At 41.5% G+C, this 71,685-nt stretch overlaps 5 protein-coding genes across 15 annotated transcripts in view; 4 read left to right on the top strand and 1 right to left on the bottom strand.

Annotated features, from left to right (window-relative positions):
- The window catches only part of tnikb (TRAF2 and NCK interacting kinase b), a 74,660-nt gene extending 52,510 nt beyond the window's left edge, over positions 1-22,150 (top strand). For 6 of the 8 annotated variants that reach the window (XM_084048472.1, XM_084048477.1, XM_084048476.1 and 3 more), the window contains 11 exons: positions 3,594-3,775; positions 4,579-4,693; positions 8,228-8,336; positions 9,160-9,336; positions 9,836-9,979; positions 13,551-13,685; positions 13,808-13,908; positions 14,102-14,251; positions 15,415-15,574; positions 18,124-18,263; positions 19,320-22,150. In XM_084048472.1, coding sequence (XP_083904598.1) covers positions 3,594-3,775; positions 4,579-4,693; positions 8,228-8,336; positions 9,160-9,336; positions 9,836-9,979; positions 13,551-13,685; positions 13,808-13,908; positions 14,102-14,251; positions 15,415-15,574; positions 18,124-18,263; positions 19,320-19,403 — 1,497 coding nt within the window. In that variant the 3' untranslated portion in view covers positions 19,404-22,150. The remainder of the gene's footprint in view (positions 1-3,593; positions 3,776-4,578; positions 4,694-8,227; positions 8,337-9,159; positions 9,337-9,835; positions 9,980-13,550; positions 13,686-13,807; positions 13,909-14,101; positions 14,252-15,414; positions 15,575-18,123; positions 18,264-19,319) is intronic. The other 2 variants (XR_014600099.1, XM_084048473.1) reach the window with 2 other exon arrangements.
- A 3,796-nt stretch (positions 22,151-25,946) lies between these two features.
- On the top strand, positions 25,947-32,475 carry eif5a (eukaryotic translation initiation factor 5A). 3 transcript variants are annotated; one of them, XM_084049017.1, is made up of 5 exons: positions 25,947-26,006; positions 28,045-28,232; positions 30,323-30,427; positions 31,544-31,675; positions 32,095-32,475. In XM_084049017.1, the coding sequence occupies exons 1-5, from the start codon at positions 25,973-25,975 to the stop codon at positions 32,155-32,157; spliced, it is 522 nt and encodes a 173-aa protein (XP_083905143.1). In that variant the 5' UTR covers positions 25,947-25,972; the 3' UTR covers positions 32,158-32,475. The 3 variants fall into 3 exon arrangements, with proteins under 3 accessions (XP_083905143.1, XP_083905144.1, XP_083905145.1); XM_084049018.1 differs by having other exon boundaries at positions 25,982-26,121; XM_084049019.1 differs by lacking the exon at positions 25,947-26,006 and adding an exon at positions 26,013-26,181.
- Positions 32,476-35,519: 3,044 nt separating this feature from the next.
- On the top strand, positions 35,520-39,298 carry rpl22l1 (ribosomal protein L22-like 1). 2 transcript variants are annotated; one of them, XM_084048336.1, is made up of 5 exons: positions 35,520-35,558; positions 36,282-36,398; positions 38,285-38,406; positions 38,957-39,109; positions 39,145-39,298. In XM_084048336.1, exons 1-4 carry the CDS (start codon positions 35,550-35,552, stop codon positions 39,102-39,104), a joined length of 396 nt encoding a protein of 131 aa, XP_083904462.1. In that variant the 5' UTR covers positions 35,520-35,549; the 3' UTR covers positions 39,105-39,109; positions 39,145-39,298. The 2 variants fall into 2 exon arrangements, with proteins under 2 accessions (XP_083904462.1, XP_083904461.1); XM_084048335.1 differs by having other exon boundaries at positions 38,957-39,298.
- Positions 39,299-46,628: 7,330 nt separating this feature from the next.
- On the top strand, positions 46,629-53,082 carry LOC311038538 (putative cationic amino acid transporter; the record flags this gene model as incomplete). The annotated part of the gene is made up of 7 exons (XM_084048111.1): positions 46,629-46,929; positions 47,379-47,615; positions 48,016-48,233; positions 48,688-48,834; positions 49,179-49,387; positions 49,828-50,588; positions 52,697-53,082. 7 exons carry the CDS (start codon positions 46,629-46,631, stop codon positions 53,080-53,082), a joined length of 2,259 nt encoding a protein of 752 aa, XP_083904237.1.
- A 2,700-nt stretch (positions 53,083-55,782) lies between these two features.
- On the bottom strand, positions 55,783-71,450 carry cldn11b (claudin 11b). The gene is made up of 4 exons (XM_084048470.1): positions 71,361-71,450; positions 70,647-70,844; positions 61,064-61,228; positions 55,783-56,106 (listed from the first exon to the last, which is right to left on the bottom strand). Exons 1-4 carry the CDS (start codon positions 71,386-71,388, stop codon positions 55,844-55,846), a joined length of 654 nt encoding a protein of 217 aa, XP_083904596.1. The 5' UTR covers positions 71,389-71,450; the 3' UTR covers positions 55,783-55,843.
- Between the last annotated feature and the right edge of the window lie 235 nt (positions 71,451-71,685).

Genomic DNA, 71,685 nt, shown 5'->3' with positions numbered 1-71,685 from the left:
TTCGCTCAGATGAGACTGTGTGTGTGCGGTTGTTGTGGTGGATGTGTTGCCGTGTGTGTGTGTGTGTGTGTGTGTGTGTGTGTGTGTGTGTGTGTGTATGGCAAGACCCGCCCAACTCTGTCTCTGATTGGCTTAGGCTGACATTTTACCCCCTGTTAACCAATCATCACTCCTCTCTCTCTGCCAACTTTCACTTTCTCAAGTTAGAGTAAGTGTATGTCATTGTGTATTTTAGTGAATGTTTGATATAGATTCTTGTAAACCATGTTTTTTCTGATCTATAGACCCAGTAGGACACAAAAAAACTGGTTTACATTTTTTTTGGCCCATAGGTGGCGCTACAGCAACCAATTCAAAACGCTAATTCGTGATTACTTACAAACTACTCATAAAATATTTATCAAATTTGATGGGTTGTTGCATCATGAGCTGAGGCACAATCTCTGAAAATTTGACCACAATCCACCTATAGGTGGCGCTACAGCAACAGATTCAATATGCAAATACACAATGGTGCAAGAGCTACCTGACGATTTTTAACAAATAGTGTATGTAGTTATGTAGCAAAAAGAAGTTAAGTGAATGTTTCATATAGATTCTTGTAAACCATGTTTTTTCTGTTCTATGGACCCAGTAGGACACAAAAAAAGCGGTTTACATTTTTTTCTCCCGCCCTGGCACTATTTTGGCACCATGGCAACATTTGGCAATGTGACGCAGTATTTTATGTCTGTCTGTATTTCTGTCAACATCATTTCTTCAAATCTGCATGGCCAATCTTCACCAAATTTGGTGAACAAATGTATGATGTGTCCCAGAAGACACCATCAAATTTTCACCATGATCGGCCAATAGGTGGCGCTACAGCAAACAATTCAAAAAGCAAATTCATGATTACTTACAAACTACTCGTCGATTTTTTAATCAAATTTGATGGGTTGTTGCATCATGAGCTGAGACACATTACGAGGGAGAAGAGAACTTGGATTTTTTGGCAATGAGAGAGTCAGAGGGGAAAAGAACATGTGGGACAAAATGTCAAAGCTTAAGTATCGGACCTGGAAAGGTGGATGCAAAACTATCAAGCTTAAGGCATCATCTGAGGTAGTCAGCTTGAAATCAACCAACTCACTGTTTGTTTGCCTGCTTCTCATTGCCAAGTCCTCTAGAGAACTTGACCTGCAGAACGTTGTGGGAACATACGAATTTGCGGATCACAAATTCAACACAATGCAACACACACACACACAAGGGTGTCCTGTCCACAAACACAAACATGGTGAACGTCACAAGGCAGACACATTACTGGTTCTGTATGCAGTAGCAGTGAGTCGTTTAGGTAAAACACCACATATATACTCATGTGACACTGATGTGTTGGTACTTGCCCTTCAAAGTGTACCAGACCTTCAACCAGAGAGCGCAATCATCATGGGCACTGGAGATCAAAGACGGATGATAAAACTGAGACCCATCTACATGGCCATTGGTCCTGAACGAGCAGCAGCTTTGCCAGGATTTCACACGCTTACTGGTTGTGATACCACTGGTCACATCAGAGGAAAAGGAAAATCTACCTGCTTCAAATCATTCATGAAGGCTGGTGATGATGTACTCCATGCACTTGCTGAGCTTGGTGTTGGCCCTTATCCATCCTCAGAGGTGTTAGCTGGGTGTGAAAAGTTTATGTGTCAGCTCTTCAAACCTGGCTATGAATCAGCTGAAGTACTTCGGTGGCACATGTTTAAACAGCTCAAGGCCAATCAGGGTGTGGAAAAGATATGTCCAACGCAAGGGTCCATCATAGAACATATCCTGCGAGCACAATGGCAAGCAAATGTATGGGCACAAGACATTGTGGCTCAGCCAAAGGTTTTAGATCCACTATCTTTGGGATGGAGGCAGCAAGAGGATGGAAGTTGTGTCCCTGTAGTCTCAAAGGTTCCACCTGCACCAGAGGCAGTCGTAGAACTAGTCAAGTGTGCATGTGTTGCCAGCAAGTGCAGCGGCCGCTGTTCTTGCAAAGTCAATAATCTTCCATGCACAGAGCTCTGCAAATGTGAAGCTGCAGAAGATTCATCTAATAATCTTCAAGATGATGATGCTGAGAGTGATGACGATGATGCCTACAGTGATTGATTCTTTGTTGATTTGTTAAGTTGAGAATGTGTACTGTTGAGCATTCCTTTTATATATTTTTTCTCTGGAGGGGGGAGTATTATTATTTTTGTTTTCTTATTAACAAGGATCCTTGTTCCATTTTATCAAAGGTTCAAGAATAAACCCTTTGAATTGAAAATAAACACTTTTTGTTTCTGTTTAAATAAGGTTTTTGTTAAAAATCGTCAGGTAGCTCTTGCACCATTGTGTATTTGCATATTGAATCTGTTGCTGTAGCGCCACCTATAGGTGGATTGTGGTCAAATTTTCAGAGGTTGTGCCTCAGCTCATGATGCAACAACCCATCAAATTTGATAAATATTTGATGGGTAGTTTGTAAGTAATCATGAATTAGCGTTTTGAATTGGTTGCTGTAGCGCCACCTATGGGCCGAAAAAAATGTAAACCGGGTTTTTTGTGTCCTACTGGGTCTATAGATAAAAAAAAACATGGTTTACAAGAATCTATATGAAACATTCACTTAACTTATTTTTGCTACATAACTACATACACTAGAGTGGGAGCGCTTGAATTTGCCTGTATCCATCCAAGCCTGCCTGTCCTGTTTAGATGACAGGCAAGCTGCTCCGCGGGGGAGACAATGCAGTTGGATCACTTAATGTAACGCAGTAACGCACCTTTTTAAATCACAGTAACTATAACGCCGTTACTGAATTGGAAAAGGCAACGCGTTACGTTATTAGTTACCGCAAAAAGTAGTTGCGTTACGTAACGCATTACGTTACGTAACGCGTTACGTTAGTAACAACACTGGTCCCAACACTGGTCAAATGTCAACGGATGCATATATATATATAAGTCGCTCTATATATTTTGTATTAGCTGTAAGCAACAAGTTAAATAAAAGCCGTACCTCTGCTGACTGTGAAAGGCTTTTTGGTGTAGCTGGATTGATCTTCAGCCCAAGAAGTAGAAGAACTAATTCAACACAACTTTGAAAACGGCTTCTACTGAAGCTTCTACCTTTAGAGACCTGGCTGTTTTACCTCATTTCAGATGGACAGTACAGGACATGTCATTCCCTACAAATTGTTTACATTGACTGTTGTATGACTGAACAGTGTATGTGTTGTAGTGGTTCTACAAGCCAAGTCAGTCAAGTTTCTGAGGTTATGTAAATGCATTGCGAAAACAAGACAGCAATATGTTGATATTAAAAAGAACTTTTGAATACTTTAAGTATTTTTTACTACTCAAGTTCTTTAACTCAAGAAAACTTTAACTCAGTGGAGTAATATTTGACCAAGAGTATCTATCTATACTTTGACTCAAGTACTGGGGTTGAGTACTTTGTCCACCACTGCATTTAACATACTAAACATTACCTAAAAGGCATTTTGTATCAATGCATATGGTAAATAAACTATTACAGCATCCTCTCCTGACCCTTTTCTTTGACCTTTGACCTCCAGGACCTGACGGCTCTGGCCAAGGAGCTGAGGGAGCTGCGTCAAGGGGAGGAGACGAGCCGTCCGCCGGTCAAGGTGACCGACTACTCTTCATCCAGTGATGAGTCCCACAGCAGCGAGGATGAGGATGGAGACGGCGGGAACAATGACGGGACCGTCTCTGTCAGCGACATACCTCGCATCATGTGAGTGTGTGTGTGTGTGTGTGTGTGTACTGTACTTGTATTACTACAGTTGTGAGGGCCAAATGTCCCACTTCCTGATACTCACAAGAAAAATAAATGTTTTATGATTAAGAATATTTGGGGAGTTAGGCTTATAATTAGGAAAATATTTAGGTTGGGGTTAGGATAATCTCTCAAGAACAGATTCCGAGCTGCGCTACTGCATCTGTCGGGAGGGCGATTCAGAAGGTGTGAATGTTGGCATACAAGTGGGCGGGCCTTAGATCAGGAAGCAAGCCACGCTTTACCCAATCAAACGTAGTGGGCAGGATCTACATCTGTGCGTTCGCTTTCCTATGTGTTCCCACTGGAAACAAACCAATCTATCAAATACGTCAAACAAATGTGCTGAAGAGGTTTTACATGTAAAATGTTGTGTAATTGAGCAACTCTCATAAGTACGCTAGCAAAAAGCTTGTCGTCTATAACATCCATGTTCCGTGGGAAAAATGTTGTTAGTGGGAATGAAAACATAGGCGCCCCCACCAGAAGAGAAGGGCTGAGGGCGGACCAAACAGGCCAACATCCTGTTATCAACAGAGCGGTTGTTGTCTATTGGGCGGTCCCCCAGAGTCAAATTCAAAGGAAAAAAACAGCAGAGGGCACTGTTTTTTCCTTCTTTTTTTGACGATGGGTTCCCAGATTGGGGTTAGGATTAGGATTAGGCATTTGGAGGCTATGTGTAATGGATAGGCTTGGAGTTATGCCTGATCTATACTTACTACTACACAAATACGGTTGTTATTACTTTATGTGTCTGTCAGGCCGGCGGCAGGACAGGGTGCCAACGAGACCTTTGGAAGGATGGGAAGTCCCAATGATTCTCACGGCGGTTCCTACGGTCACACCTCCCAGGACGGTACAATGGTGATCCGTGAGGTGAGTGACCTCTCAACTCTGACCTTTGAACCTGCAAACCATCTGCTCTGCTGACAGCACACAAAGTGACACCTCACACATTCATCAGCTCTGCATGCATGGCAACTTTCTATTTAGTTCCCTGGCTTTGTTCTCTGTGTGTGTGTGTGTGTGTGTGTGTGTGTGTGTGTGTGTGTGTGTGTGTGTGTGTGTGTGTGTGTGTGTGTGTGTGTGTGTGTGTGTGTGTGTGTGTGTGTGTGTGTGTGTGTGTGTGTGTGTGTGTGTGTGTGTGTGTTTATTCTGTATGGGTACATTGTCTGTGTGCATTTGTGATTTGTGAACGTATGTGTACATTCACCACACATAGATGGTGTGTGTGTGTGTGTGTGTGTGTGCGCGCGGCGCCGCGCGCGCGTGTGCAGTACGAAACATAAATAGATGTGCTTGTGCATGTGGTTTGTTATGGTTGTTTTGAAGCGAGTGGCTCCTCACTCTGAGAGTTCACTGTCCCCAACACAGTCACAAACAGCTCAGCTCAGGCCCAAGCTAGCTCTATAGGGACGCTCACACAAAAAGCAACAAAGCGATCAGCAGCCATTCATTTCCAATGGGCACTGGCTACACTGAGCGAGCTGGAACTACGCGACTCCTGGCAACAACGTGGCAGAGATTTGGTGACCATGGGCGGTAAACGAAAGCTAAAGACATTTCCTGTTTATGCAAATGGTCAATGCCAGGATTCAAGCAACAACGGGCGACGGCCAATTTAAAACTAGCTGTTGCAAATGTGACATGACCGGGGAAACCCAGAGCGCACAGTGTACAACGATCTAGAATGGAGAAAGTGTTCAATCAATCAATCAATTAATCAATCAATCAATCAAAGGGCTGGGCGATATGACTTCAAATCAATATCACGATTATTTCAAACCTTTGCCTCGGTTGCGATTAATGAACGATTAATAAAAGAACAATATATATGGAGAGTAAATAGCAGATCTACAAGCTCACAACGCTTCACGGTGCGACACATTGTGAGCTTGTAGATCGGCTATTTTTGCATGCCACCATTGTACAGCAAACATTTTTCGTGTCGATTGATTGATGTATAAGAAAAAATATATTAAAAAAATAAATAAGCTTCTCGATTATTCGATTAACCTACATGAACAAGATTAAGCTCTAAATGTCTGTTTATATTTTCCGGTTAATTGCCCAGGCCTAATCCACGCCCCTGTCGTCGCTTTGGATGTAAGTGTTTTTTAGGTTTTGGCGACTGCGATTTGGCAGCATACAGCAACAAACCAACGCTTTTGGTGTGAGTGCAGCTTTACCCCTCAGCCACTAACATAGTCCCCAACCTCTTAAATGTTTAATTTCCACCATGTCAGATATATTAACAGCTTGTCTGCAGTAAAACCTAGTCATGATAACTCTGTTTATCTGGTGGATTATAAATGGCCCATTCTGCCTCTTCCTCATATTTTAGAGCACTGTTTCTCAATGTGGGGTCCGGGGCCTCTCAGGGGGTCCCCGGACCCCACATTGAGAACCGGTGCGTCACACTGTGACGCGTTGTTATTTTCAAAAAAGTCTTCCTATTATGGGGGCCCCTGGCACAAAGTCTTTTCAGAAGGGGGGTCCGCGGCCAAATACATCAATGTGGGGGTTCTGCATTCCAGAAATGTAGCCGCCATGTGCCTTTCATACAGTGTCCCGTCTATAAGAACATATGTACCCCCATGAAAGGTATTTTTGGGCACACAACATCACTGAACCGAACAGCCAATCACAGCCTAGTTGCACCTTTTTGAGTGCCCCCCGCCCGCCGCTTCTTCCTCTTTTTTCAGAAACATGGGGAAAGGAGGCGGAGCTCTGCCGCCAGCAACGGTTTCCCCGGCAACGCTAATCTGTTCCCTGGCAACGCCAATCTGCCTGATTTGGTGCAGCAAAGCACATCCCCTCTGGTCTCCCCTGGCGACGGCTCTGGGGCGCAAGTAGGTTGTCTGGTAACCGTAAGAGTGGGCACCTCGACATTGTGGGCACATCAATGTTAAATTGGCAATTTATTCCCAAATGTAAAAACAGAAAGAAAATTATTTTGGAAAATGGTCTGAAGTAATGCATCATTTGAACATTCTTGAACATTTGACATTTAAGGCCTAATATTTCTACAATTGCTACAAATTGCTACAAAACCTACAGTATGGCTAGGCAGTCATTAAGGGCATAAATAAGCGGTGGAAGAGTACACTAGTATACTTTACATTACTTAAGACCATTTTCCATATTCTTTATTTGTTTACATTTTGTAAATAATTGCCAATTTAACATTGAGGTGACCACAAATGTTCCCACTCTTCCTGTATCCGGTTGTCCAGCCCCTCCTGTGTCAATCTGAACCTCCCTATGTCCACTTTGAACCGTGACTCCTTGTCCCCACTGCTCCTGCCCCAGTACCCCTCCTTTCCTCTCTGACAAGGAGGTTCACAAGCCCCCTATATTAATATTACCAGTGTTTCCCAAACAAGGACTTGGGAAACCATTTTTATGGGTCGCGAGTAAATATCACTTCTTTTTTATTACGTTTCCTACAATTTTCTTTATTATTATTTCAAATGCGTTTTTCAAAATAATTATATCATACATAAGAAAATTAAAATCCATTCATTTAAAATACTTTTAAGAAATTGTGAAAATAGTAGTGTGAGCTTGTAGATCGGCTATTTTCACTGTTAAATAGGGCTTGTTTGGTTAATTGATCATATATTTTTGTACGTTTGGGTGCCGGAGGAGACACCAAATTTCTCTTTTGGGCCTCGAGCTGAAGAAGGTTGGGAACCCCTGATCGATACCTCCCCATTTCTACATACTGTATACTGTACCTCCCTCTGGCTTCCTTGTTTTTTCCATTGTGTGTGTGACTGACCCCCCCCCCCCCCAGCCCATCCTAACAGCCCTCCAACCTGCAGCTTACACTGAGAATCTGTATATCGATGACGTCATTCACAACATTAAAGTGTAATTGGAAACTTTTTCTGACTCACAATAGCGTGCCTCAACCTTTCTCTCCTTAGGGGGAATTCATGTGAACTTTGGAAAGAAGTTAGCTGAGAAGCAACTACGTTATTTGGGAGTTTTTACTTGATAAAAAAAATAGTTTTTTTCAGTGAAGCTCCTTTCTACCTGATCACACCACACTTGCATACGATTTTGTTTCCCTCTCACCTTCTTGTGTGCTCCTTTCTTTCTTTGTCCCATTTGTTTTCTCCACAAATGAGACATTTAGATAAACATTTGCGGTATTTGGCTGATATATGTGCATGCACTGTATTGGTTACGGTACAACAGCTCTCTTCCAAACTTACTAAATTGTTAGAGGGGATTGTTTTAAATTAGTTAATTGACTGTACAGTACACTGGAATTAACCACTTAACCCTCAGTGTCCATATTCTGGGCGGGAAATTTGCCAAAAATAGCCGATCTACAAGCTCACAACACGTCACAATGTTAATTAGGTTGGTTTGTCCTCTCACTCTTCCTTCGATTGACAGTACGGCATGGGTAGTGGGAGTGGCTCCAAGTCTTCCTTCACGCCATTCGTCGATCCGAGGGTGTACGGGACCTCCCCTACTGATGATGACGATGAAAACTCTGCCTCCGGTTGGTGTCCTCTCTGTTTCAGACAGACAGTTTACACAGAATTTACTGAACACATGAATTAGATCATCTCAACTTGGATTCTGTTCTTGAACTTGCACTGATCAGTATTGGCTGTGCAGTGTGACTAATGAAATAGGACTGAAATTATTTGCTATTGCTGTGTGGGAGTGACAGTCTGGGACCCTTTGTAAGACACACAGTAAGTATGGGCTGTCACTGTGAGACTGTCAATTTGTGGCAGCCTGTCAACCAGTTCTTGCAATGACGGCCCATACTGCCCAGTCAGAAACATACTGCTCTCTTTAGATACCTCAATAAAATGATATAGTGTACTGTGCACTTGATCTGATCAGAAAACAATGTGTATGATATGTCTTTTATTTTCCTGAACCAATTTTCTGACAAAGGTCACAACTCACAATCATTAGGAGAGATTGTTTATTCATAAGCTTGTCCAGCCGGATATTGACTTCAATGCATTCCATCAAACTTCTGGCTCCAGTTTGGCTTTTTCAATACTTTATACTTTTTATTGGATTATTGGAAAACATTAGTTAGAAGTTACTTTGTAGATTTAGATTATGTTACAAAAAACATACATTAACCAATTACCATTTATACATTCAAAAATAGCTGATCTGCAAGCTCACAATGTGTTACAATGTGACGGGACGCTCTCTGAGCCTGTAGATCTGCTATTTTTGAAAATATTTGAAATATTTGGACACATTTGAGTTTTGCTTTGGTACTGTAAGAATAACATCGGAGTACTTCTTCCGCCACTGAAGCAAACTAAACCTCTCTGTGTGCGTTTGCCACCCAGCACTGTTTGCAGACGAGCTGCTGAGGCAGGAACAGGAGCAGGCCAGACTGAACGAGGCCAGGAAGATCTCTGTGGTCAATGTGAACCCCACCAACATCAGACCACACAGCGACACGCCCGAGATCCGCAAGTACAAGAAACGCTTCAACTCTGAGATCCTCTGCGCTGCACTCTGGGGTGAGACGCAAACACAGAGAAGGACTCGCATATCGTTGTTGTCGGGCAGAAACCTTGTATCTCGACATTTCAACATTTTTTGTTTTGTGCCTAAATTAATTATAAGAATGTTGATGACAATGATGTCACTGGTAGGCAGGATTCTGAACTGTCCACAGCCCTCCTCTGAGACACAGAGTGAGTTGACAGAAATGGTGCCATCTTATAATGAGCATTAGTGAGGGCCAATTATATGAAGATCGGTTGAAAATGGGCGAAATGGTCCTTTTTTTCAATTTCCTGAAAAGTCACGGGTTTGAACATGCAAGGTTTCCACGCGACAGCAACGAAATCTACTGTACCTAGTACTGCCCAAAAATACATTATACATATACATATACATTGTACATTATACATTGCGTGTGTGTGTGTGTGTGTGTGTGTGTGTGTGTGTGTGTGTGTGTGTGTGTGTGTGTGTGTGTGTGTGTGTGTGTGTGTGTGTGTGTGTGTGTGTGTGTAGGTGTGAACCTTTTGGTAGGAACAGAGAATGGCTTGATGCTGTTGGACCGGAGTGGTCAGGGGAAAGTCTACAACCTGATCAACCGACGGCGCTTCCAGCAGATGGACGTACTGGAGGGACTCAACGTTCTGGTCACCATCTCAGGTTAGGCACAGTTCATTAGTACTGAGGCAACTTGATGCACACATACACCCTTGGACATGACGCTAGTATGTCACGTGTACATGGACATGATAATAATAATAATATCTTTATTTATAATACTTTTCACAACATGAGTTACAAAGTGCTGAACAGCAGTTGGGGCATAAATGAACAGCATTAACAAGTAAGTTAATTCTGACAAAGCAATAAAAACGCATTAAGCAAACTAAAAGGACATCAAAAGAACTTTGGTCTCGTTACCCACTTCAACAAACAAGCAGATACAGACAAACGCAACACAATAATGGCAAATGAGGTGATCTAGGCCTAGGGGAAGGCTTTCATGAACAGATGTGTTTTCAGTGAAGTTATTTAAAAGATGCCACAGAATTGGCTTTTCTGCCAAGGGTAGATCGTTCCATAGCCTAGGTGCTTGTACGGCAATGATGCTAGTATGTCACATGATGTACACGTACACCCCCTGGAAATGATGCTAGTATGGTGCCTGGACTTACCCTAGATGCTGAACGCAAATCAGGAAGACATTCAATAACATTTTTATAGACTGTGGTATGACTCTGCCAGGGATTGAACTCCCAACCTCCAAATCTCAGGGTGGACATGTCATGAGATGAGATAACATGATGTGAGATGAGATACTGTAAGATGAGATGAGAGCACATAAAAGGTTGGATTAGAAGAGAAGAGAATAGGTTAAAGTAGTACAGAATCGAGTAGATTAGATGAGCTTAGATAAAATGATTTGAGGTTAGGGACCAGAAGGGGGTCCCTGGAGGAAAATAGGGGAGGGTCATGCCTTTCTAATTTTAGTACAAGGGAGGGTCAGCTAATTTTACTTTGAATCCAAGAGAGGGTCATCCAATTTTGAATTAATAAAATAGTCCGTTTTTTATATACATTTTTAGTACAGCAGAACAGTGGTCAATGACCCCTCTCTATTTCAAATGATACAAAGGATTCAAATCCAGTAACACCTTGGTCTATTTAGAATCAATGACAGTCGTTAACAAGCCATCAACACACAGCAAGTGTGAACGACCCAGTCAAATCTATTCAGCGTCTTAACGATGGTGGTTGAACAATTAAGCAACACTTCAACAGGTGTTAGGCATATTAGAGAGATGCATTATCCCAATTTCCAACACAGAGATATCCTCTTTTAATTGTGTTTTGTTGCTCATAGAATTACATACACCAGGTAGGTTACAATGACCAATTTATAACTGGATATTCATATATGGACAGTTGTGCATAGATGCCAGCCTAGCTCCTCAAGTAAAACCAGAATCATCGGGCTATAATTGATAGCCTAATTGTTAAGATTTAGACAGGGGCCATTTTCGAATTGCACAAGTACAAGCAAGCACATGCGATTGATTTGGGCACATTTCCTACTAATGATGACTCAACCAGGTAAACCGGTACAGTTTCCATTGAAATTCTAACTCCCATTTCTGTGGAAGTATTTAAGGGAGGTTTTAGTACATCAAGGTAAATACAGGCTTTTATTTGATGTATGATGACGCATCGATGTTGTCAGTTACATGGAAGTTGGAGTACATCAAGGTAAATGCAGGCTTTTATTTGATGACGCATGTTGTCAGTTACTTGGAAGTCGGATGTCTGACTCGGAGTCGGATGTCCAAATAAAAGCCTGTATTGACCTTGATGTACTAAAACCTCCCTTAAATACTTTGCGCTGTGTGCGTGTGTAAAACTGTCATCCTTGAGTTGAATTTCCTTTCTGTTGTCACACACATTAACAGTATCCACCATCGATTAAAATAAAATATAATACAAATCTTCACTTTCCTACATTACTAAATGCATGGTCAGGGACCACATGCAATACCTCCACGGACCACCAGTTGAAAACCTATGATGTAGGCAACAGTGTAGTCACCGTAGTTAATAATTATGGGATTCAATGGGTTTCCCACATGTAAGTTTAGAACACTGTCCATTCTGCTACCACTACATACACTACACTGTGCATTTAGCAAGACTGACTACAGTAATGTTCTAATCAATGTGGAAAGCAAAACATCGGACATATTATCAGTTTTAAATGTCATGTTGTTGTATTTGATGGGGAGGGTTAGGGGTGTCAAGATAACACTAATTTCACGATACATACATGATGTTGGACATATGATATCGATATGATACATTATTAATGTTCTTTTCTCATGTATCATCAACATTGGCCATCATCTTTAGTTTAAAATAACAATTATAAAGCACTTTAAAAAACTATTACAAAGTGCTTTGTACGCACAAATAAATACATTTGTGCAAGCTTAAGGGAGAAGTGAAGTTTTCACTAAATATTAACCCATTGTTTCAGAGGACAGATAAACACTAATATAATATAACACTGTATAACTATAAATTCCACAAACCTCATATTTTTGTCATCTGGACTTTACGAACCAAGTGCAGCCTAGTTATTTCCAACAGCTAAAAAAAAATCTATAATACCAGATACAGTATAATACCATGTAAACAATCTTAGATTAGATGTAGGCCTATTTGAGAGTGCAGACTGGCATAACTGCTTTGACGCATGTCACATTAACGAGCGTCAACGAGCATCAGCTGACACACAACACCTCCCCTCTGCAGTGCTTTAAACTGAAAGTGATTGGAGTCTGTTTAATTTCTCAAATATTCATTAATTTCAAAATATCTTGAATATGATGGAAGACATGATTAATAATTACTGTGATTATGATAAGCTTTACACTTCGTATCATACACCATACAGTAAGAACTCCTATTACTTTCACCGGCAAAAGAAATAAAGAAAAGACAAATAATTAAAAAAATATTACGATACAGTATGACATCTTGACAATACCTATCGTCACATTTTAATACCACGATAGGCTATATCGTGGGACAATATATCGTGACACTGCTATAGGCGGGGAGGGTTAATCTTTGTTTTTTAATCACTTGGGGAGGGTCATTGATTTTTTTTTTTAGTCAAAGGGAGGGTGGCATGGCATTTTAGATCAGGGCACATACACATTTTCTCCAGGTGTACCCTTCTTTAAAAATCGACCTGTCCCTTACAGTAGATAAAATGTAGTGACAAAAAGATTATGGCTGTTAACCCATTAAGGAACGTATCTGTGTAATTTTTTGATTTGAGCTAAAAAGCATTATTTTATACTTTGGCTATTCAAAAATAGCAGATATACAAGCTCATAGCGCGGCACCGAGTGCCGCACTATGAGCTTGTAGATCTGCTATTTTTGAAAAATCATGAAAATGTGTGCAAATCTTTGAATATATATATTTTTTAAAATGAACATTTGTAACTCAAATCCTTGCTTATGGGGGTCCCTTTCACTATATATACTATAACAGAAAACTGTTATAGGATTTAGAAGACATTTGTAGAATCGGAACCTCAGGCCTTCATGGGTTAAGGTACAGTAAAGTGCTCCTTGTTCTCTGTAACCTTGATCTATAGCATCAACATCGATCACTTTCTCTGTGATTAAGTGCTCATCCAGAATGAGTTCCTTCTCCTCATCCTCAGGGAAGAAGAACAAGCTGCGTGTGTACTACCTGTCCTGGCTTAGGAACCGCATCCTGCACAACGACCCCGAGGTGGAGAAGAAACAGGGCTGGATCACCGTAGGAGAACTGGAGGGCTGCGTCCACTACAAAGTCGGTACGTCTTTACATATATATGTGTGTGTGTGTGTACATGCACAACCTGCCAAGTACAGTATGTATGTAGTATGTATACGATGCGTACAGTGTTATGTACTTGTTCCTACTCTGGTCCTGCAGTGAAGTATGAGAGGATTAAGTTCTTGGTGATCGCTCTGAAGAACGCTGTGGAGATCTACGCCTGGGCCCCGAAACCCTACCACAAGTTTATGGCCTTCAAGGTGACACACACACACACACACACACACACACGCGCGCGCGTGCGCACACACACACACACACACACACACACACACACACACACACACACACACACACACACACACACACACACACACACTACCACGGGCATATTTACAGACCTACACATACAACGCACACTGAAGTGCTCCTCTCTCTCTTTCTCTCCATCAGTCGTTCACTGACCTCCAGCATCGACCCCAGCTGGTTGATTTGACGGTGGAGGAGGGTCAGAGGTTAAAGGTCATCTACGGCTCCAGTGTGGGCTTCCATGTCATCGATGTGGACTCTGGAAACCCCTACGACATCTACATCCCCTCCCATGTAAGACACTCACAGACTGAGGAGCTGGCTGGGTTGAATGCTGAGAGTGTTTTTGGGTAAATGTGAGTGAGTGAGTGAGTGAGTAATTGATTGGCTGGATGGATGGACGGACGGAGGGATGTACGGCTGTATGGATGGACGGACGGATGGATAGTTTGTGATTAACTGTGTGAGTGACAGTAACTGAATATGTGAGTGAGTAAGAACTTATGAATGACAGGGTGAGGTTGTGAATGACAGGAATGACAGGGTGAGGTTGTGAATGACAGGGTGAGGTTGTGAATGACAGGGTGAGGTTGTGAATGACAGGGTGAGATTGTGAATGACAGGGTGAGGTTGTGAATGACAGGGTGAGATTGTGAATGACAGGGTGAGGTTGTGAATGACAGAGTGAGATTGTGAATGACAGGGTGAGGTTGTGAATGACAGGGTGAGATTGTGAATGACAGGGTGAGGTTGTGAATGACAGGGTGAGATTGTGAATGACAGGGTGAGGTTGTGAATGACAGGGTGAGGTTGTGAATGACAGGGTGAGGTTGTGAATGACAGGGTGAGGTTGTGAAAGAAACTGTGAGATCATGATTGACAGGGTGAGGTTGTGAATGAAGCTGTGAGATCATGATTGACAGGGTGAGGTTATGAATGAATGAGAGTGTCAGGTGTATTTGAGAGACTCTTAGTGACTCTGCTGGTCTGGTCCGAGGCCTATGAATCAACACCTCAACAACTCCAACAATCCTCTGGATACAGTAAGAGACAAAGGGGCCGTTTCCAAAGCAACCGCCTCGCGTTGCTCTTGGCAACAGTGTAACCATGCCGTATTCCATCCCTTGTTTCCATGACAATTGCATGTTTGTTTGTTTGTGTTTTATGGAGCGGGGGGACTCCGTTGTTGCAGCAGTTTCTCTACGAAGACGTAGGGAAGAGAAGCAGAACATGGGAGGGAGGAGAGAAGAGAAGGTAGGAAGGAAGGTTAGGAAGAAAGGAAGGTTGGAAGGAACGGCGCAGATCCCAAAGGAAAGCGGAGACAGAAAGAGGAAGAGAAAGATAGAGTACTGCATTGCCCCCCCCCCCCCCCCGCAAATACAGACTCACACTGACAAACCCCCCAACCCCCCAACCCCGACCCATCGCCTCCTCCTCCCGTGTGTCGCCCCCGGCAGATTCAGAGTCAGGTGACCCCCCATGCCATCGTGGTGTTGCCCAAGACGGACGGCATGGAGATGCTGCTTTGCTACGAGGACGAGGGCGTCTACGTCAACACCTACGGACGCATCACCAAAGACGTGGTGCTTCAGTGGGGGGAGATGCCCACCTCCGTTGGTAGGTGTCCAAAACAACAAGCACCACAAACACGCACACACACACACACACACACACACACACACACACACACACACACACACACACACACACACACACACACACACACACACACACACACACACACACACACGTACCTCCACATATCTCCTGTCTGTTCGGCTAAAGCCACACTCCTCCGTCTTGCTTTCTCTCCTGTACCGCCCCAAAAGCACGCGTGCACACACATTTCCCTAGCACTGTGTCACATCCCTTCTCCCCCCAATCCTCCAACCCGAGAAAGATAAACTTAAACACCCACACAAACATGCGCTCTCCTGAGGCTGAGAACCACATATACCTCTCCGTTTGTGCCTTGCTTATTGCCTGTCGCTGGGGATCACACTCCCGGGAATGAATTAGCACTGGGTTGTCATGATCAATGCTGACAGAGACTTAGCAGAAAGCTCATCACCCCTGCATGCTTCAGATTTATGCTTGTGAGATGAAATCCCCACAGGCACACATGCACGCATGTGTGCGAGCACGTGCACAAACACACACACACACACACACACACACACACACACACACACACACACACACACAGACAAACATCTCAGCCTGTTATCCATCACTTCCACTCCCCACCTTTTTTAGAGCAGTGGTTCTTATCGCTAGTTGTGGGGACTAAAACAACTGTTAGTATTATATTCTCTCAGGAAGTGAACGGTGTTAGACCTGGTGTCCTGGGTCTACATGAGTCCTAGATCAGATGACAAGGAGCACTCTGGGTGCCTTGGACCACCACACACACACACACACACACACACACACACACACACACACACACACACACACACACCTAAGTATAGGGAGGCATGCTTGTGTCTGGGCGATGTTGTCTGTCTGCTGTGCCGCTGTCCTTTGGTCTTGTTTTGTTCAATCCGACGATTTTAACTGTGACGTATATGAATATCAATCAACTTTTGTCCCATTCAAACTCTCTTTCATCCTTGGTGCCGAAGGGTCCTGTGTTTTGATTGTTTTTTTCTAACCAATGGTCATTGATGGATCTCTACTTACTTAGGTCAGTAAACTAAATAGGACAAACGTTTTTTTTCTTAACCACTTGAATCCTCTAGTCTAGTCTTAGTAAAACGGACCTGAACTGTTCTTGGGCGTTTTGTAGATCTGCTATTTTTTGCGGTTGTTCCCCCCAGAATAGGCAGGCTGGGGTGGCTAAATAAAATTTAATTATTTTATTAAAGAATACAGAAGTCATTTGACATCAAGTTTCAGTGATACTGAAAAGCACTGAATCACAACTAGCAGGTTTCGGTATACCTGTGTCTTGCTAGTTGCTATTCTAGTAGAACAATAGACGTGTTGTTACAGCAGCATGGCTGCTATATTCAGTTGTGCATAGTGATAAATCCAACTGGTCACAGTTGATCAGAACCTAGCCAAGGATGGACATTCTGGATATTCAAAGAAGTCTCCTGTCTTTTATCTGTTCCATCTCCATTCCAGTGTCACCACTAATTACACATTAGTTGGGTCCAGTGTTTAATTGATTGAATGTTCTGTAATAATGTAGGATGGAGTGAGAAAGATCACTTGATATACAGTACATGCTATTAGTGTTACAATGCTAAACTTCTATTAGACTTGATTCTGGAACTCAGAAGTATTGAGGCCATACAAAAAGGGCTTTATTAAACTGTGGGTGGGTATGTATTTATATCGATTTATATATTATAGAATTATTCACATTTCTGACTTCTATTGCTGATATGAAAGTTGAGACAAAACATAACAATGTTGAGACATCAGATATAGCCATTTGATGCATTCATTATTATGATATGATTTTAAAGTTGCATTACGCAGTGCTAGGTGCTTTGTGTGGAACAAACGGGACATTACAGTATGTCATCACACTGACGTGTGCATACTCTTGTCAAACCAGAATTTCTCACAACCAAGCCCATCCCTAATGCCACAGACATTCTTAGGTGTACCCATCCATGGCATAGAGGTTTAGACATGCTTGCCGCTGGATCTACAAGCAGTGTCTTGAGCAAAGCCATTTTTTTCTGTGGTACAGAGACACAGCCAATTAAACCTGTGGACTACTACGGGTATGCCCTGTCAACCATAGCAATTGTCAAGAGAAAGGAGAATGTTTTTGTCGTTCACTTTCTCCACTCCACTTTCCAAGCCTCAGGAATTCCAACCTGCTGCCACCTTCCAGTCACTAGCACTCTATGCTACCCTCTAGGTACTTGTCGCCGTCCATATTTAGCCATTGATCCTACATAGACCCCTTCGCCAACAGAATGCTCACAATGGTAGTGTGTCTAGTGACTACACACACTACCTCTTGACACCAGACTCTAGTGTGTATAGGCGCTCACCCAGAAACTGCTGCAATAATCTCCTCCTAGAGGCGTGGCCTAATAGACGCAGGCCTTGTGATTGGCTTGGTTGGGAGACCGGTGTTGAGTTAGTTCTCTCCTGTGCAATCCGTTTGTTATGTGTGTGTCCCCTGTCCCCACCCTTTGCAGCCTACATCCACTCCAACCAGATCATGGGGTGGGGAGAGAAGGCCATTGAGATCCGCTCCGTGGAGACGGGACACCTCGACGGAGTTTTCATGCACAAGCGAGCTCAGCGACTAAAGTTCCTGTCAGAAAGGAATGACAAAGTGAGTTTGAGTGGGCACGCACACACACAAACACTTGCATCTCTGTCTCACTCTCGTTCACACTGAATTTCCCCAGCAGGACCAATAAAGGTCTTATCTTACAAACGATACACATACTGTACAGTATATACACACATATACAGTACATACTATTACATACTTTATTCATTCATATTGTGCTTTTATCCAGTGCACAGTGTCAGTGTAGAATAGTAGGAATGCAGCAGCCAACAATGCTGCATTTTGATAATAGACATTTCAAATATGTCCCTAGAATTAGTATGAAAGAAATACATTTAAGAAATGTAATACACACAGGCACGCACGCACGTGTGCGCGCGCACACACACACACACACACACACACACACACACACACACACACACACACACACACACACACACACACACACACACACACACACACACACACACACACACACACACACACACAGGGGCACCAACTGGTGTAATTTCAGAAGATTGCAATGGCTATTGGGCTAGGATCCCTCAAAGAGGCAATGATTCATAATGCCTTTCATCCATAGCTCCAGATTATTTACAGAACCCAGAAATACAAGGCAATAGGCAGTAACCTACTTGCTTGGTACTGTAGCAACATTGGTTGTAGCATGAGTTGTAAAATTCATAATTAAATACATATCAGTAGTCCAGCCTGTCATGAGGCAACATATGCAGTCCCAAAACTAGGAACCGCCCCCGTACACTGAGAAGAAGCAGCGTTCCATTTTTACGCACAACATACATCTGGAATAAACTCCCAGACAACTGTAGGTCTGCTCTCAACTCTGTCCATTCTTGTGCTACTCTGTAATTTTATTATCTTTATCTCTGTTATCTATTCATATTTCCCAAATGGCCTTTTATAATGTTTATATTGCAATGCTCTTGTCTTTAGGCTCTTAATGTTTTGTGTAAAGCACTTTGAATTGCCTTGTTGTTGAAATGTCCTATACAAATAAACTTGCCTTGCCTTACACATACAGTAGAGTGACTAACTCAAGCCTCCTTTCTCAACATTTGTGTTTGTCTTCAGGTGTTTTTTGCCTCGGTGCGGTCCGGAGGCAGCAGTCAAGTCTTCTTCATGACCCTCAACAGAAGCTCAATGATGAACTGGTAACCCCCCCTCCATCATCACAGCCCTCGTCTCTGTCCCATCCATCACCCACCAGAAGAGAGGATGGGGTTCCCAACGAAAAGACAGACAGATAAAAAACAAGACTGTCTAATTGAACAATTATGCGACCACAGGAAAGGTTCCAACCAACCACAACTGGCGCTGTCATTGTTGTAGTAGTATTTCGCCTGCAAAGCTGGCCTCCGGCCACTGGGTGGAGCGCTACAGGCCTCAGTGTTACTGTTGGAAAAAACGAAGAGACTGCATAACAAGTCAACAGATGACACATTTTCTTTTGTTTAGATTGACTGGTGTTTTGTTTTGTTCCTCTGAGGGATGCTATCATAAGGCAAAAGGACACTAATATTGTGTTGAGTAGCTTTAGGTCATATGAGGCCCCGGTACGGAGAGTAGCTCACTGTGTAGAACAGGGCAAACATCTGTCAAGTCAAAATTATTACTTTAGAGTGACATTTTAATTGTGCATCTTTTGATGTCATTGTGAAAAGGAACGGCCCAAATACTATAAATAAGCAGTTTGTTTTATAAGTAAAATCTCAGTTCATTTGGAGACAATTTTACACTTGTTGATGTGCACCCTTGCTTCCTCACTATGGCTACAATGCCATTTAATTTTCCTTCTGGTGGAATAGAAGAAGAAGGTTATAGATATTCCTTCGATGCTGCAACAGCAAGAGAAAAAAAGAAACCAGCATTTTGCACCTGTTCTCATGAGGAGACCATGGCATCTCACAAGCTTATCATTTTGTGGTGGTCTCACCTTTGCTCCCCTTGTTCTCTTCAACATTTATATTTTCTACCCATTCTGTGTGCGTTACACTTCTTGTAAATACTCACTTTGCTGTGTAGGGACAGTCCGCTTTGCAAACTGACACACATTGGCTGGGTCTGAGCGAGGTAAAACAATGAGGAACAACAAGAACACAAACAGTAGGCCGTCACTTTCTGTCATACCTCTGCAAAATGTGACCACTTATTATTTACTCACAGGTGTGAGATTTCTTTGCTGTGTAGGGACAGTCCGAGTCCGCTTTGCAAACTGACGCTCATTGACTGTGTCTGAGCGAGATAAAACAATGAGGAACAACAACACCAACACAAACAGCAGGCTGTCACTTTCTGCCACACCTCTGCAAAATGTGACCACTTTTTATTTACTCACAGTTGTGAGATTTCTTAAACCAACAACCTGAGAAAGGAGTTGAGAAGAGTACAACTGTTGTGACTGCTGACCCAAACTCTCCTCTTTTTTCTTTTCAGTTCTTTCACTGTTTATTGAGGTGCTTTTGTACATTTGTGCGATGATACATTAACATATTGGTTCTGTGTGTCATCTATTGATACGAACTGTTAATCCTAATTTATACTGTGTGAGCCAAGCCGTGGCTCATGGTTCATGGCTCATAGCTCTGTACTAGATACTGTTGGAGCTATGTGCCATGAGCCACGACTTAGCTCACACAGTATAAATTAGGCTTTAGAGGCAATACTTTCCCATGCAACTACTGATGTTTGACGGTGAAGGATAGAGTTCTAGCGAGGGATAGATTTCTGAAGTGAGGCCAAAAGTATTTTGTAGCTGTAACAAACTAGCTTTACTTGGCAGGAATCATAGTCACAAATGTAAATGTTCTAGAATGTTTTTCTAGAAATATGTTCTTAAACCAGTACTAGTTACTAATTATCTCTATTTGGATCACCAAATCAATGGCTTAATGGCTTAGGCTTGATTGTATTCAAAAGATTGCAACAAAAGTAATTCTTACTCTTATGTACATGTAAACAAGACGTAAGAACCTTAAACCATGAAACTTCTAGAAATGGCTTCGTATGGACATGTATCTAAAGCGATACAATAAGATCCATCAAGACATGTTACTAGGAGAATCGTACATTCACATACGTTTACGCATTTAGCTAACGCTCTCCCGGTATCAAAATATGGTTTCAGGATGACCACTCCACCAGTATGCTAATTTTCCCACCAGAAGGTGAAGCTGCTAATGAAAGTGGGACAGTGAGTAGGCTACGAGACAGAAACGGGTCATTTCCATTCTTTCTGCTGCTTCCTTGTTCATAGATCTAACAGCGTTTGTCAGCCAGTGGGTTTATATAATCAAAATGCAGATGACACAGAATAATTTTAATAGATTATTGTGTTATAGTGCATTGGCCCTGAACCTCGAGATTAACACAGATTTCAGGTGTACAAAAACTGCTGTTCTAAACTAATAGCATATCTGTTTGTGATGCCGGTCCAGGCCACGCCAGCTGACGCCTTTATTGCCAGATGTGTCTGTTGTTTCACTAAGAGGGAAGAAACCATAGATTAAAAAAAAAGAAAGAAAAACTATACTAGAGAGAAGCATTTTGTTTTGGTTATATCTTATGGCTCATTTTAACAAAAGACAAAAAAGAAAGGATGTTCACATGTTAAGGTTTAGTTGCCTTTCTACCGAACAGGAAAAAAATAGCTATACGACTTTCTTAAAACAAACAAAAAATGTTTTTATTGTGGTATTATTTGTATTTGTATTTGTATTTCGATTTTTGTACGTATCTGACTGTGAACGTATGTATGGAGGTGTGAGTGTGTGAGTGAGTAATGCATGTCTATGTTTTCACCTAGTCGGAACCACTGGGCTCACTACGAATCCAACCTCAATCTGGAACACTCTCTGTGACGTTCAAAATTTTGACAATAAATGTCATTTCCTTGTACAGCAGAACTTGTCACTATTTTTATGCCTTGACTTTTCCAGAAACACTGATACCAAGAGACCTCACCTCCTAGACCAGTGCTTCGCAACCTTTTCTGGATCAGGGCTCACTTGAAAGCATTCGCAGCCATTTGTTTAACCCATTCCATCCGGGAAAGCGTCTGTGTCATTTTACATTTTAGCTATAGCAACATACGTTTTTCACAAAACTCTTAGGATTTAGAACAGTGTTTTAGAACAGTGGTCAAATAGCAGATAAATAGCAGATATACAAGCTCACAGCGCGTCACTTCGTGCCACACTGCAAGCTTGTACATATGCTATTTATTTTACATTTTTGAAAAATCTTTGTATTTTTTTTACACAAATCTTCTCTTCTGGGGGCTGGCACAAAACCTTTTCAGATTGTGGTCCACGGACAAATATATATCAATTTGGGGGTCCTTGGCACGAAAAGGTTTGAGAACTACTGATTCAGAAGGCATTTGTAGAATCGGCCTCACTCAGGTCCTACTGGGTTAAGTGGTCAAGTGGGTGGGCCGCATGCATTTTCAGAGCATATTTATTTGAATGACTGATCAATCGATTGTGTTGTGGCTTGGATCAGAGGAACTACAGTAACATAGTATACTTTACGTTCCTTTTTTATCTATATCACAATGCAAGCTAATTTTTCAAGGTGTTAAAGGAAAAATACCATGACATTATTTTCACATATTTTTTTATATTAATGTTATATTATCATTCAAATCTTCTGTATTTTGCCAATTATTTGGGGAACCACTGGTAATATCCTCACGGCCCACCAGTGGACCTCAGGTTTAGAATTACTGATGTAATTGATCAAATTGTTTAGTGGCTTGATATTTCAAAACCTTGATATATCAAACCACATGTCATATCTGAACATACTGGTGTATTTAACGTTTAGCACATTAGAGCTTTTTGTTCTTTCTTTCTACAGCATTGAAAAAAGGGATTGCTTACCACAGTTTGCCAGATTTAGAACACAATTGCAATAAGGCAGGTAAACTGTAAGTTGTAAAGAATAATAGATAAAGGGCAGGTCATTACAATTCAAAAAGTCTATTGTAGTGGGCAACAGAAAACTTTTTAATGAATATAATTGTGTCACTTTTAGTTGTCGCTGGGGGGGGGGGGGGGGGGGTATTTTTTCCACAGCAAATTTGCACATAATATAGAATTTGTCCTCTGCATTTACCCATCCTAACTACTGTTATAGGAGCAGTGGCTGCCATTAATATGTCACCCAGGGAATAGTTAAAGGAGTAGTTCATACTTATTTTCTATCAATTACACACCCCATGAAGCCTTGAATTCATGGAGATTTTTTAGTTTTTGTCGCATTCCTAAGCCAATAATTTGATGACCGGCGGAGTCTCCAATAGGAGACTCAATGGAAACTCTTTGAGACTCCGCCGGTCATCAAATTAATGTCTTAGGAATGCGACAAAAACAAAAAAGTCTCCATGAATTCAAGGCTTCATGGGGGGTGTAATTGATATTCATTTTTTTTAGGTGAACTAATCCTTAAAGACTTGAGCGTCTTGAGGACACTTTGACACATAAACCTTTCCATTCCCAAATGGTCTCTCTACCCCAGGGGTCGGCAACCTTTTTGACACGAAGTGCCATGTTTTTATTTTCTTGATAGTCAGCGTTGCCATATCAACAACAAGTTTAATTATGACAAACAACATTTTTTTTCACATCAGGTCATTGTAATGATAATTAGAGGAATAACCCCCACCTATCTCCCAGACTGTCATCCCAGGACCCCCTCAAAATCATGTGGGGCCCCCCCTGGGGGTCACGACCCACAGGGGGGAGCAGTGGCTGCCATTAATATGGCACCCGGGGAATAGTTAAAGGAGTAGTTCACCCAAAGAAAGTACTTATTTTCTATCAACTATCAAAAAGGCCAGTGGTTCTCAACCTTTTCTGGATCAGGGCCCACTTGCCGCGTGCGTTTTCAGAGCATTTTCAGAGTGCATTTTCAGAGCATGTTTATTTGAATGATCAATTAATCAATCGTGTTCCGGTTTGGATCAATGGAACTAGCATAGTATACTTTAAGTTATTATTTATCTGTATCACAGTGAAAACTCACTTTTCAAGGTTGTAAAGGAAAAAAATACCATGAATTTTTTACATACATGTTTTCTATGTCTATTTTCTATTATCATTAAAAATGTAGTGTCTTGACAATTGTTTGGGAGCCCACTTGCAATATCCTCATGGCCCACTAGTGGGCCCCGTCCTACAGGTTGAGAACCACTGGGTAGAACAAACACCTACTGGTTGACAAGTAGCCTAGTACTGCCTCAAGCAATGAATTTCTACAGAATGTAGAAATTCTTTGCTTGAGGCTTTTTTCTACAGAATGTAGAAATTCAGTCTCTTGTGTGGGAGACCCGGGAGGCTGTGTTCAAATCCCAGATAGGACATAAAAGTTACAGGACCACAGCTTTAAGAAAATCCTAGCTGGACAATTAAAATCATACATTCATGTGAAAAACACTTGACTATAAGAATCACTAAAGGTCACAATGTGCTCAACAGAATATTGCATAAAAGATGTGTGTAAATATTAGTGTAATTTATAAATGTGAATGAATGTCATTAATGCACAAGGATTATGGTGATGTAACTGGCAACCAATGGTTGCCCAAAAAAAATCAAAAAGGGGGGGGGGTCCTCCTGTCCAGTTCTTCAAACCTGGCAACCCCTTCTGTTCATCACTAGCCAGAATCGTTCATAAATTAACACACAATAATAATAATAATAATAATAATAATAAACTTTATTTGTATAGCACCTTTCATGACATGAAATGCAGCGCAAAGTGCTTTACAGAGCAAGAATACAGTTACAGTTACAACCAATTTAACAATAAAGCAAACAAAAAATAAAATAAAATAAAAGCCAAAAGCATAAAACATTAAAATAGGCAATACAGTGAGGACTTAAAAATCAACCAAAGAGTCAGCTAAAAGCAAGAGTGAAGAAATAGGTCTTGAGCTGTGCTTTAAAGCTATCGACAGAGGCTGCCTGTTTTAGGTGTAATGGGAGTTTATTCCACACTGTTGGTCGGTAAAAGCAGAATGCTGCTTCACCGTATTTTTTATATGTCATTTTAGGCACCTCGAGTAGGTCAGCACTTGAAGACCTGAGGGTCCGGTTTGGAACATGTCTCTCTAGGCAGTCATAGAGGTAGGAAGGTGCCAGACCATTTAGAGCTTTATAAACTATTAAAATAATTTTAAAATCAATCCTAAAAACAACCGGGAGCCAGTGTAGTGAAGCTAGAACTGGCTCAAGATTATATTGGGAAAAGATTTGTGTGCCGTTTACAAAAAATGTGACCCAAATGTCATTCACTCCTAAATAATTGTAATAAAGAACTGGCAACCCACTAAAAAGAAACAAGTGGAAAGAAGGGGGATGTCTTGCCACTCCAGTGCTTCAAACCTGGCAACTGCCTCCTGTTCATCACTAGCCAGAATCATTCATTATTAAGTTAACATATGCTCAACATTATATTGTGTAAAGGATGTGTACAGTTTACTTCTTTTTTTTTACCAAAATGTAATTCATTCCTAAATAATTGTAACAAAGAACTGGCAACCCACTAGAAAGAAACAAGCAGAAAAAGGGGGGTGTCTCGCACACTCCAGCGCTTCAAACCTATAGACTGTGCAAAAAAAAAACTACAATCGAACCTGGCAACCCTTTCTGCTCGTCGCCCAGCCAACCGGAAGTCCCCCCCACCCCACGCACCCTCCCTCCCTGCGGTAAAGTTGGCTACGCATGCGTATAGTCGGTCCTCTCTTTTTCTTGGAAGGTAAGTGTGGCATGGCGCGTGTTTCTGTCTCTACGGGGGGATATTAAAACAGATAAACCCGAGAACTGAACGTACTGTACCCGCAGCGCGTCTACCCAACCGTTTTATCGAGCCGGTGAGTGGCCCCGTTTGGACGCCCAGTGGAGGGAGAGTTTAGCGTTTCCCTCTAGAGTCGGTAGGTTAGCACCGTGGTGGCTGGGTGTGGGTCCATGTTGTACCGAATCAAAGAGAAAGAGAACATGCGGCCTGCGCGAGCGACAACCCGGGCCGGAATCCCCTCCTCGTTTTAATTAACAACGTCTGTCTCGTGCCAGGCGCTTTAACGAGGTCTTTTAAATCGTAACGTTTTAATTTAAAACTCGTGTTCCTTTCCTCCGGCGTGGACGGGAATTGTTGTTCCCGTGTTTTTTTTTGTACGGTAGGTAGGTTAGCGTTGGGAAGTTGAATGGAGGCTAGGCTAAAGCTAGCCTCAACACGGGCTAAACACGCTCGCGCTATGTCGCGCGACGCTGGCTGTCACAGCGCGAGCGTGTTTAGTTAGCCTGTGTCGGCCGACATAGATGACGTAAGCTCATTGAGCACGGACTGTGAGTGTTGACGCGTGCTAATAACGGTTTGGCTTTAATGAAGTGTCGGGCGTGAAATGATGAACTGGCCCTCATCATCACACTCCGCTAGTAGCGTTGTGTTGTATGTATGCCAACAGTGTGGCCTCCATCTTAACTAAACTTAAATGAAACTGTTATTTGTATTATTGGGGGTATTGATTGACTGAATACTTCAACTGAAATGCAAATAGCACGAGTACAGTTATCACTTGCTTATAAGGATTTATCCCCAAAAGTCCTAGTGGACTTCATTCATTTCCATTGAGGACCTATGTATTCAATTCATCAACTACATGGTGGGCTAGGGGTATCCTAGATTGACTTATGTTTCATTTGTTTTGACTCTAAAAGTAGTTGTTTGTAGATGGCTGTCTGGCGTGGTTGATCTATTATGTGTGTTAAATGCTTCCTAACATGACCAGACAGTCATTACCTACCATACCTGGGCCTGCGTTGCTCTCGTGGCTCTGAGCCATGTTTTGGTCTCAGAACCTCACTATAATTGGCCTTTAGCTGCAGAACCAAAGCATTTGCTAACGTTATTGTGTATAGTTGAGTTTGTGAACTTGAGCAGCAGCCGGTTGCAGAACTGCATGTGTGATCAGGCGACGGCCCTGCGAAACTGTGTCGTTTTTGGACTCGTCACTGCTGATCTTTTTGTTGGTGTTGTGTTAATCCCAATTTAGCCTGTCAAATGTCTGCTGGATTTGTGCTCCAGTCAGAGGAGGGTGGGTGACGGACCATGAGGAAGCCCCAGTTAGTCTCGCGATCGTAGCCTGCTAGCTTGTAGCATTTTAGCTTTGTCGCAGAAGCTCGCATGATGTGACAACTTTTAGCCGGCCGTCAGGGTGGGTGTGTGTGTGGAGGGGAGGGACGTCAATTTGCTTTTCTGTTGTGAGAGTTAATGAGCGAAACGGCGTGATTGGTTGTGGATACATACGCTTAAGAGATGGTGCACTGGTGTCCAGTCCATGCACTGCCACACGTGCTTGCATGTAATAAAAATGTAAATGTCACGTTCCTAGTATGTAGCTACATGTGATTGTCTTGACAGTGATCTGTACAAATCAACTAGAGGCATGCTATCTTGAGCTTGATCTAGCTTAGTGTTTGGGTTTGATTATCAAATGAGACAAAATATGTACTGAACATCACTAATGTCACCCATAGGTGCCTGTTGAATGGCATTGACCCTGATTAACCACATGAACCCTAATGTCCCTATTCTGATAATGCCATATATAATGGGCAAACATTTGGTGGAAATGGCCGATCTACAAGCTCACACCATGTTCTGAGCTTGTCAATTGGCTATTTCCGCTTTTTGACCTGATGAAGAATATAGTTTAAGTGTGTAAAAGATGTGTATAGATATTTGTCTATTGTGCTGCGTTGTGCCTTATTAATTGATCCAGACTTTTCTTTTGCAGTGTCCCTGACCCTCTGCACCATGTCAGACCCTGATATTGACTTCACGACCGCCGAGTCTGGCGCCTCATCCACCTACCCCATGCAATGCTCTGCCCTGCGCAAGAACGGCTTTGTGGTGCTGAAGGGACGCCCCTGCAAAATTGTGGAGATGTCCACCTCCAAGACCGGCAAGCACGGGCATGCCAAGGTATGAAGTAAACACAGAAGTCTAGGGTGTCTCAGCCAATTGGTGCCCTACCCTGGGCAAGTTGTTTTATCGGGCAGACCGACATTAGTGTTGTCGTCTACAGCCACTCTGTAAGGGAATGTTGATTTTAACTTTTACTCCAACCACCTATACAAACATGACCATGAAAGCTAATCTTGAACATTTTGTAAGCTATACGGTGGGTCAGCAACTTAAATCAAGTTGGCATCTCTATGGGGTGCCCCGGTGTCTCACCTGGTAAGGGTGCATGTAACATGATAAATGAGGTTAAATTCCTTCTCACAGCTGGCCCAGGTTTGAATCTAACCAGAGCCCCTTAGCTGCATGTTACCACCCTCTTTCCCGCCTTTTCGGTCTCACTGTCAAATCCAAAAATAACCTTTACAAAGTTGTCATCTCTTATTACATCTGGGGTACATGTGTTGCCATTTGGCAAGTAAGGTGGGACGATATGGTAGATATATTGGCAATCAGCGATTGGATGAGTCATATCGTCTGTAGTTTTTATGGGGCGAATTGTTTGGGAGATATTCTTTATTTTGCAAATGTAATGTTCTGCCTCAATTCAACTCTTAAAATATAGGCAAATTAAATGTAAAGCGCAAATTAATACTTGCACAATAAAGCACAAAATATTAATCAATTTGGGCCATTTTAATCATGATTATAAGGCCTGTTCTTGTTGCACTGAATTCGGACAAATCTAAACGCAAAACGGCTGCCCCGACCGGTGTCCCCAGTACTTGAGTGGAGAGGAGGAAAGAGGGAAGAGCTTTTGCTTTCCTAGTTGTCTTTGTCAGCTACTGCATGCTTGAAAGCAAAGCCTTGTTTATATTTTCAAAGATGAGCTGTAAATACAAAAAAGAGAGTAAACCTATCTACATTAGCTGGTCTCTATAATCCAAATCCTCGCTGCACATCGCAAGCTTGACAACATAGGAATGCATGTCCGGTCTTAAAACTTGTCTGTAGTTTGTATCACAAGTCAATCAATGCGATTTGACATGCGAGTTCGCTGCCCCACGCCAAGTCACTTAAGTTCAAGGGGGGGGGGGGGGGCGGATCAGGTGGTTGATTCATTTATCCCGCAGCGGCAGGATTTATTTAGTCCATTAAAGGAAACTTGGATGTTTGTGTTTTGCCACATCGTTGCTGTCAATGGTGCAAATTGGGGTAGGCCTACTCTGCTACAATTCCACTTAATCTCCAAGCCTGTGAGCCGAATGTATACTTCGTCGTACGACGGGCCGTGCACCCAAAATCCGGCATCATACCTGCAGATTGGAAAAAAAGCATCACAAAAAACTAATGGTTTTGTTGTCTGGTAACCAAGTGATTAGGAATGCCTATAAAAAAATCCATAATCATTAATTGAAGCCCTTAATGATCAATAAGATGCACTGTTTAGACTGGATTATGAAGAAGGTAGTGCACGCACATCCGTGGCCCAGGTGCAAGACAAGCAGCAAGTATCCCAAAAAGAAGTAGAGTCTGCACACTGGTAATGCTGAAAAAGCGTCGCTGTATTTTATTGCGGCGTCAACCTTTTGATCAATTAGATCTTCATCAGGATGTATACGTACATGCCCTGATGAAGATCTGATTGATCGAAACGTTGACATCCTGATGAAGATCTGATTGATCGAAACGTTGACAACGCAATAAAATACAGCAACGCTTTTTCAGCATTACCAGTGTGCAGACTCTACTACTTTTATAGAATGGATGATGACAAAAAATGATGAAACAATTACCAAACAAATTTCCTTTCCAATAAGAAAGATGGGCAAAAGCGTTAACTGTAGCAAACTATGTATTTACTAGTACAAACGGTATTATGCAGTTTGTTTTATGCAGGCCATTACCTCATAGTGAGTCTTAAATGTAATGGCAAGCTCCTGCTTCATTGCAATTTCTGCCCATGAGAAGCCGACGGTGACGGACGGAACACATACTGAAAACAGCCTATTTGCACGCCTCAAATCATACCTACTGTTAGACTGCATTTATATTCAGCATGATGTAAAATCCTTCTGAGATATGTTAACACCCTCCCCCTTACATTACAGGTTAATATGGTTGGTATTGACATCTTTACCAACAAGAAGTATGAAGATATGTGCCCCTCCACCCACAACATGGACGTCCCTTCCATCAAGCGTACAGACTACCAGGTAGGTTACATAACCCAGCAATGTTCTTTTAGAGGACAAAGGAAAAGGTGCCCTCAGCTGACTCGACAGAACTACCGTGCCTTCAGCCAAAAATCGAAGAATCCAGAACTGAAGTTGAAGGCAACTGCTGTCTGTCTTGGCTGAAGTGCTGTACTGTATTTATTTATTTCATGAGTCATTGAAGAGTTTAACCCTGTGGTCCATGTATTTGGCAAAAATGGTTGCCGGGCGGTTGTTGGAAATGGGCACTTGTATGTTATGCAGTTGTTTATGGCACTGTGTAATTGACCAGCCCCTCAAGGTCAGTTCCACTTAAATGTTGGCTCTGGAAGAGCCATCGCTCTTATTGACCACGAGTATGTCGTTAACAACCCGGTGTTTGACTTCATGGCCCCCTCACATGTTACATTAACCTGATGACTAATTAAGTGGTATTGAAAAGGTGGAGGTCAAAGTAGAGTGGATTTGTTGCACTGCAAAGCTGATTGTCGTTGGTCCATTTACAATCTGACATCTCTATAGTCAGTTGACCGGTTACCTAGTAGTAACCAATGATTTGGTTTGTGCAAATGTTTGCGTTGGCCTAAAGTGTTTTGTTTGTGCCTATCATTGGCAGATAAACTACTTCAGCCTTTGTGTTACTGGACTGATTAGGGACCACGAAACATGATGGAAAAATACCCATACTAAAAGAATAAAAGCTGACTTTGTAGTCAACACAACACATATTGAAGCTGGATTTTGTCTGCATCCTATAGTATATGCTTCATCCCATTGATATTCTGGAAGCCTGTTATTGACATACCTGTAGATGTGGCAACGTTTAATAATGACAAATATTCGGGCACTTTTGTCACCCCTCTGATTGCAGGGTTTATTGCGTTTTTTGGGGATTGTTTTTGCCGTTGACCTCTTCCCATAAATTCTCATCAATGTTATGATGGTGTAGAAAAGTCAGCTTCCATCAGAAGTTCCATCCTCTGGTGCAGAATGTGGTGTTTGCACAAAAATAATATTGCATCGGATGCCTTAATTGCAAATAGTGGCAGCATTTTGACTGTTGGACAATGCTCATGATTGCATGATTTTTCTTTTTTTTTGCCTCCCCTTGTCCAGCTTCTCAACATCAGCGAAGATTTTATGTCTCTGATGTCTGATAATGGAGAGATCAGGGAAGACCTGCGATGTCCTGAAGGTGACCTGGGCAAGGAAATCTTGACAAAGTTTGAGGCTGGTGATGAATTCATGGTAAGTCAAAATTAAACACTGACATGTTCACTGTTTCCTTTTTATTTGTTGTATGCAGTCCAAAGAAAAAACACCAGCTATGCTAGTCCATCATCTTGCTGTTGGAAAGTTCCATCGCATTGAATCTGATGCGACTACAAGACCTACAATGCTTAACCGTAGTTTTTTCGTCACTAGTAGTCTGAATCAGCCAGGGTAGTGTTTTTTTTTTCAGGCACCACTAGCCATCAAAATATCTATTGTGCTTTGAAGTAGTCCCTGCAGGAAAACAGAGGATGGACATGTGTAGTTTAATTGTTTTTGCATGCACTTCAAACAACTAATAAATGTTCTTCAAATGCAGATTGTGAAACATCTTGTAACATTTGTCTTGGACCATGTCTCCTTCCTTAATTTGCTCCATTTGTCCATCGTTGCAGGTCTCTGTGCTGGCTGCCATGGGAGAGGAGTGCGCTGTGGCCATCAAGGCCATGAACAAGTAGGAAGAACCTTGCTGCCAAAGCGCAACAAGCACCGCCCACCACCGGTCTCCTGCATTCTCATTGGTTCTGTCACCAAAGCGACGGCCTTCACGGACAACCTCAATTGTTCTGTTGTGATAATCCCCTCAATTCTCTCGCTCTCAATTCTATTTTTTTCTACATCTGTTTCTCTACTCCATCGCTGTTAGGACCTTGTTTTGTTTTATTCCACCGTGGCTCACTAACTGCGTGTGGTCTTTAACGCCTGAATCACTGAGGTTTTGTTTGGCTACATTCTACTTTATGAAGGAAAAAAATAAATGTAAAAACAGCAGATTAGTTGCTCATTCCTGTTTTTATTTTCGACTTCAAAATGTCTCGCCACTCACATTCCTGAATGTTGAAATAACAACCGGATTTAGCTTTTGTATGATTATTTTTTTATATTCTTTAGAGTAAATATAGCAGGCCTAATGCCTTTTATGGGGGAATGGTGGTTGTTTATTTTTCCTTTTGTTGTAAAAGGAGCAGATTGAAAGGTTAGCCCCCTTTTTAAATAGAATTCTTAACACTAGTTAGGTTGTCCCTCTTGCTGACATACTAGCTTCCAGCAGGGCTTTTGGCTCCGGTTCTTGTCTCACAGATGCAACAAGGATGAGATGTCTAACCCCACCCCCCAAAAATGGGAATTGCAAGTGGCTAGCACTAAAAAAAAAGAGCACTTGAGGCGTACCCCCTAGCATTTCAAATAAGCACGAAGAAAAGAGAACTTTTCCCCAAATGGAAACAAACTTCAGTGATTTCTCTAAATGCCAGTCTCTTGTCTGTATTAAAAGTTTGAGGGGCGTGAGGGTCCTGAGCGCTTACCTCTTGTCACCGTGGCAACTAAGGCCATGCCCCGATGCCCTGGTGTCATCACCCCCCCACCAAATATCCAAGGTGTGTTTTTGAGGCGTGAGTGTGCAAAGGTGTGGGCCTCCAGAATGTTGTGGGAGGCAGTTTGCAGTGAGGTGTATTACTTAAAATTTAGTTTGAGGGGCTCGATCGGGGAGGGGAGGATGGTAGAGTTTGCAAAACGTATTTTGTTCACTCGAGGCCTTTGTCACCTGACTGGAGATGGCAAAAAAAATAAAAGGTAAAAATGGAAAAACATGACCTCAAAACTGTTTCTTTTATTCCATGTAGGTTTTGTGTACTACTAAAGCTTACGCCACGAGTTAATTCATGTTTTGGTGGAGGTATGCATAAAAAGAATCCCAAAATGCTGCCATGGTCTACTGTGGGGAACATTTTGCATCTTCTGCACATTGGACCATAAGTGAAGTTGGATGCTGTGATGAAGGAGCTGTTTGAAGCAGTTGGGGCCACACCCTGTGAGCGCCTGAGAGACTGAAATGACTTAATTTGCAACACCAATGGGACAACTCGCATGCCACCCTCCATTTGAAATCCTCTGTGCCTCATTGAGAACCACATGTCATTCTAAGGAGAAGAAAATTCTACAAGTGGGTTTTTTCCAGGACCTCAGTGATACGGAGAGTACCTAGAGAAATGTTAGGTTCGGTTAGGATTTTTATGGTTACTGGAAATTTGTGAAAGCTGCTGAAGTAGGCCTGCTACAGTAAGTATGTCTGTCTGTGTACGCCCTGACAGTAATGGATTCTCTGACTCATCAAGACAAAAAAGACAGTGATTCATCAAGGCTTACTATATCCACCTAAATGTTTAAGCATGGGACTTAGGCAAGTGCTGCACAATGCACTAACTATTGCAGTAAAACGTAGTATGCCATTGCCGACTGCACTACTAGCCAGGATGCCTGTTAATGATTACACTACTTATCAGGGTGTGCAGGGCGACCCTGCCCTTTGTAGCCTCCTATCAAACTACAGAGACAGCTGCCGAAATGGGCAACTGAGGTAAATGGAGTCCTACCATTTTTACTAATAAAGTTTTAGCTTATTCATGTAGACTGAGCACAATAATGTTGGAGCATTTTCCTCAAATCTACAAAGCGCTGCTCAATTACAATGATTGTTACAATATTTCATATTGGGGGGGGGGGGGGGGGGGGTGTACACTCACACAGAAGGCTAGTCTCCTGCAGAGCCGTGGCATAATCATCTAGACTAGCTTTGTATTGAGACTGTCATGGATTTCTTTTATCCAGGCTTGAAATTTGATTGTGTATCAAATGTCAGAATTGATCAATGAAATCTATCTTGATCCAAGGCCTATTTGCCTTTGCTCCCAGAGTTTCTAACAGGAAGAGTGGGCACCTCAACAATGTCCAAAATATATAAAAAATATGTTTGGAATATGGTCTGAAGTAATGCAATCTGGGAACCCATTCGGTAAAAAAAAAAGGATATCAAGTTTTTTTCCCCCCTTTGTTTTTGCCTTTGGGCATCACCTTTTCTGCTTGCTCCTCCCCTTCTTAGTCCACTTCTTCCCATGTGCTTCAGTGTTTATTCCTTTCCTACTACCAACATTTGTATGTTTAAGGCAGTGGTGCTGACAGATTTTGCTTTTAAGAGATTAGAAGTAATGTAAAGTAGGCTATTAGAACATGCTTGGACATGCGACAATTAAGGCCTAATAGTTCTACAACTGCTACAAAACCTGTTGTGTCCATTCATTTTGGGCTTAAATAATAAGTTGAAGGGTACATTTAAGTCTGCTAAAGTTAAGTGTTCAAATCATTTTCCAATTCTTTTTTTTTTACATTTTGTTAAAAAAAAGACACAATTTAACATTGTGGTGTGCTAAATTTGTCATTCGTGAACGAATCGAGTCGAATGAACGGCTCTTTAAAATGAACGATGGGATCCGGTCCGCAGTAGAGAGCTGTTACCTTTTTGTGTGTGTGTGTGTGTGTGTGTGTGTGTGTGTGTATGTATATATATATATATGTGTGTGTGTGTGTGTGTGTGTGTGTGTGTGTGTATATATATATGTATGTGTGTATATGTATATATATGTATGTGTGTGTGTATATGTATATATGTGTGTGTGTGTGTGTGTGTGTGTGTGTGTGTGTGTGTGTGTGTGTATATATGTATGTGTGTATATGTATATATATACACACACATATGTATATATATATATAAATATATGTGTGTGTGTACATATATACACACACACACACACACACACACACACACACACACACACACACACACACACACACACACACACACAGTCCTTTGAACGGCTCTTTGAAAGAAACGGATCCCCAAGAGCCGGCTCCCTTCAAAGAGACATGAATCCCATCTCTTAAGAGCGGGGCCCACAGTTAAAAATAAGGGGGGCCCCACTCCTCCTTGGTGCCCACTCTTCCTGTATCAGCTGACGTGACGCTACGTTTCTGCCCTGTGTCACTTCCGGTTCTCTCTTTCAGCCCTTCGCTCAACATGGCGCCGGTACGTACAGAAAGCTCCTCATATGTAGTTGGGCAAATTCTCCGAATTTGAGGTAGTTTTGGGCAATATATTCACAATGGCGTCCTCAAAATGACCTTAACGACCCTACCAATGGTGCTTCGCACAGTGCACTGTTTTGGTCGTGGGGTAAAAAGGAGAGAACTAAAGTTGCTACATATTAGCATTAGTAGCTAACTGTGCTAACACGTGTTACTTTTATTCATTGCATTCAGTCAAGTTGTTAAAGGAGTAGTTCACCCAAACATGGCTTATTTTCTATCCATTACACACCCCATGAAGCCTTGAATTCATAGAGATTGTTTTAGTTTGTGTCGCATTCCTATCCTAAGCCAATAATTTGATGACCGGTGGAAAGATGCTAATGTCTCCGGTAGAGTCTCCGACCGGAGAGACCGCCGGTGAAATTGTTGACTTAGGAATGGGACAAAAACAAAAGAATCTCCATGAATTCAAGACTTCATGGGGTATGCAATGGATAGATAAGTCCCTTTTTGGGTGAACTACTCTTTTTTTTTTTTTTTAAGTAAACTTGTAAGTTGAACAGTTATTACTCATCCAGGCTAGCCGTGGAATCAAGACTGTCATAGATGTATTTTATCGATTTGTCATTTTTATTTAAAAATGTCAATCGATAAAATACATTTATGATCCAAGGCTACATCCAGGCATAATAATATAACTGCTGTTTTTCAATCCTTTTAGATGAAACTGAAGAAACCTGTAGTCAAGAGTAAGAAGTCCAAAAAGGGAGCAGCATGGAGGTTCACCCTGGACTGTACTCACCCCGTGGAGGACGGCATCCTGGACTCCGGCAACTTTGTAGGTTTCTGAGAGTAAAAATCACTTGAAATAATCACATCCAGGATGTTTGTGCAGTGAAATGTAGGGCTGTCACGATTACAAAATTGTAAGTTAACGATTAATTGTCATACAAATAATTGCGATTAACGATTTAATTGCGGTTCTGTCATTAAACTGGAGCATATGAATAAAAAATTATAATTCTGTTTGGCTTGTAGGCTTCATAATCAAAAATTGCACAGGGAAGATATGACAAATAACTTACTATACAAAGAAATTACTGACATTTGATAATTTTAGACTTTCCTAAAAATAATAATGGCTGACCTACACGTTTACACGTTGTATGTATATTGCTGTTTTTTTAAATATTTGAAAATGTATTTTGCATCATGAAAAAGCAACTATCTCAAATAATTGTGATTAGGCGATAATATAATTGTAATTGTGACAGGCCTAGTGAAATGTCGTGGTACCGTTTTACCTATAGAAAACATTGATAACATTATTAAAAAGTAACTAGGCACTCTTTCCTCAATTGACCTTAAATTATTGTTTTTTTGGGGCCTCAGTTCTGACAAACATTAAGAAAGTGTTCATTTGTTTTAATCAGCAGGACTGGATTTTGGTGTAACAAGGCATTCTTTGGTTTTCTGAATGAGTCATTCTGAAAGCAGATAATTCCATACAAGAAATCTATGTCATAGATTTCTTGTATGGAATTATCAGCATTTGTCAACCCCGATCCTCAGGAACATGTTTATCTCTTCAGCTAGGAATTTATAGTATTGTCATTTGGATATTGGGCTAGCTGCCTGGTTGTAGACTAGTACAATCTGGGATTCAAGGTGAATGAAATTATTTACCTGGTAGACAAGAAAACCAACAGTACCTTTAGTCACCACCAGGCGGCAGGGTTATTCCAAGAATGGCTGTGATTATTGCATACATTTCATGTATGACATACAGAATGACAGGAACAAAAGGTTTCTTTTATTTCTCTATGTGCCTTAGAATACAAACGTTTCAGAAATCCAGCCTTCATTCATACACTGAAGGCTGGATGGCCGAAACGTGTGTATTATAAGGCAAATGGAGAAAAAAATAAACCTTTTGTTCCCGTCATTCTGAGTGCGACCCTTCGTTTGTCAATGTTTTATGAGGGCAACTCGCCATAAGAGTCAGGACGTGTTTGTAACAAAAACAGTTTATGTATGACATACAGCCATAGATCACTCCCATACCCTCCTGAGGAGGGAGTCATCGAGGGATAATAGTCTTATAATCTATCTTCATATCCATTTGAAAGTTGTGGCTGAAAATGTGTGTTTTTGTCAAATATCTCCACTTTTCCCACTTCATACATTTTGTTTACTAAATATACGTTTTCCAACTTAAAAATGTATATGAAACTAGATGACAAGAGCTGACCCAAAGTCGCAGCTTTTAATTATAGGGTGAGTACGTGCGCAGCACTACAAGAAAGAATCCCACTGTGATGACTTCCTCCCCGGAAGGGCATTGGAGTAATCAATGGCTGTGTATATGGCATAAATTAAATGTGCTTGACGATATCACAGCCATTCTCTGGGCTAGGAACCCCTGAGTTGTTACCAGAGCTGGAAAATAAAATTACCTAACGACCCTAAGTCACATTTAGTGCTTAGCAAATTACAGTCAAAATGTTCACCTCTGGAAAGCTGATAGCATTTAGAAGTGGACAATATATGTGGACACTTAAATAATGTACTTTTGTTTTTTGCAATTTGTTGTTTTTGGTTAGCAATTGTCATAGTTTGAGAATGAGTGGCTAATCCTGTGTATGGACTAGGGTTCCCTTCCCTAGGTCAAAACACAAACTAGGGTTCTCTTCCCTAGTGTGTCACTGTGCTTCTGTCCAATAGGAAACCTTCCTCAATGAGAGGATAAAGGTCAACGGGAAGACAGGGAATCTGACTAACGTGGTCCAGATCAGCCGTATCAAGAACAAGATCAATGTCACATCTGAGAAGCAGTTCTCCAAGAGGTGAGTTTCGCTTGATATCTGTATATCTTTATTAGCTCTTAGGCTTAGTGGTAGAACATAAAAGCAAAGCAAACAGTGTAACAGGATGATGATATGCAAAGACGATGATGGGATTTAACAGGATTTGCATTTATGGTGACAAGTAAAGACAGAACTTGTAACAAACTTTTGACGAACCCCTCATTCATTGTAGTTGGTTGTAATGTGAAAATATGTGTTCTACATTCATTATGACCACTAATATTGTATGTAGGTGTGCCTTGCGATTCGTGTTTGACCATAGGTGTGCCTTAGCCCCAAAAATACTTTTCCTCTATACCAGTGGTTCTCAGAGGTGCTTATTATCGAGAGGAACAGCAAGAGCTTCAGACTACACACTCATTTACATACATACAACGCATGCATGCAGATTTTTACTGGACAATTTTACCTGTTATGATGTTGAGTCACCTTAATGCCCTTGCATGTATACCCTTGCTGGCCTAGTGTTAATTACCATATACCAGAAAATGTAATCCCATCTCGGTTTTTCTGTGTTCTCGTCATGCAGGTACCTGAAATACCTGACCAAGAAATACCTGAAGAAGAATAACCTCCGTGACTGGCTGAGGGTGGTGGCGTCCGACAAGGAGTCGTACGAGCTACGCTACTTCCAGATCAGTCAGGATGATGATGAAGAGTCAGAGGCAGACGAGTGAAGGGCCCCACCTACACACAGGAAAGGTGCGGGTTGACGGCTAAACGCTACTAGGCTGTGCACAACAACTGCACTGACCTACGATTAGCGGGTTAAACAATATTGTCGGCGAATGTCAGAATGCACTGCTATAGCACCACTACATCATAAGCTGTGACTCTGACAGAGAATAAAAAAAAATACCATTTAATTTGACTGACTGTTTGTTTATTTACCATCAAATCAGTTACTGATGATAAATATAAATCTGCAGGACCAGCCCCAGCCTTTTTTGTCTCCTTAGCAGAATTTGAGGTTATATTTTTAAAACTTTCATTAGTTTTACTCTGTTTTGAATTTGCTTTCCACTTCAGTACTTTTAATTGGTTTGTTTATTTTTTTCAAAAGGAGTAGTTTTAGTTTCTTATTGTATTGTTTTTTTTCTCGCGAGATTTGAAAAAATCTGAATAAAAGACATATCTGCCTAAAACTAAGAACATTTCTGCTAACATTATTTGTTAACAAAAATGTTTTCTTCTTTTGATTAGTTTTGTTAAACTATAATAAGCTTGCTGAACAGCTGTTCCTTTTTTCATTTTTGATTCAACTGTTGGTGGCATCATTTCATCAAATGATTGTGGTTGGCAAAAGTGTACTGTTTTCCTTTAGCTGCTTTCATAAATGGGTCACTGAATGGGTTCGTTTTCACGCCTCTCTCCATGGTGCTGATTAAGGACATTGCCAACCACCAGATAAAACAGCTGGTCTGTAGTGCATGGTACAGTCTACTCTACACACCATTGTTGACCAGAGTTTTTTTGTTTCCTACATTTAAAAAAGAAATTCAATAGTCCAAAAATCTGAACTTTTTCTGAAAAATGTATAAGAGTCTTAAGACATCCCATACATCTAAAACACTTTAGAAGAAAATGTGAAAATAGCAGATCTACGAGCTCACAGAGCTTGAGCTTGTAGATCGGCTATTTTCACTAGTTTGGGTGCCGAGTTTGGAAACCAACTATGATAGAAAAAGAAAAATGATAGAGAAAGAAGTCCATCTGTGCAAATCATTTCCCTTTTAGGTCTTAGTGAATTGAGACATTACATTAGTCATTTAGCAGATGCTTTTATCCAAAGCGACACAATAAGTGCAAGCGACACAATAAGTGCATTCAACATACTGTAGGTAGGCAAGAAAACTACTAATCACTAGAAGTCTTAGTGCATTCTCTTCTAAAACAAGCAACTAAGAGCATACCTAACGCTAAGGTAAAAAGTGCAATATATCAGCTACCTACTTAACAGATGAGACAAATAGGAAAATCAAATGAGCAAGAGCTAAAACAAATAAGTATCACACTGGCTGATCGTAATTGTAGGTAAAGTTTCATAACTATCATGTCCTAGGAGTATTTTTTAGACCTAGTCCTAGACAAATTTCAGGATTTCTGAGATGCTTGAACTAGGGCCAAAACCGGTAGCCATTTCATATAGCCTACATGATGCAATCTGCATGAAATTATTGCACTATTGTTTAATGTCTTTGCACTTTCCTTTACATGAGATGCTGTGAACCATGTGCGCCTCTAGTATGTAGGCTACTTATAGTATGTTGTCTCTGCATTAGCATCACCAATCCTGCATTTTGTTATAATTGGTAAAGGTCTATCATTCTGATTTGCACATCTGAAATCTCCCTGTGACTTAAGATGAAAACCGATATGGTAGTTATCTTAGTTACAGAAAAATGTTCTAACAAAACACTAGATGGTGCTGATGCCTATTTTGTCTCCAAGGCACGAACAAATCAAAGATTGGCTTTCACAAGATCATAGTAAAAGAAAATCCTGAAAAGAGCAAAAGAATAGGATAAATAATAAGCAGGTATTTGGAATGTTGTGGACAGGTCTTAGATCAGCGTCCAGCTCACCCCCCTTCTGAAATGATGACCATGTCCAGTGTTCTTGTTTTTCCCCTCACAATTGTGTGTGTGTGTGTGTGTGCGCGTGGACTCATGGAGAAATTAAAGGTGGATCCCATGCTCATCCTCACTTTTCAAGGTGCTGCTTTCAGAATGAATGCAAATCATTGGAAAGTCCCAACAAGTACAGAATGTGTGTGTGAGCGCGTGTGTGCGCGTGTGCTCCTGCTCTAGCATCTGGTGTGCATAAAGCAGAAAGCTTTAGGAATGCCTCCACCTTGCCTATGGTTTGGAGTGGGTTTGTATTTTCTTTTTACCTTTCAGTCTGCCCATCTGTTACTCTGATCCATGTTCTTTGTCCATATCCCATTTTAGCACATGGTGTGAAAATAACCTACACATAAAAACAAAATCCTGCTAATTACCATCATGACGAGAGCAGTCAGGTTACTGTGGGGGTGAAGCTATTAATCAAATATATGTTATTAGGTATAGTATAACATCAAATGTTATGCTATTTGCAATTTCAGCTACCGGTAAATGTGAACGCTTGTATTGGTTGCATATAAAGTGACAAGTTATGTTTTTGACTGCTGAGTAAACAAATTAAGCAATTTGAAGATGTATGTACATTGTTCTGCACATTGTGCTGCACATGTACCAACATTTTGTATTTATCACCATATTCGTGTATTCTAAATAACAGATTAATATATAATGCTCAAACAAATAATCGACAATTCATCAATAATGAAAATAATTAGTTGCAGCCCAATGTCTCATTGATCAGTCTTGAGTCATGTCAGCACTGTGAGCGTGTAAATGTGCATTCATACCTATGTGTCTTCATCTGCCTTGCATTTGTTATCCCACTCCCAGGTTGGTAATCTGACCTTCTGTATCACATTACCTCCAGATTACAACAATACAAGACACACTAACCCCACCCTCAAAACAAGGGCTATTTTTAATGATTAGCAATTGACCCCTAAAATGATGAAATTCTGGGCCAGTTGAGAACCACTGTGATAGCTAGTCCTTCTAGTGGAATGTGTCATAAATCCTGTCCATGCCGTTCCCATCTGGAGGAAAACTAAATAGAGCTCCTTTGGTGTAAAAAAATAAACCGCCTCACTTGGCTGTGGAAGCCTTCAATCACGGTGACAGAGAATGTGGGTACACGCCAGCAGTCAAAACCTAACAATTAAAAACTATGCTTAAAAAATGAAGTAAAAACATCACCTGAAGTTATCATTATGTCCCAAGTCACTGGTATGCCATCAGTCATTTTGTATGACTGGTGTCCATTTGCTTGTGGTGCATGAAACCAAGCGGCAAGGAGAGAGGAAAGAACATGAGACATAGATGGATTAAACCCTTTTTCTCGCTCTCACTAGCAGCATAGTCTCTTGAGACAAACTGTTGGCTCACACTTTGTCATTACTGTCATAATTTCGTTTTTTTCTAACGCTGCTTGCAGATGGAAAACAAATGACAAATAAAGCAATTTTGCGTCAGCCAGTTTGTAGGGTGCTCCAAACGTCAATCAAAAAATAAATTAACTTCATAGTGTACTGCATATTACCCAAAATGCACCTCAAAGTGTAGAACAAACCATGTTTACTACATTAGCCCAAATGTCCCGTTATACAAAGCCTAGATGTTTAGAATTGAGAATTTGTCATTTAGATGGCATGTTATGTAGATTAGCCAGGTTCGTTTGTAGACCTCCTATAGTGTGTATAGTTTCAATGTACAGATTATTTGTTTTGATTTGTTATTATACTGTTTAGACTGATGATAGGTTCTTGGTTTACCTATGATCCTAGATTACCATTTCTATCCATTTGATGTACAGTATTACCTCGTATTTACCTGCTTACTGTAAATTGATCTGGATTAAGATTAAGATGGATTAAGAGCGTCTGCTAAATGCCTAAATTGTTTATATACAGTACATACATATATATATGTAGATTCTGCTATGTAGACTTTTTGGTCTTGTATACATTCTCTTTCTCTCTCTCTCACACACACACACACACACACACACACACACACACACACACACACACACACACACACACACAGAGTCAGCTGGTGATTTCCCACTGTTACTTCCCTAAATGGGCGTGAAAGAAACAGGGAGCCCACATGTTTAGATGTATTACACACAGATAACACACATCGTCCCTCCTCCTACCTGACCTGACAAATGAATAATGATAATGATAGTCACACACACACACACACACACACACACACACACACACACGCTGAATAATATATTAGACTGATCACATGTAGATGTGTTTGAATAATTAACCTGCTGCTTCTGTCTCCACTCACCGCCTCCCTCTGAGTTCAGACCCTGGCTGCTCCAGCTCTCCAGGGCAAATATATGGAATGAACAACATTATTTCATCACTTGTCTTTTTGATGCAAGGGGAAACAACAAATGAGTGAGTATGTATGTCTGTGTGGATGTTCATACTGCACCGCTGAATTCATGTCTGACCAGTGGCCACTGGTGTCTGTTTAGAAGCCACAGGTATGCGTTTACTGCTGATCCAGCCTGTTGCAATTTAACTACTTTAGCCCTGGCGTCCCTATTTTGGGCATGTCATTATAGGCAAAAATAAAAACTTCAAACAATTTCGAAATTCAAAAATGATTTAGAAGTCTTTGTATAAGTGGTTAAAGGACGACTTATATCATAAAATGGTAGCTTTTTTTAAAAACATTTTGATCTGTGTCTCATAGGAGGGCTGTGGACAGTTCAGAAACCCGCCTACCAGTGACATCATCATTAGAATGTTTTTTTTTTTCAAACAAGATTTCAACTTGTTTTTAGTTTTTTATTAATGCGCGATCTATATCTTCCATTATAGCATGCTAACTTTCCAGGAATAGAAATCCTGCAGTTTCTATTAGCTTGGATTCCCCGTTGATGATGTCACTGGTAGGCAGGTTTCTGAACTGTTCACAGCCCTCCTCTGAGACACAGACCAAGTAGAAAAAAATGGTACCATATTATAATGAGCATTAGTGAGGACCAATTTATGAAGATTTCGGGTTGAAAATGGGTGAAGTCGTCCTTTAATAGACAGCGCTATCAAAGTTTGTGTTTTCACATAGCGCCTGCTGAGTACATCGAAAAATAATCTTAAATTGTTAACTTATTAGCCAATTAATGACTTGACCTTGATCCCATGAGGTCCATGACTTCCTGTATATTGTATTTCCCTCCTCTCTGACCCCACTATCCTGTCCCCCTTCACTGTCCATAATGCAGAGGTATAAATGGTAAATGATGCATTTATATAGCAACTTTTTCTAAAGTGCTTTACATTTACACACATACACACGCATACACATATTCCAAGACTCCCACTCTTCCTCCCGAGCCACTGCTGCCTCTACGTCATCATGAAACCTGTCTGTTTTAAATATCTAAGTTGTGTAGGAGTTATAGGCCTGCCCTACACAGCTCCTTTTTGGCCATGGTATAGAGGTGTAGCTTTCCATTGTGTAAGGAGATCTCTGCAGGTCATGAATGTTTCAGAGAGAGGGAGTCTTGCTCTAGTGCGTGAGGAGAGAGGAGACGACACACCTGCGTCTCTCTTTCCCTGGCGTCCCGTCTTCACCTGTTGCTCAGGGAAGTCATAAAGTAAACCCACAATCCAGGTTCTCAAAAAGTAGGGCAAACAGCAAAGGCAAAAAAAGAACAACCTACAGTAAGATTTAAAAAAAAAAGTTAAATCAAGGCATAGGGGAAAAGACCTAAGGATAAAACTATGAAAACGCTTTGTTAAACGGTAGGTTTTTAAAAGTGTCAGTAGACGGTGGAGCTCTCAAGTGGTCAGGGAGGGCATTCCACAGACGTGGGGCAGTAGAGCAGAAGGCAGAAGGCCCAGTCGGCCATGGTGCAGAGCTTGGTCTTGGGGGGGAGAGAAGGTTGGTATTGGAAGAGCGTGTAAATGGAACCAAATGGACCATTTGGTTCCATTGGTACACTCTCAGAGTGTGTCCCTGCTGGGGTTAGTTGCGATTAGTCTTGAATTCATGGATATTGTTTTGTTTTTGTCGCATTCCTAAGCCAATAATTTGATGTTCCGGTAGGAGACACAAAGAGTCCACTAACCGATAGAAAAAAAGTATTTTTTGGGGTGAACTATCCCTTTAACCTAAAGAACTGAGCTGTTTCTCACAACACCACTCTGGACCATGTGTAGAATCCATACATTTCTTTGCTGCGATTAATCTTTTCATTTCAATCTGAGCAATTTGTTGCTTATGTAGCAGACGAAAGCAATGAAGTACTGCAGCATCATGGACAATTAGATGCCTTTTTTATTTACAATGACTAACGTTAGACGCCAAGTCCATCTTCATCAGAGTCATTTGTTTATTCCCACGGACCCGGGTTCACATCTCGGATGTTACATTGGTGCCGTGACCTGGATTGGGTTTCCCAGTAGGGGGGAGTCAAAAGGGGAGTGTATGTAGCTGAGTAGCTCAGCCGGAAGCCCAGAAGCCTAAAATCATCCCTGGCCAATGGTGGATTCCCCCCTAAAATAGCGGTTGATGTTTGGTTTCCCTCGTGCGGGTTTGAATCCCAGGCGTTACACATACTAATATGCGAGAACACAGTGCCTCAGGTAACAAAACCAGAAAGTATGTGAGTACATACAGTACAAGGAATTTTCCTTGGCAAGGCAACTGCACACAAGACTACCGAAGAGTACCTAGACATACAGGACTCACATTGCAGAAAGATAAAGACCATAGACTAGATTACACAGCTGACTAACCTTACAGCTTAGATCATACATGGGCAAATGGTGGCCCGGGGGCCACATGCGGCCCACAGGTTAATATTGGAATACTGATATATTATTGATTTCAGCTGTTCCAATTCCAAATATGCAAACATGACCCGCTTTAATTACTTCAGTCTATATTAGCAGTTCAATGACTAGTATTAAAAATATATTGTCTGTCAATTAAAGAATAGCAAAAAAAGCAGATCTATCGCTCAAAACATTTGCCATGCGATACGTTTTGAGCTTGTAGATCTGCTATTTTTTCTACTTTTGTGTGACATACTATGATGACTAAGTAGGGCATTCATTTACGAAAATATGGAGATAAGAGTTTTTTTGCCCGACAGTATGCAACACTACGCGATGTGGCCCCCTGGAATAAGCTTGGAAATATAGTGGCCCTCTCCATCATCAAAGCTGGCCACCCCTGGCTGAGATATTCCTACGTGAATATATTGACAATGTGTTGTAATGAAATGCTAGGTGAAAGAAAGATGCTATGCAAAGCGTTGCATTTGTCACGGTGCAGAAAGATGCAACTGTTTCTTTCCTGTCTTTCCTACAGAATCTGTGGAGAGATGACTCCTGGGGGTCTTGAAGGCTCCATCTGAGGACGATAGGAGGGACAGATCAAGGGGAACGCTTACGAGGGAAGAATGAATGCGGAAAGAATGACAGATGGGAGTTAGAGCGAGAAAGAGATTCACATAGAGGACACCATCCCACAAACACCTCTCACACACACACACACACACACACACACACACACACACACACACATAAAAAGACAGACGTAACAATGGCAGGTTTTTTGGGGCGAGTGGCGTGGGGAGACGCCTGGTACAACATGTACTCACGCCTGCTGCGCACCAAACCCGTGGGGGCAATGAGTCAGGCCTCGGACGAGCTGACGGAGGTGACGGAGGGCTCCGGGGCGGGCCTGGCCAGGGTGCTGACCACTGCGGACCTGGTGTCACTGGGCGTGGGCAGCTGCGTGGGCACGGGGATGTACGTGGTCGCCGGGCTGGTGGCCAAAGGCATGGCGGGGCCAGGGGTCATCCTGTCTTTCATCTTCGCCGCGATGGCGTCCATACTCTCAGGTGAGACACGGAGAGACGTCTGGGATTGCGTCTTTTAAAAAATATATTTTGGGGCTTTTATGCCTGTATTATAGATAAGACAGTATAGGCTGACAGGAAATGGGGAGAGAGATGGGGAGTGACACACAGCAAAGTCCGTCGGGATCGGGACTCGAACCCGCGACACGCTGTCAGGCTACACATTGTAGCCTAGGTGCCTGGACCAGCCCGCTGGGCCTGGGGTTGCGTTTTTGTTTACTACTACTACTAGTATTTTTTTTACTCAAAATTAAAATAATTCGAATATATGTATGCTTTGGAAAATTATCTGAAATAAAGTATAATATGATTTGAAATGTGTGTAAAAAAAAGAAGAAAGAAATTGAAATGTATACAGTATGCATTTTACATTTGTGTGTGTGTGTATGTGTGTTTGTACTGTGTACACAACCAACCATTTACCCCTCTAGGTGTGTGTTACGCGGAGTTTGGCGTGCGCGTTCCCAAGACCACCGGCTCCGCCTACACCTACAGCTACGTGACGGTCGGAGAGTTCGTGGCGTTTTTCATTGGCTGGAATCTGATCCTGGAGTACCTGATTGGCACGGCGGCGGGGGCGTCGGCTCTCAGCAGCATGTTTGATTCGCTGGCCAATCACACCATCAGCCACTACATGATCACACACCTGGGAACAATCAGAGGCCTCGGTCAGTGTGTGCGTGTGTGTGTGTACTTGTATTACTATACTTTTGAGGGCCAAATGTCTCCACGAGTATAGTAGATTTTGAGAATATTCTACTATACCTGGTCCTCACAAGAGAAATGGTTGTTTAATGGTTAAAACGTTTGGGGAGCTAGGCTTACAGCTACAGTAGGAAAAGATTCAGGGTAGGAGTTAGAGTTATGTCTGATTTATACTCGGGTGCCGGTGTCATGCACCGAAAATAGCGGATCTACAAGCAAAATATTACTATATTAGTGTCAATTAAAAGTCAATATAAGGTAACTAAGAGTAATATCAGACAGAAAATGATAATTATTTATCTGAAAGTAGATCTAGCAGAAAAATGCAATAACTCTCCTCTGTTTCCATCGCTCTACCCTCAGGTAAGGGGGAGGACACGTACCCAGACGTGTTGGCCCTGTTCATCGTGCTGACGGTGACGGCCATCGTCGCTCTGGGGGTTCGTAACTCAGTGAGTTTCAACAACGTCCTCAACGCGGTCAACCTGGTGGTCTGGGTCTTTATGATCATTGCGGGGCTTTTCTTCCTGTCCACCAGCAACTGGGAAGGAGGCAGGTTCCTCCCCTATGGCTGGTCTGGGGTAAGACATGGATTGGATACGCTTCTGTCTATCAGCCTTAACCACTTACACGCTTCGCTTAAAGGGATAGTTCACCCCCAAAATTACTATTTTTTTCTATCGATTAGTCACCCCATGGAGACTTGAATTCATGGATCAGGGTTAGGGTTTAGTTTTTGTCGCATTCCTAAGCCAATAATTTGATGACCGGCAGCGGTTCCGGTAGGAGACACAAAGAGTCTCCTTTGTGTCTCCTACCGGAACTGCAGCCTACCGATCCACTAGTCATCAAATTATTGGCTTAGGAATGCGACAAAAACTAAAAAATATCCATGAATTCAAGTCTCCATGGGGTGACTAATCGATTTTTTGGGGGTGAACTGTCCCTTTAACAATTTTAAACCCTCACAATGCGCTGTAGATATCTCTATTTTCACTATTGCTCGATTAATTGTCGCACTCCTATATTAACCAGGTGATGAGGGGCGCGGCCACCTGCTTCTACGCGTTCATCGGCTTTGACATCATCGCTACGACCGGAGAGGAAGCCAAGAACCCCTATACCTCCATCCCTTATGCCATCACCGCATCGCTGGTCACCTGCCTCACTGCCTATGTGTCTGTAAGTACGCACAAACACGCACGCACACACAACCCGGCAGCCTTGTCAGCTGCTATGTTAAGATGTTTATTGATGTTTATTGATCAATCAATCCATTGGGTTACGGATTGGATCAACAGAACCAATATTGTATACTTTAAGTTCCTATTCACATTGGTATAACTATGAAGAAAAATACAAAATACCATGTCTTTTTTTTTATTTCAATTTTTTTTAAAATAGTTTGTAGTGTTTTGCCAATTATTTGGGGGGCCCACTTGCAATACCCTTGCGGCCAACCAGTGGGCCCACAGGTTGGGAATTGCTGAATTAAAGCATTGCTGGCCTTCCTTCCTTGTCTGCAGGTGAGTGTGATCCTGACGTTAATGGTTCCCTATGAGCTGATCGACGGCTCGGCTCCTCTCATGGAGATGTTCGCGGTGCATGGCTTCCTGTGGGGGAAGTACACGGTGGCCGTGGGCTCCATAGCAGGTCTCACTGTGTCCCTGCTGGGCTCTCTGTTCCCCATGCCCAGGGTCATCTACGCCATGTCCAGAGACGGACTGCTCTTCAGGTGAACGCAATGATCTCTAGACATATTTGTCATTTATGTATGACAGAGGTTGGCACTTTTTTATACCCTAGGTCGTTGGTTCTCAAAGTGGGGTCCGGGAACCCCCAGGGGTCCTTGGGGGAGTTCCAGGGGGTCCCCAGCTAAATGATGGATAGTTAGAAACCAAATGGACCCTTATGGGTCTGTAACTCTGAGAGTGTACAAATGGAACCAAATTTAACTCTCAGAGTTAAATTAACATGGATTTTACTATATAAATTGGGGTCCCAGATATAGAAATGCCATTATATGGGGGTCCGTAGCCTAATGCATGTCAAACTGCCGAATGTTCCACCTATTATTACCTACCCAGAGTAGGGACGCTAGGGTTCATGCGGTTGAAGGCTCACATATTAATGTTCTCATTTTTGTGTGTGCGTGTCGGTGTCGTGTCTTTGCAGGGTCCTGGCGTACGTGTCTGCCTTCACGCACACTCCCACCTTGGCGTGTTCGGTGTCGGGCGTCCTGGCGTCCATCCTGGCGCTCCTGGTCAGCCTCAAAGACCTGATCGAGATGATGTCCATCGGCACGCTGCTGGCGTACACCCTGGTGAGCGTGTGCGTGCTGCTGCTGCGCTACCAGCCCGACCAGCAGACCGACACGCACCACTACGGCTCCCAGGACGACCTCAAGAATCAACCCGACGACGATGGCTCCATCCCCGCCAAAGAGGACCCGGACGAGGCCTCCTCCTCGTACCACGCCGGCGGCGCCGAGGGCGACAGCGACGACTCTGCTTTCACCACGGGCCACGCCTCGCTGCTGAAGAGGCTCTTGGGAGGGCACTACTACACCCTGCGCGTCCGGCTGGGAATCCCCGACGCCTCGGCCCGCCCCACCCCGGCCACCGGCCGCACGGTGACCCGTGCAACCCTCTCCCTCTTCGGCATGTCCTTCCTCATGTGGTTCACGGTCATATTCGGCGTGGAGCAAGGCTCGGGCGCCGGCGCGGCCATTTCGGGGATCCTGGCCACGATGATGGCCAGCAGCATGGCGTCGCTGCTCATGGTGATCCTGCGGCAGCCGCAGAGCGGGCAGGTCCTGCCCTACATGGCGCCCTGCGTGCCCTTCGTCCCCGTGGCGGCCATCTTGGTCAACAGCTACCTCATGCTCAAGCTGTCGCCCCTCACCTGGATTCGGTTCACTGTCTGGTGCATCATAGGTGAGTCGCTGGGGAACGGCACTGGTGGTTAGAAACGTAGTTTTAGACCACTGTTTCCCAAACAGTGGGTTGAGACCCATGTTTGGGTCGTGGACCAATTTTTTAGGTTTGTGAGTTAATATCCCTTTTTTTACGTTTGTTATATTTAAAAAAAGATATATATAAGTGTATATATTAATATAATATCAGTTAAAAACAATTCCAACATTTTCCAAAAGTATTTCATAAATAAAATGAAAAAATAAAACAATTACCATAAATACATTTAAAAAAGTTAATTAAAAGTAGTGAAAATAGCTGATCCACACGCTCCTGCTTATTTGCTATCCTTTAACAAAGTACTGTCATTTCTGTACTTTGTTTTATGCTCTCAGTAGGCGTAGTAAGAATTTGGGTGTAACGTGCGTGTACAGAATGTGGGTAGGTGTTAGGTGGTGAATACTATCTGAGTTTTCATTCCATTGAAGCAATTCTCAGACATTTCTACTCGTGTGTGTCCCAATCTTATTCTTTTTGCGTTACATAAGGTATTTTACCGTCTAGTAATATGTACGAAGGAGGGAAAACAGCTCGCTTCAAGATGTGTAGCCAGACAACGTTCTTGTCACATCTGTAGTTGGTTGGCTACGCGAAGGAGAGAGGGGAACGTTTCCCATCTCCTGTAACAAATCAGAGACTATAATCTCTCCACCTGCGAGCTTTCACCCCAGCCTGGCTCTCCTCTGTTGGCATGTGTTTATTGCCAAGGTTACATGGAATTTCTCTAGGATAAACATTGGCTTAGTTGGACACATATCGTTGCTATCGGGCAGAAACCTCTCTATATTTCAACTTTTAATGTGTTTCTTTTATTGTAACCCCCGTAAATGTATGCCCTACTTCGTCGTACAGCAGTGTCACTGAAAAGTAGCAAAAATTGCTGATCTACAAATTCACAATGTGTCTCATTGTGTTATGAGCTTGTAGATATTTTTGCTATTTTGAAAAAAAAAATGTAAAAGTATTAACAAGAGATTCTGACAGCACAATGTATAAATAATATGTACATTGGATCCATTGGGACACATCTCGGTTATTTTTTCCATTTCTTGAAAAGTAAGTTATGGAAATACACGGTTTCCACCCTACAGCAACAACATTAGCACCACATAAACACCATCCAATGCTATTCACCTGTTTCCTAGGCTTTTCACTTCCTGTGTGTGTTCCACTTCCTGTCGATTTGATCCAATGAAATCCAATGAAACTGGTCAGATGACTAATGATATCCAATGAAGTTCGACAGGAAGTGGAAAACACACAGCCTAGGAAACAGGTGAATAAGCAAATGTAAAATACACATATCAGTCAGTCAAAGCTGGCTACTGTATGTACTGTACTCTGTGCTACTGTAGAAGTGTGAAATTGTAACTTAACACGTGGGATGACCACAGGTTAATCTATGGCGTCCGTGTCGTCTGGGTGCAGTAACTCAAAGCATGTGTCTCAGAGTGTTATGGTTTGCAGTGGTGGAAAGTAAGTTTATAAGTACACTTTTGAGGTATGACAACACTCAAGTAAAGTATTTACTTGAATATGAACATAATAGTTGAACATAATAGTTACAAGTTACTTTGTAGATTTAGTACGATTAGATTATTAGATTATTATTATTATGAAATATACATTAACTAATGAAGCCCTATTTTATTCAAAGTCTATTTGAAAATAGCTTCTAGATCTGCTATTTTCGAAAGATTTAAAAAATACATATTTAAACCTTCGAAAGTAACTTGTGAAATGGGGCATTCTCCACAATGAGTACTTTTGCTTTTGGTACTTTAAGTATATTTACAGTAGATACCATAACGTTCGCACTTTTCCTCAACTAAATATTGTGTGCACCTCAATGTTAATTTATTTTCGAAAATTTAAAGAAATACAAAAAAATGGAAAATTGTCTCAAGTAATGTAGAGTAAAGTAACGTATACATAACATGATTTGAACATGTTTGAACATTTGACATTTAAGGCCTAATAGCTCCACAGCTGCTACAAAACCATCATTATGGGCATAAACATGAAGTTGAAAGCCAAATGTCGGTATCTTCCTGTATCCCTGTACCCAGGTCTGTTGATCTACGGCTGCTACGGCATCTGGAACAGCACGCTGGAGCTCAACGCCCGCGAGGACGAGGCCCACGCCAGCTCTTACCATCGCTACGACGACCAAGTGGACGACAGCTTCGCCCCGGGCGACGACCTCAACGAACGCGAGGACACGCCGTACCAGGGCTGGTCGGCGGAGAGGAAGGGCTACCACAGCCAGCAGCACAACCAGCAGCCGGACGAGCAGGACCAGAACGAGGAGAACCAGGACCAGAACGAGTACGAAGACGTGGACGTAGACGGGGACCAGCAGGGCTACCAGACGGGGCCCCAGAACGCGTCCAGAGGCCCGGGGAGGTCCCGGGGACGAGCCAATCACGGCTTCTTTGACGAAGACGAAGGCTAAGTGGCTGTTTTCTTGATGCCGCGTCTGGGGACCACCAAGGGGTCCAAATAGACCACTTTAGGGTCTGTAACTCTGAGAGCGTACAAGTGGAACCGAATGTTCGGTTACATTTGTACGCTTTCAGAGTCAAAATAACACTGAGGATTTTACGATCAAATGGGGGTCCGTGGCCTAATCAATGCATATCAAACCAGGGGTCCTTGAAAGGAAAAATGTTGGGAAACACTGGACTAACTTATCTCAGCAGTGTGCCACACAGAGTTGAGGGAGTGCTGACATAATGTATGCTGTAAATCCTATTTATTAAGAAATGAGATTGTATCGTGTTGAAGTATTTTAAATGTTAAATGAGAATGAGTGCTCTGTGCTTTGGTTTGATGGGAATAAAATGTCTCATGAGTGAATTGGATGACACTGTCTTCCTGTACTGTAGGTGCAGAGATAATATGACCTTACAGCAGTGGTTTTCAACCAGTGGTCCGGAGACCACCAGTGGTCCTTGAGGGAGTACCAGGGGGTCCCCAGCAAAATTAGTTAATAGCGTCACGATCATTTTCAACCACTTAGTTTTGGCTATTCAAAAATAGCAGATATACAAGCTCATAGCACGGCACCGAGTGCCGCTCTATGAGCTTGTAGATCTGCTATTTTTGAAAAAACGTGAAAAAGTGTGCATATCTTTGAATATTTATGCGAAAATGAACTGATATCTTTGCTTCTGGGGGTCCCTGGCACAAAACATTTTCAATTGGGGGTCCGCAGCCAAATGTATATCAATTTAGGGGTCCTTGGCATGAAAAGGGTTGAAAACCACTGCCTTACAGTATGTGTTCCTTCATCCAGAGATGCCCAATCACGTGCCATGGATGTTATCTTCATCAGCTTATGTCAAATCTGATGAATATCAGCGGTCAGAAACATTGTGACTTTATGTTTTATTTTATTGTCAGTTATTTTTAGGGGGCATTTTTAAGCCATCATTTGATAGAGACAGGAAGCACAGAGCGAGAGTAGGGGAGTGTCATGCAGCAAATCACCAGTCACAATGTCGTTACTTTTTTTCATTTGTTCTTGTTTCTTTTCTTCCACACTGCTAAAAACCAACCAACGCCTCAAAGAAGAATAACTCAGTGAATGAAACGTGTCTTGATTAATCAAACTTTATTTATAGTACTCAAGGCAAGGCAGGTCACACTTGATATCCTGTATTATGCTGAAACTAAGCTATGATCATTTACAGCAATGTGCTGTGATTATGTATCATGCAGGGCCTGGGAAGAGATGACAGGCAGGTTTACATACCAACCCATCTCCACACCAGGTGATTTCCAGTAATCAATTCTCCACCTATTTGTAGTTGAGTTAAGGTGAGTTAATGAGCGACATTAGCTGTTCTAATGACTGACTAGAATGATCATCTAACTCCTTAACCCACCACAGTCAAATCCTTTTGAAATCCCTTTGTTTAACTCTCAGAGTTAAATGAACACTCAGGATTGTGTTCATCATGGTACATCATTAAGACACGATGGCTGTACAGAATTAATTACAAGTCGTGAATTGAACAACCTTTGCTTGTTGAAGTTTTAGTTACTGAAAATGTGTACCCTAACCCTAACACAAAACAAAAAACATTCCCAAGCGTAACCATACTACTACTGTGCCTAACCTTAACACACATTAATTACCCGAACTTAACCAAATGTATGTATGTTCCCCTTGCAAGAGCCAACAAACATTTGGCATCTAATGTCACAGGAACTACAATATGAACATATGAACCAGCTGTAAGCTAGTAAAGCTACAGTATATATATGGCGTAGTAGCACCAAGGTATCAGAATGTTTTTAGCTGACTAAAGGTCCAAACACCAGCTTTTCTCTTCAATCACGATCCCTAGAACAACTACAAAATATAGCTACATACAGCGTCAATGTACTGACATTTTCTGCAATTCAAGAAAGACATTCTACATAGAGGAGCTAGAGACTCAGTGTTCAAAAGTGGTGGAAGAAGTAGATTTATTTTGTAAGTTGAAGTAGCAATACCATAATATAAAAATACTCTAGTAAGGGTCATGTATTCAAAATGTAATTGGGTAAAAGTACAACAGTATTGGCATCAAAACATACTTACACTTACAGTAAGAAAGTAAAAGTACTGAAATGTTTCAAAAATGTATCAAACATTTTCTAAAATAGCTAACCTTGTAGATCAGCTATTTTCAAATAGCCAAAGTATAAAATAGGGCTAACATGATTAATGCATGTTTTGTATTGATAATCTAAATCTGCAAAGTAACTAAAGTTTTTAAATAACTAGTGGAGTAAAAAGTACAATATTTGCCTCTAGAATGCAGTGGAGTAGAAATATGAAGAATTTAAAAATTGTAAAGTAAGTATACCTAAAGAATGTACTTACGTAACAGTACTTGAGTAAATGGACGTAGTTACTTTCCACCAGGGATGTTCAACACAAAAACTTCAGTAACAAAGAAGGTAACAGACTTGGCTATAATCAGCCAGTGTCTACATGCTTCTATCTGACATCAGAGCTTTGTTTGGACAGGGTATGTTAACTACACAATACAAAAAACCTCAATCAGAACAAAAAACAATAAAAAGATCTTGAAAAGAAAGAACTTCGGATTGGGCGGTATCAGAACTTTTCTCCGGACATGCCACCCAAAAAAAGGTTCTGATGTCGAATGGTTTATTATTTTGAAGCATGTAGCCCCCTTTATCGTGCACTCCTCTACCTTTCACACGTGCACGCTCTTTGCGTGGTTGGCTGGGGGGTCGAGGGTTGCAGACATGCCCCCCTGCCTGGAGTAGTAGAAGCTGTTCTCCCTGCGTGGGTTGGCAGTAGGGTCGATGCCGTTGCAGCACAGGATGGCAGAGCCCCCCAAGAGGCAGAGGCCGGAGCCCACCCAGCCGGCGTAGAGGGAGAAACCGAACGACATCAGGCCCTCGTTCTGGTGAGCGCCGATGGGGAACCAGACGGTTGCAACAATGCCACAGATGGCTATTAGGAGAGAGAAATGATAGGTAAGTTTAATTGATAATACAATTTGGGGGGAAATTTTACATTGCAAAAATAGCCGATGCACAAGCTCATAGATTGGCTTTTTTTGCATATTTTGTGCGACACTGTTTTACGAAAAGATATAACATTGGGCATAATGGTCAATCATATCAAATTTGTTGATTTTAAATGTTTTTCTTTCAATTCGTTGATATAATAAAAACAAAACAATAATTCTCAATTTACGATGCAGCTGGTAGCAGGCAGTGAAATTCTTGTACTTTCAGCTTCCTCAACAGTGGATGAAAAAATAAGGTAAAATACAGTCAATAATGATGTCAGAATAAATTACATAGTAATCAAATAAAACGTTAAGATAATGTAATATTATGTAGGCTAATATAAAATATTAAAAAATCTTATCCACTACTACTGTAAGAATGGTCCTTTTCCTGTGTGTGTGTGTGTGTGTGTGTGTGTGTGTGTGTGCGCCTGCCTGCCTGCCTGCCTGCGTGCGTGCGTGCGTGCGTGTGTGTTCATGTGCGCGTGCGTGCGTGTGCGTTCAGCTCTCACTCTGACTGTGTCGCCTGACAGGGACTACATGTCCTCCCCCAGAAGAAGCAGGCCTCGCTGAGAGAGCAGCCCAGGCAGGATGAGGCGAGGCTGGGCTTCACCCTGACCCTCCTTCCCCTGACCCCTCCACACCTGCTGCTAGCACTGCTTCAACTATGACATAAACCAGGGGTTCTCTGGCTGAGAATACTGTATACAGGGTCCCCACGGTCATGAAATTCCTGGAAATATTTTGAAATTAAAAAAGAAATAATCCAGTACTGGAAAAGGTTTGGAATTGATCAAACTTCATCAAAGGTCCTGAAATTTATCAAGGGTCCTGGAAAAATATTTGGCTATGCATTGTTTTTGGCTATTGATTTTTTTTAATACAAAACCTTTTCATAAACATGTATAACATTACACGAAATATGTAACATAAGTAGTTTTTCGCCGAACAGGCTGTGTAACACCCGATCCGCACTGCCAGCGATGCGACGTGACGCGACGCGAGCGGGCGATGAAATCTCATTAAAATACATGTTTTTGAATGAGACCGTCCTGACCTACCGCAAGCGACAACGAACCGTGCAACGACGTCGTCCACCCCTCCTATTTTCGCTCGCAGGCTCTATTTGAGCGAGGTTTCGCGGCTGTGCCCCACCCCCAAACACTTTTTATTGTTTTTTATTTATTTATTTTGCTACACTGCCTATCTTTGGGCATTGTACATAGGAGTAAGAGACACATTATTGCGCTGAATGATTGTCATATAGGCCTGGAAATTGTGCTAAATATTCTGGAAAAGTTTTGGAAAAGTTTTGGAAATTCATTGCTAAAAATGTGTGGGGACCCTGTGTATATACTGTAGGGGAGGACACAGGTGAACTCCATTGGAAAAGGTGTGTCCCCTCCCCTTGCATGAGAGGGGCAGGCAATTCTCCCAGGGTATCTTGATTGAAGACACACCTCTTCCAATGGAGTTAACCCCCTATTCACCTTATCCCTGGCCACACCTCCTGTGGGGATCCAAGGGGTTTCCTGTTTACCATTGTTGCCATGTCTGCTTATAAAAGCAACTTTGGGCTTGTTTTTAAAGTGTAGTTGCTTATTTGGGCTTGCTTCCTGTTGCTTCCTGTTTTTTAAACCAATGACTCCCAAGTCAAGGACCCCCAGATTAATATGTATTTGTAAATGTTTCAAAAATATTTAAAGAAATTCACTTTTCCCCCAATGTCTTTTGAAAATAGCAGATCTACATGCTCACAATGTGTCACATCGCGACACGTGAGCTTGTAGATCTGCTATTTTCTAATAGTAAAGTGGTAAAACTATAGTTGCCTATAGTTGCTTCTTTTGGGATTGTTTTCATAGACCTGGCTGCTTGTTTCTCTTGCAAAATGTGGCAACATACTGATTACCTGCATTACACCTGCAGCCTACAAGGGTGGAAGAGACCAGATTGAATGAAGCAGCAGAAAAGGGCAATGTGGCGCTGCCCTGCAGAAGGGCCAGGAATAAGGTAATACCTGTATGTGAGGTTCATTCTTGTTGTGTCAAATCAATCCCTGAAGCAGTGGTGGAAAAGGTTTTTTTTTTTTACTTAAGTAAAAGTATCAATACTGCAATGTAGAAGTACACTGTTACAAATAAAAGTTCGGAATTAAAAATTTGCTTGAGTAAAAGTACAAAAGTATTGGTATCAAAATGTACTTAATATACCAAAAGTAGAAAGTACTCATTATGCAGAATGTCCCATTTCACAAGTTTTCAAATGTAAAAAGTGTATACAAATGGCCGAAATGTATATAGGGCTGAAGTGGTTAATGTATATTTTGTAACTAGTAACTAAAGTTGTCAAATAATTGTAGTGGAGTAAAAGTACAATGTTTTCTCTGAGATGTAGTGGAGAAGTAAAAGTACTGAAAATTGGAAATACTCCAGTGAAGTAAAAAATACCTCAAAACTGTACTTAAGTACAGTACTTGAGTAACGTACTTAGTTACTTTACACCACTGCCAGGGTTGCGCTCACACAAACTATGTGCAGAATTGAGGCTGCAACTAAAACTGCACCATTGAGCCAGGTTTCTCTCTCTGCGCTGGCATTCCAGTGGCGTGAAGTAACTATTTACTAAAGTAATATACTTGAATACAATTTTGAGGTACCTTTAACTTTACTTGAGTAATTCCATTTTTCAATACTTTAATACTTCTACTCCACTACATGTCAGATATTGTAAATATCGTACATATTGTACTTAAATATTGTACTTTTTACTCCACTAGAATGATTTGATAATTTAGTTAGAAGTCACTTTGCAGATATAGATTATTATTACAAAACATATAACCAATTACTGTAGCAATTAGGCACTATTTTATACCACTCGGAAATAGACGATCCATAACCTCACAACACATCGCGATGCAATGCGTTGTGAACTTGTAGATCTGGTATTTTCGAAAGACTTTGACAATTCTTTTTTTTACTTTTGAAAAAACGCAGGAATGGTACATTCTCCATAAATAGTACCTTTACTTTTGGTAATTTAAGTATATTTTGATGGCAATATCTTTTACTTGGGGTGGGGTTGACGAAAGGGCCTTTCTGTTTGGAGTTTGCATGTTCTCCCTGTGTCCCCTTAGCCTGGTAAACCCTCCCTCCGGAAATCTCATTTCCATTTGATTTCAGGAGAGAGTCTGGCCTGAACCGCCTTTCTGCAATAATCGCTGTGGGTTGGAGTTGGGCGGGAGTAATACCGTTGACTGACAACCCCTTCAACCAATGATCGTTTTTCCCCTTCAGCCAATCAGCAGTTCATGTTGACGAGCTCCAGACTATGTGACGCAACGGGACTTTTGGGACGGCCATGCCGAAAATAGGTTGCCTTATTGGGATACATGCGTGTCACTCCCCGCCCCTGCCGGTTCTCTAAATTTATATTTTTAAATAGGCTCTGTCATGATTAATTGACCACATATATGAAGTTAAACAACTAAATTCTATCCAAACGATATCTTAATAGTAAATTCCGTGCCTCAAAAAAGAAGTTTGAGAGCGTTTTAAAACCCAAAATAAGAAGTCACGGCACTCGCAGAACAACAATGGCTGCCGTTCGTTTTTTTTCGGCCCCAGTCAGGCTGCACTCGGCTTCATTCGGGCTCACTCGAACTCGCCACCTGATTGGCCAACTGTCGCTGTCAATCACAGAACGATGTGCGACGACGCTGATAGGCTCGTCAGTTCGGCATATAGAGCGATTATTGCAGAAAGGCGGTTCAGGCCAGACTCTCTCCTGAAATCAAATGGAAATGAGATTTCCGGCCTAGGGTAGATACCCTCACAAAAAACATGCAGTAATCCTGGTCTCTATACTGCCTCCCACTGGTCAGCCGGGGCGCCTGATGGAGGGGAAAGGATCTAGTTGGAATAACGTGTTCCTTCCACGCGCTACGTCCAACCGGGGAAACTCCCCCTGGACAGGTGATAAGAAGCGGCTTGCTACTGTAGCTCCTCATGCATTGAAGGAGGCATGAGCTCAGTTCTGGGCTCTCCCTAGGCTGGCAGAGGGAGAGTAGCACCCAGGATTACATAGGCAATGTAATATTCATAGGTGAAAAAATGGGTTAAACATTTAGAATCTTAGAAAACAGACTATTTCAATATTTTGGTATTGCTACTTTTACTTGAAAGAGTATTTCTTCCACTACTGTGGCATTCTCTCTGGTGTCGTGTGTGTACTGTAGCCCTGCCTGAAGCCAGCCAGGTCCATCCACTGTCCCCCCGGGCTATGGGACCACGGGAGACCTGAGTTCAATTTGGTTCAAAACCCAGAAAGGACATGAAAGTTATGGATACTAGCAGCTTTGACTAACGACATGAGAGATCACCAAGTACTTAATGTATGTACCCCAACTAGTATAGTGTGAAGGTTTTGTAGTGTATACTTTTTATCATTGGTTCCAGGGCTCCTTGGGGGGAATGTTTGAGAACCAGGGGCCAGTTGCACCACCTCACACTAAGTTCAAACTTAGCCTAGTTATAGCTTAAACACATTCAATCCGGGAAAGTGTCTCTGTCATTTTAGATTTCTTTGGCTATTCAAAAATAGCAGATATACAAGCTCATAGCGCGGCACCGAGTGAATATATATTTGAAATATATATATATATATATTTAAAGATTTGCAAAAATGTTCACATAAAAAAACAAAAATAGCCAAAGAAATCTAAAAATGACACAGATACTTTCCAGGCTAAATGGGTTAAATTGCTTTTTTAAAAGCCATTTAAGCTATAACTAGGCTAAGTTTGAACTTAGTGTGAGGTGGTGCAACTGGCCCCTGTGTTCTATATATCAGTGTAATTTCGGCCTAAATAGCATGGTGTCAGTCCTTACATACCCATGATCAACATGAGAACCCCTCCCACTCGGGCTCTGCGCTGTTTGATTTCCAATGTGTCGTTGACCAGTCTGACGCAGGGCATGGCCATGAGCTCCAACAGCATGGCTGGCAGACCCAGTATAGACGCACAGATCATCAGAGCACGCGCCGTCTGGATGTAAGCTGAGGGAGGGCGAGACAGATACAACCAGAGAGAGACAGAGCGTAGTTACACAAGCGGAGAAAAATATTGAATGCAAAGAAGAATAGAATTACATTGGTCTTATTTAAATGATTAAAGCATGATTTTAACCAATATTTGGAGTATGTTTATACAATATTGCAGTGGGCCCCCTTGGAAGGGTTCCAGGGGGTCCCCAGTAGTTGTAGTTGGAATTGCATCTCTCCACGCTCCAGAGAGGGATCAACGGAATGTAAACATTATAGGTTTGATGACATTGTTTGGAGACATAGGGAGAGAACATCAACACCTCCAATATGCTGCATAAGGCAGTGGCTCTCAAACATTTTCATCTTCCGAAGTTCCGGTTCCGGGTTACGATGGAGTAGACGTGCCTGAGCCAGAGCTCCCACTAACTTTTCAATGTAACTTTATAAAAGCCAGAATTAGTACACAGAACTCAGTTAAAAAGGAAGAAAAACATTGTTTGTTTCCTTTGCATTGTTGTTTTTTGTTTTTATCCGGTGAAAATTGACAAATGACGACGAAAAAGGTGAAGAAAGATGGCCCGGCACCTGCCGCGGCGGGTGACGCAGACTTGGATACTGTCGTTAAATTAATTGAAGACCTCAAATCAAGCCTTACCCACGAATTTCGATCAACCAGTGCAACACTTGAGGCCAAGATAGACAACATTCAGATAACAATTTCTGACCATGGGCAACGTTTGGCTTCATTGGAAGATGGCGCAAACCGTTACAGTGACCGCGTCGCAGAATTGGAGGCCAGATGCACGGCAATGGATGAAAGCTATGCTAAAATGAGGTCTAAATTGATTGATATCGACTCACGCGGTCGTAGAAATAACGTCAGAATTATAGGTTTGGATGAATCTATTGAAGGTGATAAGCCCAATTCGTTTTTTTCTAACCTGCTGGTCGAAATCATGGGCAAAGAACTGCTTCCTACACTACCCGAGCTGGACATTGTTCACAGGGCCCTCACCGCTAAGCCGCCGCCCGGCTCTAGGCCTCGAGCGGTAATAGCTCGTGTCCATCGTTATAGAGTGAAGGAGGCTATCGTTCGGGAGGCTCGTAAGAGAAGAGGGTCGCTATTCTACCAAGGAAAACCTGTCATGATATACGAAGACTACCCCCAAGAAGTCGTGGAGGAGAGAGCGACCTACAAGAACGTGATGTCCGACCTATACCAACAAGGCTTCAAGCCGTCGCTTGTCTTCCCATCTCGACTCTTCATCACCACAAAAGAGGGGAAAAAGCAACGCCTCGCATCCCCGAAAGAAGCCTTGGATTTCCTGAAAAAGACCCCGGACAAGTCACCTTCTGCTACCGAGGAAGAAGCCGACACATAGGCTAGTATCTCAATGTTTTGCTAAAACCGGCTATGTGCTAGCATACTAGGTGCTGTGATTCTTTTTCTTTTCACAAGAGGTTTATTATTATATCTTTTTTTTTAATATATGTATGGTCGTCTTTGTAATTTTACACGGACTGTTTAGACCTGTTAACTTTTATTACTATTGGTAGGTTTATTATTATTTTTCAATTTTATTTAAATCTAGGACTTCTTGATATTGTTTTTGCGATCTTTATATGCTAACATGCTAAGCTTCACCGTGATTTGTTAGCTAATAATGCTTAGCTTTCATGGCAAACGTATAGCTAAGCTAACTATGCTAATGCGCTAAGCGTCGCGTATATTCTAGTCTTTTTCTCATGAATACATTTTTATTTTTATTTTTTTATCTATAGATTATATTGCGATGAGTCATGGACTTATAAGATGCTTCCGTACTTATTGGAGATACTATGATCATAGTTAAACCTCGGTGGCTTTTCTTTTTTTTACCGTGGTTTGCTAGCTAATAGTGTTTCGATTACATGTTGGATACGTAGCTACGCTGGCTATGCTAACGCACTGAACGTCGTGTAGTTCTTTCTTTTTCTCACGAATATAATTTTTTTACACACGTATTATAATAAGTCACGGACTGATCGGATGCTTCCGTACTTATTGATGGTGTTATGGTCATAGTTAAAAAATAAACTCTCCCTGTTTTGCCATTTTTTGATCGCTAATAATATATTGTCTTCATGCTTGTCTGAGCTAGCCTGCTACCCGCGGTTTTGTCGGGTGGTCTTGCTAAACTTCATTTATTTTTATTTGTTATTGCCCACGAAGGTTTTGTTTTATAGAGAAATTATCCTGTGTTAGTCTGATCGGATGCTTTTATTTTTATTTATTTTTCTCTCACCGCGGTTTGTTAGCTAATAGTGTTTAGTTTTCATGACAAACATATAGTTGGGCTAACTATGCTAACGCGCTAAGCGTCGCGTATATATACTTTTTCTCTCATGAATACTTTTGTTATAAATATATTACAATAAGTCATGGACTGATAAGATGCTTCCGTACTTATTGAGGATATTATGCTCATAGTTAAACCTCGATGGCCTTTTTTTTTTTATTATATATACCGTGGTTTGTTGACTAATAGTGTTTAGATTACATGCTTCTCTGAGCTAGCCTACTACCCGCGGTTTTGTCGGGTGGTTATGCTAAATATAATTCCCTTTCTTTATTTTTTACGAAAGTTTTGTTTATAAGAAAATTATCCTGTATTAGAGACTGATCGGATGCTTATGTACTTATCGATGATGTTATGGTCATGGTTACACTTTATTTGTTTATTTTTCTCCCCCGTTGTTTTATGTGCTAATAGTTTTTTGTTTTCATGTCAAATATATAGCTAAGCTAACTTGCTAGTTAATGCCCGTGATTTTGCCGGGTGATTCTGAAGCGTAGCGCCCCCTTTGGTCTGATGGACCGTAAACCTTGAACTCTGAACTTTGAACTACAGATAACCGCTTTGATTTCTGGGTATTGAAGTTTTTTAGTGGACTTTGCAACTGCGGGCGGGACTTCGCTGTCTTTGTCTCCATCTAGTGGATGTTTGAAAATTCTACACTATATATCTATTAGATGGTCTGGAGGTTGTACACTAGTGTCATTGAACCTGATGATGGGGGGAATTTCATTTTCTTTTTTTCAAAAAAAAAAAAAAGAAGTCTGTTGTTTATTTTTGATACCTTACTTCATTTATGCTGACCATGATTGTAGCTGCCTATTTTACTAACGTGTCTTTAAAGGAAGAATTATATTTTTTTATATATATTACTATTAACGATTTTTTGTAAAAAGTTTGAAATTTCTATGCAGTACATATGTTGGACGGACTGGATGTTTTATTTATTTTTGTCTTTATTTGGGATTTTATTTATAATTTAAGGTTCTGCCATTGTGTCTAACCAAAATTAGTGCGATTTTACAGGTATATAATGGGACAAAGGGTACTTTCTTATTTCTATTTTATTATTGTTATGATGATGTTTTTCATTCATTTTTATTTATTTTTTATCTAAAGGCTTTGATGTTTTCTGATATGGTGGGAGTCGCTCGCGGTACGATTAGTATAGAATATGGGTAGTAGTAGTACCGACGATTGGAAGCGACTTGGATGTTTTTTCCCGCTGTCTTTCTTTTCTTTTGGGGAGGAGGACTTAGGGACTAGGGGGAAATTGTTATTGGTTACACTCGCAACTATTTTTGCTCGTCTTTTTTTTTTCCTGTTTCCTTTTCTTGTGTGTTTTTTCTGTTTATGTCTGTTTGTAGATGGATTGTCTCAGATGCTTGACGTCGCCCGGAGCCCAATGCAACTGTGTTTTATGATGAGTATTGATCACATTATAGGAATGCTTCAGACCACTCACCTCCTATATTCCCAACAAACTCAACCCTGCTATTATGAGTGGTAACTCCAGTATTAGATTTGTATCATGGAATGTGAAAGGCTTGAATGGTCCGATCAAAAGGTCTAAGGTTTTTTTACAGTTAAAGAGGTTGAAGTCAGACGTTGTTTTTTTACAGGAAACCCACCTCCGATTGTCTGATCACGCCAGACTGCGCAGTAATTGGGTGGGTCAGTATTTTCATTCGAATCTTGATAGTAGGACAAGAGGGGTAGCCATTTTAATAAATAAGAGACTCAATTTCACGATTTCTGCCACTAAGGTTGACACGGGGGGCAGATATGTCATTCTGACGGGAACTCTTTGTCAAATACCAGTAATTTTAGTAAATATATATGCTCCCAATTGGGACAATGCCAAATTTGCTAATGACCTCCTGTCGTCCCTCCCGAATTTGGACACTCACCGTCTTATTCTCGGAGGAGATCTGAACTCTGCGATTTGCCCGTCGCTTGATAGATCGAGCCCCAGAACCCAACAGCAATCTGCTATGGCTAAAGCCTTTGATGTGTTTATGAGAGCAAATGGTTGTGTTGATCCCTGGAGGGACAGAAATCCTCAGAGTAAGAAATTTTCATTCTTTTCAAATAGGCACGGAACTTTCTCTCGTATTGACTATATTTTCATAGACCAGTTCTTCTTACCAGCTGTTGAGTCCTGTGATTATACGGCCATAGTCATTTCGGATCATGCGGCTCTGCTGCTTGATATAAATTTTTTTGCCTGTCAAGGGGAAAGACCTTTATGGCGTTTTAACTCTCTGCTCTTGGCTGAGGAAGAGTTTTGTGACTATATTTCCAGTTCAATTGATCTGTTTCTTGCCACAAACAGAACGGGAGACACCTCTGCTTCTATTTTGTGGGAATCATTGAAGGCATTCCTCAGAGGGCAGATAATTTCATATTCGGCATCCTCTAACAAAAATAAACGGCTTAAATTTGACAATTTATGCAAGGAAATCACTGAGTTGGACCGTCTCATTGCTCTGAATCCTGACCCAGACTTATGTAAAAAGAGACTTGACCTCCAAGGCCAAATTAATCTACTAACTACAACAACAGCCGAGAAACTATTACTTAGATCAAAGGGTAGATACTACGAATTCGGAGATAAATCTAGCCGTCTATTGGCACACCAGCTAAAACGAGAGGCTGCCACCCGGTTAATTCCACAAATTAAGGATAATTTGAACGTATTACAGTCTACTCCCGCTGACATTAATCAAACATTTGCTACTTTCTACTCCTCCCTCTATAAATCAGAATTTCCAACTGACACGTCTGGTATGACCACCTTCCTCTCGAACCTTGATTTTCCCAAGCTCAATGCGGCCAAGGCAACAGATTTAGATGAACCCCTTCAATTAGACGAGCTAACTGACGCCGTTAAATTAATGCAAAGTAATAAATCCCCGGGCCCTGATGGTTATCCCTCAGAATTTTACAAGAAATTTGGTGCAAAGCTTACTCCTCTGTTACTCGACATGTACAATGAGTCACTGGCCAGTGGTTCACTCCCCCCTACTCTGACACAGGCAACTATTTCTCTTATTCATAAAAAAGGTAAGGACCCACTTAACTGTGGATCCTATAGACCTATATCTTTGTTGAATGTAGATAGCAAGATCTTGGCAAAGACTCTCTCCGCTAGGTTGGAAAAACTTTTGCCAAGTATTATTTCGGTAGAACAGACTGGTTTTATACAGAAGCGTCACTCATTTTCAAATGTAAGAAAGCTGTTCAACATAATATATTCCCCGCCATCCCTAAATACACCAGAGGCCGCCATTTCTATGGACGCGGAGAAAGCGTTTGATAGGGTGGAGTGGGGCTATTTGCTCGCAATACTCAGAAAATTCGGTTTTGGAGATGTTTTTATATCCTGGGTCCAACTACTATATACCTCCCCTAAGGCGAGTGTCTCTACTAATAGCTTAAGATCGGAGTATTTCCCTCTAACCAGAGGAACAAGACAGGGATGCCCTTTATCCCCTCTTTTATTTGCAATTGCCATTGAACCGTTATCTGTTGCTTTGAGAACCTCACAACTTTTTCAGGGTATAATGCGCGGAGGTGCGGAATATAGGGTATCTTTATATGCCGATGACTTATTGCTGTACTTATCTGATCCTGTTTCTGCTGTCCCCCATGTACTCTCCATTCTTAAGGATTTTGGTAGCTTTTCTGGATACAAATTGAACTGTCAAAAAAGTGAATTTTACCCAGTTAATGATTTGGCTAAAAGTATAACTCAAGCAGAGCTGCCATTTCATATTTCAAATTTGGGCTTTAAATATCTGGGTATACAGGTCACCAGCTTATTTTCCTCATTGTTTTCTGCTAACTTCGACCCTTTAATGGATCAGGTGAAATTAGATCTCCAGAGATGGGATAGCTTGCCTCTATCTTTAGTGGGTAGAATTCAATCTGTTAAAATGACCATACTCCCGAAATTCTCTTACCTCTTTCAATGTATTCCGTTATTTTTGCCTAAATCTTTCTTTAAGTCCTTAAATCAAACAATTTCATCATTTATATGGGGAGGAAAACAACCTAGGATTAAAAACTCTGTTTTACAAAGAGACCGTGATAATGGAGGTTTAGCTCTGCCTAACTTCACATATTATTATTGGGCAGCTAATGTACAGAAGATGGCCTATTGGCTCCACTCTCCTTTGACTGATTGGTGTGTGCTGGAGTCTAGATCTTGCCGCTCAACCTCGCTCCCAGTACTAATCCACTCCAAATTACCCCTGTCACCATCTAAATTTACCAGAAACCCAGTGGTTATTGCCACACTTAAGATTTGGTCACAATTACGCTCCCACTTTAAATTCAGAGAAAGTTCTATAAAATGCCCTATAACTTGTAATCACTTATTTGCCCCTTCTATCCTAGATGCTGCCTTCATGCATTGGAAGGACAAAGGCCTTGTCAGATTCTCAGATCTTTATGAGAATAACGTATTCTGTAGTTTTGACAGGCTTAGTGTCAAATTTAATTTGCCCAGAAACAATCTTTTCCGCTATTTTCAAATTAGAGACTTTGTTAAAAATCATTATCCCTCCTTCCCTGCGAGACCTGGAGACCAGCCATGGGACAATCTTCTGATATTGGACCCTAGGCAGAGAGGCCATATTTCAATGACATACCATTCTCTAGCCCGTCTAAATATGCTTCCTCTGGTCAGGAATAGAGAGAGGTGGGAGACCGAACTGGGTGAAACCTTCTCTGATGTGTGGTGGGATGGAGCTATTGATCGGATCAATTCATCAACATCCTGTGCTAGACTAGGCCTTATTCAATTCAAAATTTTTCATAGACTCCATTACTGCAAATCCAAACTTGCTACGATATACCCTGGAGTTGATGATAAATGTGACCGTTGTGCCCTGTCACCGGCCAACCACACTCACATGTTTTGGTCTTGCCCCAAACTGGTACACTTCTGGACCAAAGTCTTTGAAATTTTGTCAGCTGTCCTCTCAATCCGTCTAGAACCTTCACCCTTGGCAGCAATTTTTGGAGTACCACCAGACGAATACTTTAGACTTCTGACCACAAAGAAATCAAATGTACTGGCGTTCACCACACTGTTAGCAAGGCGCAGGATTTTGTTGAGTTGGAAATCCCCAAACCCCCCCCCCGTGGCTATGTGGCTTAAGGATGTGATGAGCTTTCTGAAATTAGAAAAGATTAAGTTCACAACCAGGGGGTCTACAGACAAATTTTATAAAATCTGGCAACCATTCATTACTTATTTTGAGAGTCTGACAGTGCTTCCAACAGGCTAAATTCTTCTCCTCTCTGTTCTCTATTTACCTTCATTATATAACCAAAAGACCTCTATATGTCTGTGATATGATATATGACTGATAGATAGCATTCTGAGTTGCTTATAAGGGCGCGTGGCACGTTGGCATCTGAGCAATCCATCTTGTGTGTATTTCTTTTTTTTCTTTTTTTATTGTCTTTCTGTCTGTCTTTTGATGTGAACATTTCTTTCTATATTATGTCTATTATTTATTTTCTGTTACATTTTCACTGTCTGTGTCAAGTCTAAATCATGTTTTTTTTTTTTTGTGTCCGGTACTTTTCATTGATTCCAATGCTTTTGATACAGAATTTTTGTCTTTATTCTTTAAAAATAAGGAAAAATTTGACAACAATAACAATAAGGGGGAGGGATGGGAAAAGGGAGAAAATGTAAAAATGCAAATTGTCTACCTGCTTTCATGTAAAAACTGTGAAAATAATAAAAATATTTGTTAAAAAAAAACATTTTCATCTTCCAAATTGATACATATTATGCTGAGAGGACCCCCATTTGAGAAGGTTTTTGTTGTTACATTAGATATTGTGCAGAATTTTACAACTGTCTACTTTAGATGAGAAGAACAGTGGAGAGAGTGATCTGAATGATCTGAATTGTGAGTCAATTCTGTCATTGGGCTAATAACAGTGAAATTAAACTGTTCCTCATTTTGCTGAGGACCCCCTGGAACCCATTCAAGGACCCCAGGGGGTCTCACTTTGAGAACCACTTGCGTAAGTTATAGTCAAATGTTTGGGCCCACACCCACCTCTGAGTCGTGTGTACGTACGCACACACACACACACACACACACACACACACACACACACACACACACACACACACACACACACACACACACACACACACACACACACACACACACACACACACACACACACACACACACACACACACACACACACACACACACTCAAATGCAGATGAGCAAAGGGAATTCCTAAAAATCTGTTATTCATTTAACATACATACATCGTCCTCAACTGCTTTGATGAACCATTTCAAATCTCTTGCATACAGTGCAACTTTTTAATCTGGTAACCATTGCATGCATGTATACATAATTCAGGTCTCTCTCCCTCACCCAGATAGCAGATCTACAAGTTGGCATTTTTTTGCACAACCTCCTCTCTCATTCACCCACTCACTTTGACAGTTTTTTTTTTGTTACCCATCACTTTGGAGGTTTTCCACGTTCACATATTTGTACACCACAGTATTACTTGGCAGTGGTGTAAAGTAACTAAATACATTTACTCAAGTACTTTTGAGGTATTTTTACTTTACTGGAGTATTTATAATTTTCAGTACTTTTACTACTCCACTACATCTCAGAGGCAAATGATTACACCTTTACTCCACTACAATTATTTGAACACTTTAGTTACAAGTTACTTTGTAGATTTGGATTATTATTACAGAACAATCATTACCGACTTCAGCACTATATACATTTTATGCCATTTGAAAATAGCCGATCTACAAACTCACAAAGCGTTGCATCGCGACGCATTGTGAGCTTGTAGATCTGCTATTTTCAAAAGATTTTTATACATTTCATTCATTGTGAAATGGGACATTCTGCATAATGAGTACTGTCTACTTTTGGTACTTTAAATACATTTTGATACCAATACTTGTACTTTTACTCAAATACATTTTTAATTCCGGACTTAACAGAGTATTTCTACATTGCAGTATTGACACTTTTACTTAAGTACAAAATGTGAGTACTTTTTCCACCACTGAGTGTTACCTGGTAAGGTGAGGATCTGGTTGAGGGCCACACAGTGGTAGAGTGCTGGTGAGATGACGCACTCGGCCCAGAGGCCCCGGGACCCCAGCTCATCCATGCGGACGCATGTGTTCACTGAGTAGTCGCAGGTTCGAACCCAGTCGTTGGTCGCCGTGCCGACGATCAGCCCGACCCAGCCTGCGCAACTCGCCATGATACCTGCAGTGGTGGAAAGTAACTAAGTACATTTACTCAAGTACTGTACTTAAGTACAATTTTGAGGTATTTTTTACTTTACTGGAGTATGTCCAATTTTCGGTACTTTTACTTCTACTCCACTACATCTCAGAGGCAAATGTTGTACTTTTACTCAACTACAATTATTTGAAAACTTTAGTTACTTGTTACTTTGTAGATTTGGATTATTATTACAAAACATACATTACTCACTTCAGTCCTATATACATTTTTGGCCATTTGAAAATAGCCAATCTACAAGCTATTATAAAAGATTTGTATACATTTGAAAGCCTTGTGAAATGGGACATTCTGCCTGATGAGTACTTTTACTTTTGTACTTTAAGTGTATTTTTATATCAATACTTTTATACTTTTCCTCAAGTAAATGCTGAATTCCGGACTTTTACTTGTAACAGATGATTTCTGCATTGCAGTATTTTTATACTTTTACTTAAGTAAAACATTTGAGTACTTTTTCCATCACTAGATGCCTACCTGTGATCTGCCTGCACATGAGCGCCATGGAACCGCCGTGCGTAATGCGCGCGTCCTGGAGAAATGATCGCCTCCAAATTGTAAAAACTAAATAAAATGGTAAAGATGGAAATTGGAAAAGCTGATTTTGATATTCCAATCGTCTTCAGCTGTAGAGGGTAGAAAATCTTCTTTTATTTTCCAGACACTGAAAAATCCGATTTCTTCACTAGAATAAAGTGTAACTATTTATAAAGTTATAAGCTAAAACATACATTTAAAAAAAAATGTAATAGAAATTTTAAGTGTATATATCCTTTATTGCTGTAGATTGCGTTCGTGCGCC

The sequence above is a fragment of the Gymnoscopelus microlampas genome (genome assembly GCF_963454915.1).
Source record: "Gymnoscopelus microlampas genome assembly, chromosome: 22".
Taxonomy (NCBI): Eukaryota; Metazoa; Chordata; class Actinopteri; order Myctophiformes; family Myctophidae; genus Gymnoscopelus; species Gymnoscopelus microlampas.
This window is presented reverse-complemented; position numbering and strand designations above follow the sequence as displayed.

What these genes read in the sequence shown, in the direction of transcription:
- cldn11b (XM_084048470.1), bottom strand. Translation starts at nt 71,388, where the DNA reads ATGGCGCTCATGTGCAGGCAGATCACAG. An exon ending in CATGTGCAGGCAGATCACAG is followed by an intron (nt 70,845 to 71,360) that starts GTAGGCATCTAG and finishes CCACCACTGCAG; the next exon opens with GTATCATGGCGAGTTGCGCA. An exon ending in GGTTCTCATGTTGATCATGG is followed by an intron (nt 56,107 to 61,063) that starts GTATGTAAGGAC and finishes CTCTCCTAATAG; the next exon opens with CCATCTGTGGCATTGTTGCA.
- eif5a (XM_084049017.1), top strand. Translation starts at nt 25,973, where the DNA reads ATGCGTATAGTCGGTCCTCTCTTTTTCTTGGAAG. An exon ending in TCAAGCGTACAGACTACCAG is followed by an intron (nt 30,428 to 31,543) that starts GTAGGTTACATA and finishes CCCCTTGTCCAG; the next exon opens with CTTCTCAACATCAGCGAAGA. An exon ending in AGGCTGGTGATGAATTCATG is followed by an intron (nt 31,676 to 32,094) that starts GTAAGTCAAAAT and finishes CCATCGTTGCAG; the next exon opens with GTCTCTGTGCTGGCTGCCAT.
- rpl22l1 (XM_084048336.1), top strand. An exon ending in TCCTGGACTCCGGCAACTTT is followed by an intron (nt 36,399 to 38,284) that starts GTAGGTTTCTGA and finishes TCTGTCCAATAG; the next exon opens with GAAACCTTCCTCAATGAGAG. An exon ending in GAGAAGCAGTTCTCCAAGAG is followed by an intron (nt 38,407 to 38,956) that starts GTGAGTTTCGCT and finishes CTCGTCATGCAG; the next exon opens with GTACCTGAAATACCTGACCA.